The following is a 72089-nucleotide window of genomic DNA, read 5'->3' on the forward strand; positions in this document are numbered from 1 at the left end:
AAGACAACTTGAGATACCACTACACACCTGTCAGATTGGCTAGGATGACAGGAAAAGATAATGCAGAATGCTGGAGGGGATGTGGGAAAACTGGGACACTGATATATTGTTGGTGGAATGTGAACACATGCAGCCATTCTGGTGAGCGATTTGGAACTAGGCTCAAAAAGTTATCAAACTGTGCATACCCTTTGATCCAGCAGTGTTTCTATTGTGCTTATACCCCAAAGAGATACTAAAGAAGGGAAAGGGACCTGTATGTGCCAAAATGTTTGTGGCAGCCCTGTTTGTAGTGGTTAGAAACTGGAAACTGAGTGAATGCCCATCAATTGGAGAATGGCTGGGTAAATTGTGGTATAGGAATATTATGGAATATTATTGTTCTGTAAGAAATGACCAACAGAATGATTTCAGAAAGGCCTGGAGAGACTGACATGAACTGATGCTGAGGGAAACGAGCAGGACCAGGAGATAACTATATACTTCAACAATACAACATGATGATCAATTCTGATGGACCTGGCCATCTATAGCAATGAGATGAACCAAATCAGTTCCAATAGAGCAGTAATGAAGTGAACCAGCTACACCCAGCAAAAGAACTCTGGGAAATGACTAGGAACCACTACATAGAATTCCCAATTCCTCTATTTGTGTCCACCTGCATTTTTTATTTCCTTCACAGGCTAATAGTACACTATTTCAAAGTCTGATTCTTTTTATACAGCAAAATAACTGTTTGGACATGTATATGTTGTATTTAATTTATACTTTAACATATTTAACATGTATTGGTCAACCTGCCATCAGGAGGAGTGGGTGGGGAGAAGAAAGGGAAAAATTGGAACAAAAGGTTTGGCAATTGTCAAAGCTGAAAAATGACCCATTCATATAACTTGTAAATAAAAAGCTATAATAAAAAAAGACTAAGGCCTTGGAATTATGTCCAAAGAGTTATTAAACTGCTTATAACTTTTGACCCAGGAGTAGCACTACTAGGTCTGTTCTCAAGATAATTAGGGCAAAAGGCAAAAAACCCAAATGCTCTAAAATGTTTATAGAAGCTCTTTCTGATGAAAAAGAATTGGGAATTGCAGGGATGCCCATCACCTGGGGAATGGCTGACCACGTTGTACTCTATGATTGTGATGAAATACTACTTTGCTATAAGAAATGATGAGCTTGATAATTTTAGAAAAAATGGATGGATCTGTGTAAAACAATGGAGAGTGAAATGAGCAGAACTAAGAGAATCCTGTATACTGTGACAGATACTGTTTTAAGGACACTGTTGAGTAACTAAATCATTTTGAGTATTATAAATATCCACATTAACTACAAAGGACATAAGAAGGAAGGTATTATTTACATCCACAGAAATTGTGGATAGAACTGATAAATAGAAGTTTATAAAGGACGGTTTTGCATATTACACACACACACACACACACACACACACACACACACACATACATACCTGTGTCTAATAGTAGCCATTTCTAGAATGGGTGGGAGGAGGGAAGGAAAAAACGGGGGAAAGAAATTTATATGATAACTATGTTATATTTTAAAACATTTATCATATTAAAATACTTAAAATATTGCAAGATATTACATATTTTAAATGTAGCTATGGAAATAGCAAGCTATATATAATATATTTGCAGTTTCATATACTATCATTTTTTTCTATTCTATGTCACAGAAATGATTATTTTATTTCCTAAATTCAGAATAAAATGAATAAAAGTTAAAAAAAGATTAAGTTTGCAAAAAGAACCAATCAAGAAGGGAGAGCCCAAACTTTCCTGCCAGTTCCAGAGAGCTCTTGTGGAGGAGACAGAGGCAGAGAGATTGGTATTGTGCAAGTGGTGACCTATAGAGTGATTCTTGGCCAGCTATCAGAGAACTAAAGAGCTCCTTTCCAGCTCTGACTTAGTATTCTCCAAATCCCTCTGGGACTGGCATAAAGAAGCAGCATGGCACAATGGATAGAACACTGGCCTGAAGTCAGAAAGACTCATCTTCTTGAGTTCAAATCTGGCCCCAAATACTTACTAGCTTGGTCACCCTGGGCAGGTCACTTCATCCTCTTTGCCTCAGTTTCCTCATCTGTAAAATGAGCTGGAGAAGGAGATGGCAAACCCCTAAAGGGAAAAAAAAAACCCTAGTTGGGGCCACAAAGAGTTGGGTGTAACTGAAATGGTCAAGCAACAGCAACAGCAACAACAGAACGATTAGACTTGCTCCGCTTAACCCCCAAACTAGAAGTAGGGAGGGATGAGAGTGGTAAAGGTATTGGGAAGATTTCACCTTAATTTAAGGAAAATTCCCCCATGATCACAGCTATTTAAAGCCCCTTAAGTATAAGTTAAATGACTGTTGTAGGTGGTAATAATGGTAGAAGTGACTGTTCAGATATTGATTAGATTAGATGAGATGAGCTCTGAGGAAGGTGGGTCATCTTACCTTGGCCTTCAGCTGGAGACAGGATGATCACTCAGCATCTGGATGAGAAGGCCATGGAGGTTTCTTGTATCTCTATGATTCTGTATTTCTTTGAAGTCTTCCTCCCTCTTCTCACCTTGTTCACTGACTGGAAACTTAGAAGCTATTGCAAAGTGGTGTGATAAAAATAGTTCTAATCTAGTGGTCAGCAGACTCTGTCATGTCATTCTGAATGCTCTGCCATTCCTCTGAGTCTTAGTTTCCTCAATTATAAAGTGAGGGGACTACATTCAATCTCCTTCCCTTCTTCCCACCTTCCCTCCTTCCCTTCCCCCTCGCTCCTCGCCCCCCCTTCTCTCTCTGTCTCTTTTTCTCTTTTTCTCTTTCCTTTCTCTCTCTCTCTCTCCCTCTCTCTGTTGTCAAGATTAGACAAGGAAACAGTATAATAATAGGTAGAGTAGAAATGCCTATAATAGGAGGGCAGATGAAAGGGGCAAATGGGATTTCCTCTCAAGGGAACAGAATTTCTGAGAATTTGAGGATTTCTCCTGGCTCTCAGACATGCTCTCATCACTACCATGTCAACTTGCTCTTCAGGCTTCTCCATTTCTTTCTACTTATCTTTGCCCCTGTTTCTTCTCTTTCTCTCTCTCTTTCTCTGTCTGTCTCTATGTTTTTGTCTATTTGTCTTTTATTTACGTTACTATTTATCTATATTTGTGTGTCTTTTCTTTGTATGTATGCATCTATTTGTATCTATCTGTATGTCTGTTCTATCATCTATCCGTCCGTCATCTATGTATCTATGTATCTATCTATGTCTGTGTATCCATAAGTCTACATTTCTGTCTTTCTACCTCTTTATCTCTATGTCTATATCTATGTCTGTCTACATTTATATAATCTATCTACATTTCTATCTACCCGTTTATCTGTCCTTACCTGTCTGTCTATGCTTTCTGTCCCTGTCTATGTCTCTCTGAAAGAGCTGAATCATATGCCACTCTAGGCATATGCTCTTGGGATGTAAAAACAATTAAACAAGACCTTGCCTTACTCTACCTTAAATAACTAACATTTTCCTGGGGGAAGACCATACAGAAAGGGGAGCTGGCAAGTGGGCATTAAGTGTGGATGGGGAAAAATACCCACACAGGGGCAAAGACAGGTAGAAAGAAGTGGAGAAGCCTGAAGAACAATTTGACATAGTAGTGATGAGAGCGTGTCTGAGAGCCATCCAGAAGTGGTGATTCTGCTGAGAGAAGTTACCAATCAATGGAGCAGAGAGTGGGTCCTAGGATGGAGCTTTGCCCACTGAAGCTGTCTGGGCAGCCCATAGGCCTAGCTTTTCAAAGATTCATTCTTTGAACTTCTTCCTTCATCAGTTTATGACCAGCTCAAAAATCCTCTGTTCCATGGTCTCAAGTCTTTTTCAGCTTTCACGTTCTTTATTCTATTTTCTGACATTCAATGCTGATTGTCCATGTTCTATGTTCTAAGGTCCTTTCTAGCTCTCACATTCTGTATTTTTATAGATTAAGCTCTGTTCCAGCATTCTCACTCTGTTCTGTGACCTAAGGTCCTACATTCTCTATTGTCCTAATATTCTATAAATTAAATTCTCTTCCAGAGTTCACACTCGTATGTTCAGTGGTCTATGGTCTCTTTGAGTTTTATCTATATTCTGCAGATGAAGGTCCTTCCTAGCTCTCATATTTATGTTTTCTGTTCTCTGATCTAACATTTTACATTTAAGTTCACTTCTAGGCAGAAATTCCACACTCTAAGCTCTGACATTGGTGATTCTATGTCAGATATAGAGAGCAGAAATTAAATACTCCTCACTGTTTAGTTGGACTTTGGGTACCAAATAAAGCTAGATCTCCACTTGCATATGTAATTACTACTATTGATAGAATATTTTAAAGTTCACAAGACATCTTTTATGTATTTTTTATTTACGCTTCACCACAACCTTGTGAGCTAGCCCCTAAAGGTATATTATTATTCCCATTTTTTTGAGAAAAGGAAACCAAGGCTTCAAGAAGTGAAGTGGTTTGCTCAGGCACATAGTCAGGAATAACAAGAGACTTTTAACAGATTTATTCTTAGGGGATAAATGTTTTTTCTTACTGCACTGATCTGGGAAAGGGGATTCCTTGGTGTGCAATATTCACTTCCTCTGTGGGTCGTGGAGCCCTGGTCCCTTTTCCTCTGCATTATAGAGATGCAAATCAGTCAATTGTAAAGGCAAAGTGGCTTTCTCCTCATTTGGCCACACCTTACAACAGACATCCTTAGATACCCCATTACCTGGGGTGGAGGTCTGGGTTTGAGGACAAGCTTTCTGCTACCTCGGATAGCTCCAACGACAAAGGAAACTTCTAATCAATCATGCTTTAGAAATATAGTTTAATCTTTCCCAGCTTTTTACTTGGGCACTGAGTCTTTGTATTACTAAATGAAAGACAGGTGCTCAAGAATATCCTAATTCTGAGTCTTTGGATTCAATCTCTATTTAATCAAAGTGGGAGGGAAAACTCAGATAGATCTCTCAATGGCAATAGGAGGCGAGGTGCTGTCTCTGTTAAGAAAAAAAAGAAAAGAATCAGCTCCCAGCTTGGCTATTTCCACTTTGTAGTGAAATGTGGAGAAGGACAGTTCTCTACTCTCATTTCATGGTGACCCCACATGATCTCAGCCAAGTACAAAAGCCAGGGTCTCCAGCTGCCTTTGCTTTGCTTATCGTTATTATTTCCTGACCTTAAGCAAATGAATGTATCATGATGGATATATTCAGAGCCAAGGGTGAACTTGTGAGTTCTGAAAGGTCTCAGGAGGTACGAGAGCTTGGCAGCTGAGGTGGCTCTAGACTGGGAAGAATAAGAAGCATTAGCTTCAGAGAGTCAGTTATTAAATAAATCAAGCTTGACCAAGGAGACAATGCTTGCTGATATGAAATATAAGTGGTCTGATTAATAATATTATGAAACTTTTATTTTCTGATCAGGAGTAAATATTAGCTTTCTAATGCAAACTTATTTACCATACTTTACTATAATGGCAAAAGTTATTGATTTATGTGTATACTCACTTGGCAGTACAGATCGAAATCCATCCCTCCCATTGGTTTTGAGACTATCACATGTGCTAGACAAGTGCAATATAGAATTGACATGAGGGGCTTTGAAATTTGGGATTAGAGAGTCAAATATCACTGCCACAAGTGATCTGGGCTAGTTGAAGTTGTCCATGTGGACTTTTATTTCTCTAGTGCAGAAATAAAGAACCATTTTTTCTGCCAAAAGTCATTTGGATATATCATATCCTATCATATCACATCACATCATATAATATTGTAATACAATATAACATAACATAATATATAACATGACATGATATAACATAGCAATATAATATAATACAATATAAAATAATGTAATATAATATAATATAATAAATACCTAGGCTGGAAGGCTGCTTCACTACTCCAAAACTTGTTCTGAGATATTATCATAAGATTATTTAGAAGGAGATTGGGGAGGGTTTGGAAGAGCTCCTGCCTCACTCTACCATCTTAGCACTGGAAGTCTCCATGAAGGCAGATTTGCACACATAAAGATGAATATTCTTAACTCCAGTCCCAGTGTTGTATCCACTGCACCTCCCAGTGGCCATTCATGGAAAGAGACAATGAAGGAAAATCCAAAATGTGAGCAAGCATGATTTCACCAGCTTCTGGTCCATTTGATTTTATAATTGGTAGTTTGCAATTAAATCCTAGTTTAGACATCTGCTAACCTAATAGTTATTTTTATTGAATCAGGTTCAATCAATTTCTTTCTTTCTTTACATATACATATATACATACACATATAAATTTATGGAATAAAACACAGATTTCTAGAGTAGTATAATAAAAACATGATTGTACCTGAAACTACAACTCTATTATGTGCAACTTTTTATTCCTTTTAAATATATAATAAAATTTAAAAATATATCATGCAATTTTTTTTTCCTTTTTCACTTCCTTTACATTCCCCCTTAGAAGTGACCACCATTGGACACAATATGATTTAGTAGTTCTTTTTTTGGATGCAGATAGAATCTTTCTTCTTATGTCCTTTATAGTTAATTTAGGTGTTTATAATAGTCAAAATGACTTAGTCATTCAAAGTCATTCTTAATACAATAATTGCTGTTACAGTATATAATATTCTTTGATTCTACTCATTCCTTTCTGATTATTTTGTGCAAGTTTCTCCATGTTTTTCTAATAATCACTCATTATTTTTAATAGCACAGTAGTATTCTATCACAATCATATCCCACAATTTGTATAGTCATTCCCCAACTAAAGGGCATTCTTTCCATTTCAATTCTTCACTGCCACAAAGAGAGATGCTATCAGCATTTTAGAACTTAAAGTTTTTTCTTTAGAAAAAGGTGTAGGAGTGGTGTTTCTGATGATAATTCCTGCCTTCTAATTTAGTTTAACAAAACCTTACTTCACATTTTTTATCATTTCCTTTGATATTCTTGACTTTTTATTCTTCCAAATGAACTTTATTTTTATTTTTTCTAAATCAGCCAACTACTTTTTTTTTTTTTTTGTAATTTGATTGGGATGCATACATCAGTTTAGGTAGAATTGTCATTTTTATTATACTGACCCTACCTGTCTATGAACAATTAATATTTCTCCAATTATTTAAATTTGATTTTATTTGTGTAAAAAGTTTTTTTATGATTTTATTTATATAATTCTTGGATTTGTTTTGGCAGTTGTACATACTCCTAGGTATTTTATACTGTCAAGATTTATTTTAAATGCAATATCTTTTATTATCTCTTCTTGCAAGGTTTTATTTGCAATTTATTGGAATGCTGATGACATATGGATTTGTTTTATATCCTACTATTTTGCTAAAATTATTAATTTTTCAACTAACTTTTTAGTTGAGACTCTCAAGTTTCCATATATATCATCATATTGTTTGCAAAAAGAAATAGTTTTATTACCTCATCCCCCATTCTGATTCCTTCCATTTCTTTTTTTTCTCTTGTAAAAGAAAAAGATGGTACTCCATGATATCTAAGATCTTTATAGAATCATAGAATTAGGATGAGAAGGGGCCTTATGTGTCAATGAGTTCAACATCATTATTTTATAGATAAGGAGACTGAACCTCAATGATTTTAATTAGCATATAGTTATCAAGAGTAAGTATTATTTTCCCAATGAGGAATCATTCAGCATCATTCTACCGGTACAAGATCAGTCAGATGGTCACACATGTAGTACATAGCAGAGATAACTTTTTTAAATAATAGTTTTTTATTTCAAAAAATACATGCAAAGATATTCAACCCTGCAAAACTTTGTGTTTCAAATCCTTCTCCCTCCCTCTCCTCTGCCCCCTTCCCTAGACAACAAGTAATACAATATAGGTTAAACATATTAAACTTATTTCCTTAAACATTTCCACGTTTATCATGCTACACGAGAAAAATCAGACAAAAGAGAAAAAATGAGGGAAAAAAGTAACTAACCAACAACAAAGTGAAAAACCTATGTTGTGGTCCCCATTCATTTCCCACAATCCTCTTTCTGGATGCAGATGAATCTCTCTATTGGGATTGACCTGAATCATCTCATTGTTGAAAACAGCCAAGTCCATCAGAGGTGACCATCTTATAATCTTGTGTGTACGATGTTCTCTTGGTTCCACTCACTTCACTTAGCATCAGTTCATGTAAGTGAGAGATAAGTTTTTAAAGTCAGATCTTTTGACTTCAGATCTTTTAAATAACGTTGCCGCTTAGCTTCTAAATACTTATTATGCATAACTCCCTTAGGGACAGTTTGGTGGCTCTAGTTATAACACTGGACCCATAGTCAAGAAAACCTGAATTTGAATCTGGTTTTGGAAACTTACTGGCTGTGTGACTTTGGTCAAGTCACTTAACTTAGTTTGCCTTTTTCCTCTTCTGGAAAATGAGCTGGGGAAGGAAAAGACAAACGGTTCTAGTACTTTTTTTTGCCAAGAAAACCCTAAATTGAATCATGAAGAATTGGACATAACTGAATCAACTGAACAACAACAGAAATAACTTTCTTAAGAGATTTAAGGACGTGCTTCTCAATTGCCCAGTGTCCCTTTCTTCCCACTTCTTTAATAAACTCCCCTACCTAATGTGTTTTAACTAAAACTGGGGAACTTCTGGCTTAAAAGTTTGAATATATAGGAATAGATATATAGATAGTTATAGATATAGATAGATTGATAGATATAGAAATGTAGATAGATTTAGATATAGATTGATAGATATAGGTAACATATGTATACATACACATACACACCTATTTATGTGACCTTGGAAAGTCAATTTCTCTGAGCGGATTGCCTGACGGGATTGACTTAGATGTTCTCTAAGATCTCCCCTTCAGTCTTAAAAGTTTTGATTTTTAAGCCATGTCCTCATCCATACTTTGCTTTAGTAGCAATATTCTCAGAGACCACAAGATGGGGCCATTTCTCTTTTTATTTTGTTGATATTTTCCAGGAGATCAACTAAAGAATTCTAAAAGTTTGTTTTTCTGATTGTCTTTCCTCACTTAGGACTACTTTCAGGATTCAAATGGCGATAAAATAGGCTTGAACAAGTTCACAGCTAGGAGCTAAAAGCCATGATTAAGAATACTGGCTATGGCCATGTACCTACTGTAGGGCTTCTTACAATCTAGGCTTCCATTTCTTTAACTATACATAAAAATGTTCCAGGGGATAATTTCTAAGGTCAACTATTGGATTCTCTTATGCTTAACTTCCTAGTCTGTAAAATGGGCATAATAATAATCACCTACACAGGGTTATGGGAAGACCAAATTAGATAGAATATATTTAGTGTTTAGCCAGTATTAAAACCTTGTATAAATATTAAATATTTTTATTGTTGTTATTAACATTCTCTAATTTTAAGATGACATTGACTTTGATATTAGGTAAGAAATTCATGGGCTCTATTCTCAGTTCTTTCAATGATTTTCCCTTCCTACAAATTTCCATTATCAACATAAAGTGCCTTTTATCTGTAAGAGAAATTTCCTATCTGCCAAATGAAGGAATTTGATTAGATAATCTTTAAGGGAACTTTCATACTTGATAGCTATAAAATTTTAATTTTTCTGGCTAGGATTTTTTTTTTGAAAAATTCTGACAAGAGCTACTTTAAGAGAAAAAAGGCATTTCAAAATATTTAAAATATGAGTTTGTATTTTTCCCCCCGAAGAAGAAATATTGCACAATAGAAACATAGCTCTCTGGATAGTGGGCCAGTCTTGAAGTTATGAAAATCTGAATTTTGTCTTGGATGCTAACTGACTGTGAATCTAGACAAATCACTTAAACTCTCAGTGCCCTATGCAAAATTTATAAATGTTAAGTTACAGACGAGTTGCTGAACCTGCATCAGAGGAAGGATTGCCACTAGGACCTTCTTATTTTGAAGAAATCATTGATTAAAACCCCACATATTTTCAAAGAATATTTTCACTGTTTTATATGCATGTTAGAAACTTAAGTTTGTATTTTGCCTCTTTATTTCTTGAACTTACCATTTAAAAAATTGAATATAACCTAGAAGAACCAGCCAAGTGTCTAATTTTTTTGAGTGGCATTTCTGAACTACATCCTCCAGAAGTTTGTGTGAGAACTCCTAAATACAGAGTCCCTGGGAGAGAGAATCTCTCTGTTGTGGGAAGCTGAAAATGGTGCTCGAAAGAAAGGGAGAAAGATTATAGAAAGAACTAGGCTGGAAGTAGAGGTTGTATCCATATCATGTTTATATTCTTTCTTCCTTATCCACTGTCCTATCAGATTTCTGTGGGATAGATTTCCAATACCATCTCCAGTGAACAAAGCACTCATCCAGATCCTTTCAGATCAAATATCTAGTTTAAAAAAAACCTGCAGATGATTTAAGCCAAAATTTCTTATTTTTGTTGTTGTTGTTGTTGTTGAGTCTTGTCCAAATTTTTAGGACTTCTTTTAGGGTGTTCTTCACAAAGATACTGGAATAGTTTGCCATTTCTAAATCATTTTATAGATGAGAAAACTGAGGCAAACAAGGTTAAATGATTTGCTCAGAGTCATACAACTAGCACGTGTCTGAAATTGGATCTCAACTCAGGAAGATAAGTTTTTTCCAATATCAAGCTTAGTGTTGGATAATGAGCCACCAAGAAAAAAGAAAAAAAAATGTAGAAAGAGGGAATGATTTGCTGATGACTGGACAGCTGATTAGTTCCAATGTACAAACTTCTCCAAAACCTTACACATTCCTCCAAAGTCAATTAATATTGAGTGCTATGTTCCCACTGCTTTTCTATGTCTTTCCCAGAACTTTAAAATCTCTACCTAGGATTTTTACCAAGTAGCTGATTCATCATGGACTAGTAGAGAGAATACTGGTTTTGAGTGATCAGAGGCCCTTCTTGCCTCTTCCACTTCCTACATTTATGATCTTGCATCAGTCACCTCCTATACTTGAGTTTTGACTTTGTAGGTTTGATGATATGTGTTTATATAGGTCTTGTAGAATGCTCTTCACCTATCTCAATTGAGCCTCAGAACTATCCCATAAAGTATTATTGTCTCTGGGAACTCAGGAAACTGAGACTGATGGGGTTAAGAGACTTGATCAGACCACTAGTAAGCTTTTGAAGCAGGTTTTGACCACTGGTCTGTAATGTCTGGACCTGTTCACTGGAGGATTTTGATACCAACCTGAACCTTGATCATGGGTGAGAAATGAAGGAGCCAAACACAGATCCATTTATTCCAAATTCTCTCAGCCTTATATACCTTAATATACTTATGTCACTATAACACATTGCTCATGTGCTAACTATATGTATATATATATATATATACTGTGTGTGTGGGGCCACATAAACAACTTGCTATTATGTGCAGATGTCTCCTTGTCACTTTAGTATAACTCTGCTTTAATTACAACACAGGTTGTCATATCCCCTGACTTCTCAGGAAGACTGAGATGCCCTTAGCAAAGATGGGGAGCCAAACCAGACATGTCAGCAGGTTCCCTGGCTGGGCTGGAGAGTCTTATACCTTGTTCAGGGCTCCTCACTATCTGTGGCCCTCTACGTCTCTCTCTTTCTTTTGTTTTAATTGAAGCAGGTATACATCAGTGGTTAAATCCATTGGCATAGGAGGAATCACATAGGCAAGTAGTAATATAATAAACAACATGAATAAACAAGATACTATTAAAAAAATTCCATAAGCCCCAGAAAGAAGGTATAGAAAATAACTATTGTCTTGTAGCTGTCATTCATTGAACCACTTCATGTAGATAATGTACATTTGTGGTCACCTGCTATGAGTTATATCTCCTAGGTAATAAGTAAGACCTAGCATAATTGCATACAACTCATTCTGCTGAATGGACTGAAAGGAAGTTTTCAGTACTCTTTTTATAGCTAGGTCAGGAGAATATACAGCACAAATGTTATGTTTGGATGCATCTGTAAAGATGGTCAGATCTTTAAGAGGGATCTTAGAAACCTTTTTCTTCAAAAATCCATGGTCAATTATATAATAGTTGGTCAATTATATAATACCATTAAGAGGGACCTATGTGCAAAATTTGGAGCTGTGGCCAATAAAATTTGCCACTTTGGGATGGTTTCACAGCAAACATTAATTTGTACATTGGTATAAAAGGTGGGTATCTTGTCAGGTCCTATCCCAGATAATTGTATTACTTGATTTATGGCTTTTAACAAAGTTCTAGCTACAATCACTGGATAAGGAGTAAGGCTTTAGTCTGGTTGTGCTGAGAGGGTTGCACTATTCCCTTAATGAAAGATTGCTGTGCGTGCCTCTTTTGTAGCAAAAACTGATATTCTCAAGGGTTTTTGAGTGACTCTTTCAATCACATTGGATAAAGCCTATTCAACCTCTCTCAGAGCCTCTTGGGCTTCTTTTGTAAGCTGGTGGGGTGAGTCTAAAGCAATGTCTCCTCTTAAAATGTCACATAATGGTTGCAACTGATAGGTAGTTAAGCCTAAAACTGGATGCATCCATTGGCTATATCCTTTCAATTTTTGAAAGTCATTTAAGGTATTTAAGTTGTCTGTTCTTAAAGAAAGTTTTTGTGCCATAAGTACCTTGAGATATACTTCATATCCTAAATATTGAAAAGGAGCATATCTTTGAATTTTTTCTTGGGCTATATACAATTGGCAATCCCTTAGTGTTTCTTTGGTCTTTTGTAGACATGCTTCTAACATTTGCTATTCAGGTGCACACCCCAGGATATCATCCATGTAGTGTAATAACATATTTTTTGGAAATGCTTTTACTTGAGAAAGAGCAGCAGCAACATAAATTTGACACATAGTAGAGCTATTTTTCATTTCCTGTGGCAAAACCGTCCATTCAAATCTTTTATAAGGCTCAGCTAAATTAACACTGAGCACTGGAAAGGCAAATCTTTTCATATCCTCCTTATCCAGAGGGGTAGAGTAGAAACAATCATTAAAATCTATAACCCAAAGAGGCCATTCCCTAGGCAAGTTAGTAGGAGGTGGAAGTCCAAGCTGAAGAGTTCCCATTGTTTCCATCTGTTCATTTACTTTCCTCAGATAAGTTAATGTCCTCCATTTTCCAGATTACTTTTATAGAAAATACAAGGGAATTCCAAGGACTTAGAGAAAGTTATAGGTGTCCTTGGATAAATTGCTCCTGTACTATATCTAATAACTAGTATTTACTTATTGTGAATTTTTTCACTGGTTAAGGGCCACTCTTCCACCCACACTGTTGTATTAACTTTCCAGTGCCTAAGAATAGATGTAAGGGCAGGCAGGCCTTCATCAGCCATGCCCTGCCTAAAAAAGCCAAAGCGCTCAATAGTAATCCTAACTACAGTAAAAGGTCACTTCTCCTTTGCCTTGCCTCGGGACCCAGGAGGACAAAACTGTCCTGGTGGCTGATGGTGTCACTCCTTCTTCTCCCACTCATGAAGATAGAATTGAGGAAGAGGAATCAGGAAGTGGAGGAGACCCTAAGGGCACATGCTCTGGCAAAGGTGGAAGTGAAGGAGGATGGAGAAGCAGAGAAATGCCTACAATAACAAACAATATAAATAAACAAGGTACTACAAAAACTTCCTTAGCTCTGTCCCACCTGCCACCTTCGGGGTTACAGGCACAATTCCCTTGCTTGTTTTTCTCCTCACACTTCCTTTTTTGACTCCTCACGCTAAAAGCTTTGTTTTTCTTTTTCTTCTATGTGGGATTTCTTAAAGCCAATTTAATTTCTGAGCAACAATACCCTCTCTAACAAGTCCAGTGGGTGGGTAGCCCATCTTTAGAGGGAGCCTTCACAGCTAGTGAGGAAGATCTAAGTTCAATTTTAAACTCAGACACTAATTAAATGTGAGACTGGACAATTCAAATCACCTCTGTCTGTCCCCGTTTCTTCAATTATAAAAAAGGGCCAATGATAGCACTGACCCTGGAGAATGGTGGGAAGATCAAATAAGATTGTAAGATTCTTAGCACAGTGCCTGACACATGATATATGCGGAATAAATGCATGTTTCCTTTCTTTACTTTAAGGTCTCTGTAAGGAGGAAACTACAGTTATCCTTTCCATATCACAGGGGTTAGAAGCTCTACTCTTGCAAACTTGAAAATCCACATATTTATTTGAGCCTCCCTTTGTATCAGAAAAGAAGTCTGATTTTTTTTTCTTTTCCTTTTTGGAGTGTTTACAGTACCTTATTGTAAAATTTGAGTTAAGTATTTGGTCATCACTCTGTGTTGTCTACTGGCCTTCGTGCGGTTTCTGCAAAACTTCCCCAAAATTTCCTTTTAATTTCTTATGCCATCCCAGAATATATAGAAATCACAATAAGCCCTCTCTAAATACTTTCTGACCAGTTGTTCAATCCCTTTACCATTTCTGGGCTGAGAACTCCCAAAATTGCTATTGCCACTAACATGGCTGTTTTTGAGGTCCACCATCAAGATGGCTGCTCCATGTGCTTTGGGACAACTCCTATTCCAGGGCTCTTCTCCTTAAGTTGTCTTCTATGGAAATTTATCTTGCCCTGAACTTTTATTGGCAATGCCAGTCCTGTAACTCATCTGACATATTATTTTAAAGTTGTTTCTGAAATACTGGAGACTGCCATCTTGCCATGGACTTCTACAAGTCTCTAGTCATTCTTATACGTCATGATATTACAGTTCTTCACTATATTGATATTTTTATCTGGATTCTCTATAGTTTGTTGATATTGTCCTTAAAAATATGATGCTTAGAAAGCAAAAACATTAGAGATATTGTTCAAGTTAAGCAGAGGACAGACACCAGGACTAGAATTTCACTATATTTAGGCCTATCAAAACAGAACCAGATAATAGTGTATTCATTTTTTGGGCTTCCCTATGCTGACTAATATAGAGAGAGTTAGCATTCCACTAAAATCCCCAAATCTATTTCATAGAAACTACTAATGAACCACATTTCTCTCTCCCTATATTTGTGAACTAATTAAAGTCAATGTAGAATGGACTATGGGGCTATTACCTCAAATTCCCACATGAATATTTTAGGATAAATTATTACAAAGAAAATGTTGTAAGGAAACGTACCAGAAAGCTAACTATGAAATTATAGTTTAAAATCCAATAGAAGAAAAAAATGCTCTTTTAAAAGTAGATCACAAAAATCAATGGAAATTTTCTACAATTGATCCCCACAAATTGAAAGGTTCAGTCTTTATACGAATTGATTCCTGACCTGAAGGACATACTTAGACCTCTCTCCCAACCCTAACTCACTCTGCTAAATTGGGACCCCAGAATTCTGCTGTTGAAAGTTCTCAGGGATGATGGCAGGGGTAGTTTCCTAGTATCAGAGCTCACAAGGTCATCAAGAATCATCTAAAAAGTGTTGCCAATGATTACGAAGTCTTGGGTACAAAACTGAAGACCACAGTAACATGGGTTATATTTTCTTCATTATTACAAAACAAAGAAGAAGAAGAGAACAAAATAATAGGGAAAGTGAAGATCTGATGAAGAAAGCACCATCTCAGAATGAAATTTGAATTGAAATAGAATATGCTAAATAATGACCAGTAAGAATGGATTTTCCAGATTTTTGCAAATCTAATGAAAAAGTCTTTAAAATAAAAAAAAAATGAAAGGACAAAAACCTGTATAACCTGAAAATTAGATGCTATAGAGAGTAGACACAAAGAAGGAAAATATCAGCTAGCAATTAGAATTCATAAGAAAAACAAGTAAAGAGGTCAATAGTAAAACTCATGAGCTCAAGGTTTTTAAATTTGGCCCAAAACAAAGAGACACTAGAAGTTCTTTTTTTATTATTATTCTTTCTTTATGCATGGGTAATTTTACAGCTTTGACAATTGTCAAATCTTTTGTTCCAATTTTTCTCCTCCTTTTCCCCATCCCCTCCCCGAGATGGCAGGTTGACCAATACATGTTAAGTATGTTAAAGTATAAATTAAATACAATATAAGCATACATATCCTAATAGTTATTTTGTTGTACAAAAAGAATTGGAATTTGAAATAGTGTACTATTAGCTTGTGAAGGAAATAAAAAATACAGGCGAACAAAAATAGAGGGATTGGGAATTCTATGTAATGGTTCATAGTCATCTCTCAGAGTTCTTTCGCTGGGTGTAGCTGGTTCAATTAATTATTGCTCTATTGGAGCTGATTTGGTTCATCTCATTGTTGAAGAGGGTCACATCCATCAGAATTGATCATCATATAGTATTGTTGTTGAAATATGTAATGATCTCCTGGTTCTGCTCCTTTCACTCAGCATCAGTTCATGGAAGTCTCTCCAGGCCTTTCTGAAATCCTCCTGCTGGTCATTTCTTACAGAACAATAATATTCTATAATATTCATATACTACAATTTATTCAGCCATTCTCCAATTGATGGGCATCAATTCAGTTTCCAGAAACTAGAAGTTCTAATGCAAGTGAGCAATTCTGATCTCATAGGTTTCATTGAGACTTGATGGAATGAAATATGTGACTGGATCCAATTGGCTATACCTTATTCAAAAAATATGGGATAGGTAAAGGGAAGAAAATGGAAGTAACATTATTAAGAATATGTACTCATGTGAGGAAATATAGGACCTAGAGGGGGAAACATAATGGAGACTATTGTGTGAAAATCAATGGAAAAAGAAAGAGAAGTGATATTGTCATCATAGATCCCACTTGACAGAAAAAGGAAATAGAAGAAATTAGGAAACACAGAAGAATAATATAGCAATGATGGGAACATAGCACATAACCTCCAGCTCCATTTTTTCATGCTCAGACCTGCTCTGTTTTATTGTCACTTAATCCCAATTGCAAAATCCCAAACCATTAAATCTCTTTCTGTCTTAGCATAGTCTTTTCCTTCCTTCCTTCCTTCCTTCCTTCCTTCCTTCCTTCCTTCCTTCCTTCCTTCCTTCCTTCCTTCCTTCCTTCCTTCCCTCCTTCCTTTCTTCCTTCTTTCCTCCCTCCCTCTCTTCTTCTCTCCCTCCCTCCTTCCTTCCTTCCTTCTTTTCTTTCTTTCTTTATTTCATTCTTTCATCAAGTTGAACTGTAGTAACAGACTTTTTGGCATCCACTTGCATTCTATAAGGTTTGTCAGTGGGATAACAAATCTGTCTTAATTGTACATGCACTATTTTGTACAGGGCTGTATAGAGATAACATATTTCTCTGATTTATAGTGATTTAATTAACTAATTAATTAAGTGATTTATAGAACATTTGAATTTTAAAGTGATTCAAAGAGGGAAAATTGAACTTCTGGACTTATTTAGTCATTTATTAAGTGATTTATACATCTGAATTTTAAACTGGTTCAGAGAGGGAAAACTGAACTTTTAGACTCATCAGCTTCTGAACTTAAGTCAGAGACAAAGAAAAATGACTCAGGCAGTTAGAGAATAGAATCAAATATAAATTCTAAATTAATATTTGATTTTCTTATTTATAGGTAGATATTGTTCACTGTATCTCAATATAATTGATTTCCTTTGTAATCCTATGTGTCTTTAAAAACATTATTCTGTGGAGGGTTCCCTGGTCTTCATAAGATTGACAAAAGGGTCCCTGACACACAAAAAAGTGAAGAACTCATGAAGTAATATAATTTGGAGAGAAGGTGCTAAGTGTTTCTATCAGTGAAAGAACATGTAAATATTATCACTATCTTTTAAAATTGGACTTTTTAACTAGGGATTTGTGTAATTATTGTTAAAAATGTCTTGAAAACTATCTGAATATAATTCCCTTACTTCATAATTTTATTCATTTAAAAATCCCTATTCTAAATTTTGGGACAAAATCCTAGTCACCATACCATGTTTATGGTTTTAAGTTAGAAATGCGTCCAAGGTCATCTGCAGTCATCCTAATCTATACCTGAATTATTTTGTTCAAGGAATTTTTTTCCATTTCACAAATTCTATGTTTCAGGAAGTTTTCTTTTTTTCATTTTGTCAAATCTATTTTGTAAGGAGTTATATGCTTCTTCCATTTCACTAAATCTATTTTGTAAGGAGTTGTCTTCAGATAATTTCTGGGTTTCCTTTTCCAAACCTTCTGGCAAAGTTCTCCTTTCTTTTTCCCATTTTTCTTCTCTCTTTTAAGATCCTTTTTGAATTCTTCCAAGAGAGCCTCATGAAATGGGGACTAATTCATATCACCCTTTAGGACTTCACTTAGAGATGATCTGTTTTTAGAGTTCTCAGGGTTTGAAATCTGTCCTCTTTCTCCATTAAAAAAAAAAAAAACTATCCATGGTCAAAGTTCTTTTTGCTTTTTTGCTCATTTTTTAAAAAATGGTTGAGGTCTGCTTTTATGGCAGAGGGGAGGCAGTCTAAGCTTCCTTTACAGGTGGGAGAACAAAACCCCAAACCTCATGTCTAAAATGCAATAAGGGCTTCCACTGGGCCTCAGAATGTAGATTGATTCAGGGAAACGAGAAGCAGAATCCAGCCTCAGGGCCACCAGCAAAAAACACTTGGGGCATGATGCAGCCCATGTTACACCCACAAAGTCTTTAGAAGTTCAGCAATCAGACATGATCAATCAGCGGAGAAGCAATCTGATGGAGAAAGAGATTATATAATCAATCAGCTCAGAAGCAATCTGATGGAGAAAGGGATTACAATTAGGGAGAATAGAGTTGTATGTAGCTGGGACTACTGAGATATTCCCTGGAGAGGTAAAATCTGTCCCTGTCTGGCCTATGGATCCCTTACCTCCAGGCACAGTAGGCTTGATCATTTCACCTCCTAAGAGTGCTTACAAAACAGTGTCCATCCATACACTGATGTGGGAAACTGGGGAATGTGTAGCTAATATCCCAATCACTAATACAGGTAGACAATGTGTGACTTATCAATCAGGAGAAGTAGTAGCATCAGGTTTACTGATACACACTCCTGATAGGCAATTTGGTATATTTATCCAGATTTTGACTCTCAACAACAGAATCCAGGAATGTTCTGGACAGCAGCTGTTATAGCTGAACGTCCAATGTTCACTATCTATGTAAATGGCATACCATTGGAAGGATTGGTAGACACGGGTGCAGATCATTATTACATTCATTATCACAGTCATTAGAGGTGGCAGCTGGCCCAGTCATTGGCCAAAGACTAAAAAATAGTCACAAAAAATATTGTTTAGATCAGAGCTATGAGATAAAATGCTACCCAGGTCTCATGTTGCTAAATTACATTCAAATGCACCCTAAAACAGATTAAAATGTAATTGGGATATATTTTAAAATAAATAAAATGAAAATAAAATATAGATCACATTACATTTTAAAACTCTCAATATGAAGCCCATAGGAGTCTTGACTATGATTGGTTGGCTTGGCTATCTCATTGTCACACCACTGGCAAAGACCATTGTTTATTAGTGAATCTAATTAAGCATGCTAAATATGCCTCTTTCCCCACATCACTGATTTAAAATAAGTAAAGCTTAAAAGATCATGGGCCAAGGATTATAAGATATTCTTTACAGTTGACCTAGAATCAGAATTTGATTGACTCATGTTTGCATTCTGTTATAGTTCTTTCCTCATTGTAAGACTTCTGGAACAAATATTTCCTTCCTAAGTAAATCTGAGTTCTGAACATGATGATCAACAAAATGCTTTCTAGCTCTAATATTCTATAAATAATATTGAACAATAAAGCAGAAAAGTTCATGAACAACTAGGAGCTAGTTGAATTTTCTGTCATATGTAGTTTCCATTTCCTTGAGAACTCTGAGTAAGTAGCAGACAGAAAGTTTTAATGCCTTGAGATTTGACTCAACTGTTAAAAATCTGCTAAATTTCCTCCTTTCCAAGTAATGCTTCTTAGCAGGACAAACTTGGATGTCTTCCGCATTAGTGTTCTTACAATTAATCCTTTTTCCCCCTGAGGCAATTGGGGTTAAGTGACTTGCCCAGTGTCACATAGCTAGGAAGTGTCTGAGACTAGATCTGAACTCAAGTCCTCCTGACAGCAGGGTTGGTGCTCTATCCATTGCACCACCTAACTGACTCTAAGTAGTGCATTTTTTAATCCTGATCTAGGATTCTTTCACATTGATTATCATCTGAAAATCTCTTCTTGGATACCTACCACAGAATGGAAATTTTTATGCTGCCTTGACTTTTCGTTCTTTCATTCTTCTTCATTTGATAATCCATGTATTTCCCTCACAGGCATGAAGAGTAATCCATCTAAGACATCTGCCACTACCTACTACTATTTTATAAACAAGTAGATTTCCTGGCTTTTTGATTCCTTGATGTTGTTTTCCACTTGATCAACCAACAATACTCGCTTTAATTATTGCCAAGAGTGTCAGAGAGCTCTGTCCCACCTAGAATTTTTGTCAGTGAACATAAATGTTGGTATGTTGTTTATTCTGACTTCTTTTTGCAAAAGTCTCTCAATTAGTCTCACTTCCTTAACATCTTCATTTAGAATATTTATTCCTCCATGCTATAACATTTCAAGTCATGGTCAAATGTAAAGCTAATATTTTTCCTACATCATAAAATTTAGTTTAGGTTAAAATATTTACCAATAATATAAAAATTTTAAGTTTTGCAAACTCTTAAAATATATTAATTTACATGATTCCAATAACAACTCAGGATGACAGATTGTCATTATTTCTGTTTTATAGAATAAAAAATTGGGATTATGAGAGAATGTGAGCCTATGTCTCAAAGACATTATAAAAAGGGGAAAGTCCCTACATCATGAAAATATTTATAGGAGCTCTTTTTTTTTCTACTTTAAAAAAATAGTAACTTTTTATATTCAAATATATGCAAAGATACTTTTCAACATTTACCCTTGTACAACCTTGTGTTCCAATTTTTTCTCCCTTATTCTACCCACTCCTCTCCTATACAGCAAGTAATACAATATATGTCAAAGTGAAATTCTTCAACATATATTTCCTCAACAATCTTGTTGCCCAAGAAAAATCAGATCAAAAAGGGAAAAAATTGAGAAAGAAAACAACAACAAAAAGGTGAAAATACTATATTATGATCCACATTCATAAATCCTCATAGACCTCTTTCTGAATGCAAATAGCTCTCTCCATCATAAGTCTATTGGAATTGGCTTGAATCACTTCATCATTGAAAAGAGCCATGTCCATCAGAATTAATCATTGTATAATTTGTTGTTGCCATGTACAATGATCTCCTGGTTCTATTCACTTGACTTAGCATCAGTTCATGTAAATATCTCCAGGCTTTTCTGAAATTGTCCTGCTAGTCATTTCCTACAGAACAATAATATTCTATTTCATTCATGTACCATAACTTATTCAGCTATTCTCTAAGTGATGGGCATCCACTCAGTTTCCGGCTTCTTGACACTATAAAAAGACTGCTACAAACATTTTTGTTCATGTGGTTCCTTTTCCTTTCTTTATGATTTCTTTGGGATACATCTCTAGTAGAAACATTGCTAGATCAAAGGGTATGCACAGTTTGATAGCCCTTTGGGCATAGTTACAAATTGTTCTCCAGAATATTGGGATCAGTTCACAACTCCACCAATAATGTATTTGTGTCCCAGTTTTCCCACATCCCCTTCAACCAACATTTGTTTCTTTTTCTGTCATGTTAGCCAATCTGAGAGGTATGCAGTGGCATTTCAGAGTTATCTTAATGTGCATTTCTCTGATCAATAGTGATTTAAAGTATTTTTTCATATGACTAGAAATCGTTTTAATTTTTTCATCTGAAAAATGTCTGTTCACATCCTTTGATGATTTACCAATTGGAGAATGGTTGTATTTTTATAAATTTAAATCAATTCTACATATATTTTAGAAATGAAACCTTTATCAGAACCCTTGAATGTGAAATTCTCTATCCCCCCCCCTCCCCGGGTTTTCTGCTTCCCTTTTTTGTTTTTAATTTTTAATTTTTTTTGTTTTTAATTTTTGTTTATTTTGTTTTGTTTTATTTTTATTTTTAAAATCTTTTTCACTGTTATCTTTTTTATGTTTTTTTTCCTGATTTCCTTCTAATCTTGGCTGCATTGGTTAGGTTTGTACTAAAACTTTTAAACTTAATTTAATCAAAATTATCCTTTTTGCATTTAATAATATATTCTAGTTCTTCTTTAATCATAAATTCCTTTCTTTCCCATAGATCTGAGAGGTAGGCTATCTTTTTTTCTTCTAATATGCTTATAGTATTACTCTGTATATCTAAAATATGAGCCCATTTCAACCTTATCTTGGTGTATAGTTAGATGTTGGTCAATGGCTAATTTCTGCCATACTGTTTTCCAATTTTCCCATCAATTTTTGTCAAATAATGGATTATTATCACAGAAGCTGGCGTATTTGTGTTTATCAAACAGTAGAATACTATAATCATTGACTTTTGTGTCTTAAGAACCTAATCTATTCCAGTAATAGACTACTCTATTTCTTAGCCAGTACCAAATGGTTTTGATAAGCACTGCTTTATAATATAGTTTTAGTCCTGGTATGACTAGGCCATCTTCATTTAGCAGTTCTTTTTTGAAATTATTTCCTCATAATTTCTTCAAGTTTATACCAATGGATTTAGTTGCAGAATGTATTATTAGGCAAAATGAAGAGATTTAAGTATCAGAAAATTGCTTTCACTAGCAATAGTGTTTGCAAGTTGTGACTAGAATATTAAGTCACTTAATGATTATTTCTTAAACATTTACTTTGTACCAGGAAGTATTGAGCACTTAGAATACATGCAGAAAGATTAAAACAAACTCTATTCACAATGATCTTATGCTCAACATATAAGTTTCTACGTATGGTATATAAAGACTATTATATGTGCTTTCTAGGATCTATCAATTGGAAGCCATGAGAAGTCACCTAGATGATTCTGGATAGCTCCAGAAATATTTTATTTCTCTGGAGCAAATGGTTTGACAAGTCCTGAATGACAGATGCCTCATCTGAAGAATTTAAGACATTAGGAATGTCCAAAATTCTACTCCATTTAATTCAATAAGCATTTATTGTGAGCTTCCAATATTTCATGTACTGGAAAGGGAAGCAAGGATATGGTGATAGAAGGAAATAGTCCTTGAGCTCAAATTGTTTATAGAATACTTCACAACATATATAATATTTACAAAATGAAACATTTCCAACATCAGATAATTACCTGGGCAGCACCAAGAGTAGCAAAGCTTCCCAAATAATGTACTCAATAGGAAGTGCTCTTTACGTTGTCCTACTTACAGATGACACTTTCTGAGAATAAAGAAAATACTATAGAAGAACCTGTCCTTGACCCACTATTCTTCTTTCTCATACAAGATTATTTTTCAATAGGGCATGGAGTGAGGGAATGGTTTCCTACCAGGGATATAAGACAAGATTCTCTTGATTCAACACTATGGATCCTTACCAGGCAGATAGACCACCATTGATTTAATGAGAATCAGATCTCCTTCCTTCCAAATTTATTTTTTTCCTCTAGGAAATGTTCCAAAGTAGACAGGTATTAACCTCTATATTTTCAATACAGCGAACAGTTTTTGTATCTCCCCCAAAGAGGTGGAGCAAAAAGGAAACACATGACTAAACATAAGAATATTACTCCTTAGCTTTTTTTCTGATGGCATCTTTCATTCCATCTGCAAGTGGTTCACAAGATTCTGCTTCTTTTGCTGAGCCACCAGAGCTCTCCTAGAAATTCCTTACTTGCAAACTTCAGATATCTGTTTCTCCTTTCTTTTCCTTCCCTCTTCTTTTCTCTCCTTTTCACTTTTCCTGACCTTTTAATCACTCTTCTTCTTTTATTTCCTCTTTTCTGTCTTTTCCTTCTTCTTCATTTCATCCTCTTTCCTTTTCTTCTCTCCAACCATCAATCTCTGATCTCCCACTCTTCCTCTGTCTTTTCTCCTTCTGTTAGGAATTCAGAAGAATACCATACCTCACCTTGACTTCCAGCCAAGCTAAACAGGATTGGATACAGGTATTGATTGCCATCCACAATAATTCTCTTTGTAGAAATATTTGTGGACTTTATATATTTAGCTTTATTTTTAAAGATTTAATTTAGATTAGACATCTAGCTTCATTTTTGCATTTAGAGATGCTCATCCACACATGGGCAAGAGTTGCTGTTCTCAGCAGCCCTCACTGCTTATGACAAAAAAAAAGCTATATTCATTTCAATATTTATATGCTTTCATGTTATTGAGATGAAGATTTCCCTGTTGGTTCAAGTATTTGTACTTCGACATATAAAACACTGGCATGTTCATTATTGAGGAAGAGGAAAAAGAGCAAGAACAAGAATAAGAAGAAAGGAGGAGGAGGAGGAGGAGAAAGAAAATAAGCTTCTTATAGATTATATTAAACACCTCTTTTCCTAAAACAAGACTGGTAATTTAGTAACTATGGATTTTATAAGTGTTAAAGGATAAAGATTAAAAGATGACTGGAGATTTGATTTGCCTACAGTTGGGAGTCCAAGCATAATCCCAGCAGATGGAAATAGCAGATGGGTTTTGACTCAGCTCTCAGTATTTTAAGTGAGTCATCACAGCTGGATAAACCCTATGGTAGTCATGGGCTTTTAATGCATACAATCATATTCACAATAGAATTGTTGGAATTTAACACTGGCCAACATATTATGAGAGGAGAATTATGAGAGCAGGCATTTGCTGTCTAAATCTGTCGAAACTGCCTGATGAGAATAGAGAGTTCGACAGGAAAGATAAATATATGAAATGTCAGAAACTAAGAAATGTAAATCTATGGATAACTATCACAAAAAGCAGTTCTCAATTCTGAAGGCTTTTGATAAACAGGTTTGGAATACTAGTAAGAGAATAATATAGGAACAAGCATGAATCACTTTTTCAACAGAAACATTATAATATCTCTAGGAAGAATACTACAAGTTTTGCAGACAATGAAGAATAGTGGTTAGATACTGTACTTCAGTATTCTTGGGAACAAAAGTTGGGTTCAAATCATGCCTCGGAAATTGGTTAGCTATATTACCCTAGACAATTTACAATCTTTCTGAATCTCAGTTTTTTCTTCTATAGAATAAGTGTAACAATAGCAATCTGTCATACTTGGTTGTTGTTAAGATAGTATAAGTTAATTATTTAAAGTTTTTTGAAAAATTTAAAAGTTTTATTCAAATGGTAACTATTATTAATCTACCCTTAATGGCATGAGAGAAAATATTAAGTTTCCATTAAACTGTGACTCAAAGATCATAGGATGTAAGAGATTTAGAAATTCAAAATGAGTATGTCATAAAACTGAGAGAACTTGAGAGATGTGTGGCAAAGAACGGATCAGAAAAAAAATTGCTGCAATATATATGTTCACTACCAAAAACTCTAGATGGGATAAAGAGTCTTGTTACATTCTTGGTGATAATAACCAATATTAGAATTTCTGATTAATCAAAAGGCAAAGAGCATCAGAGAACTGAAAGACAAGGAAATCTGCTAGTCTACAAAATAGCAATATGAAGTGGTGGAAGTCTTCACAGATGATATCCCTGGATGTTTATAAGAGGAATGCTTGGATCATCACCTAAAGAGAAATCTAAGAATGAAGAGTTATGGACTTAGATCACAAATATTCCCATTAGTGTTATTTATCCTAAAAAAGATCTTCGGGAATAATGAATGTAAATGTGACCTTGATCAGCATTCTGATATAAAATCAAATCTATAGAAACTGGAAGCAATGAAATACACCAGCTGGATTTAATTCAAACTGGAGGCAATCTTTTATATTGGTAGAGGAGTCAAGGAGGAAATTTAACAAATTTAACAAAAGTTAAATCTGGAGGGATTTAACACCCACTGGTGATCTTAGTGGGACAGAAACACTAATAGAAAAATCAGTTAGTTCCTAGTTGTCTGTAATCCTGGATTTTGCCTGATGGTCAATATGCCCTAAGACAAGTTCTACCCAATAAATAATATTGTGTACAAAACATTTAAAAGTGGCAGAAATTCAGAATAGAAGTGTCACCTAATGTTAATTTCTAAAGAAGCAATATGTACAAAATATTGTGCAAGAGGAACTGTGGTTAGGGCTGAAGAGATTAAGGACTTAATCTCTTTGATTTCCTCATTGATAAAATGAGAGGGTGAGTTTAGTTGACCTTGAGGACCATGAGCTTGTAACTAGGTCTCCAAGGTTACTTTGTCTGACAGTAGACACCCTGATGATCAAACAGCTTTAAACTGACAGGCATTCAATACTTGGGTTGTCCACAGGCAGGGAAGCCAATTGAGTCACAAGATTTGTAGGCTGAGGAGACCATAGAAAGAGACTGAATTATTGTGGACTACAAGTTGGAGAGCTGAGTTCCCAATTCTGTGAGAGACACAGAGGAAGAAATAACAGATAGATGTGAAGATGATTAGAAGGCAAATGGAGATAAAATGTGGATAAGCACATCCACAGTCCACCCCACACTTCTAATGTTTTTATTCACCAATGAAATGCAATAGGACAATGACTAGAATTGTAATATCATTTCCTGACTAACAGCAGGCAGTTGAGGAATACCCCTTTCTCCTTCTTTCCTTTTTGTCTGAAGTGACTAGGGTTTAAATCTTAACTTTATTTCAAGTTGTTCTCTTGCTGTTTTCATATCATTTTGAAATTTGCTTGCCCTAGACAAATATAAGACTGATCTTGATGGTTATTGAATGTATGTCTTTAATTACAAATAGAGAGAATAAATGAGGAGGCAGTAGTGACTACTGCTAATGCACCAAAAAAAAAAAAAAAAAAGAAAAAGAAAATAGAGTTCAGTCTGCTATACCTCTGTTCAGAGAATAAGGATCTTTATCCTGGATTGTTGGATCAAATGTGTCAAGAAGACAATTATTATTAGCCTGTGGATATGAGCATCCTTTAAAAGATCAGAGGAAGGAAACCATATGAGTTGAGGCCAGCTTGCTTTTACATCAGTTGTTCTTAACCTTTTGGTATCTGTTGAAATCTATGGAATCTTTCTCCAAACCATATTTTAAATGGTTTATTTATTTATTTATTATTATATTTATATTATTAAATTAAATTAAATAATTTAAATAATTATTTAATTTTAAAATTTTTTGATGAATTTAATAAATAAAAATATTATTAAATATAATTAATTAGTTAATTAAAATAAAAATTAAATAAATTTTAAATACAAAAAATTAAAAAAATAACCCAGGGGATTACAAAAGAAATTGTTACATTACCAACATTGATCAGAATATTTTTTTGAAAAGAATGAACTCACAGATTGCAAGTTTAGAACTGCTGAGATTAACATCAGCCAATTATTGTAGTGAGGTGTGACTAGTATAATGAGGATCTTTTAGCAAGAACTTAGCCACCAATCTAAAAAAGAGGGGACAGGAAATAAAAGTAAATATCAAATGCAAGCATCTTCAGCCAGCCCAGGGAGAGGAGATATATATGGTCTATTGGGCGGAGCAGTCTTCAGACACTTGGTAAGATAAGATAAGCAGCACACAAGGAGATGGCTTTTTTCTTCTTATTCCCAAGAAGAAATCATGTGTCATGAGTGGGACATTTCTCCCTCCACTTACTTTAAAATAACTGACAAGTGGTTATCAAGATTTTGTGGAAAGGTATCAAAAGAGGCGAAGTCCATCGGCTCTAAAGCCCGGTCCTTTGATTTTTTTTTTTTTTTAACTGTTTGAATCCCTTGGACATTTTTGTAAATTAAATCTTTGTAACTTCCACCCTTTACTCTTGACCCAAATGAAATATTTTTCCTTTCCATGATGAATCTTTCAAATATCTGAAAAGAGCTATGTTCCCTCTCTTTTTCCACTGTCTTCTCTTCCCCAGGTTAAATTTCCCCAGTTTCTTTATTTTATTCTCAGAGGACATGAGATCAGGGTTTTTCATCATACTGGTTACTCTCTTCTGGACATGCATCAGCTTATCAGCTCTTTGAGATTCTGGTCCCCACAACTGAAGACAACATTCTGAATGAGATCTGATTTAAAAAAAAAAAAAAAGGACTGTGGGATGATCCTTCTCATACCATTTGATTCCTGGAAGATTTCTCCCTCTTAATGTAGCCAAAGTGTCATTACTTTTGATAGTTATCACATCCCAATGCTGACATCACTGATTGTTTCTTCTTTTACTCATAAAATTGATTTTCTTTTTCTTTTCTGCTTCATCTTCTTGATCATAGATCCTTTGAATTCTTTTCTCCATGTTTTTTTTTTTTTCTGAGAGGCAGAGAGGGGCTCACATAAGATGATTCGGTTACATGACTCCAAGATGCTGCAGACTCTGCACCGATCCCTGAGTGAATGCATCCCAGAGGCAATGAAGGTGAGGTGGGGAGAAAGTCATGAAAGAGAAAAGTAGAAATGAAGCTCTACTGTGATTCCTTTGGTTTGTAGAGGAAAAACTCAGCAATGAAACCAGAGAAGGAAGTGGGATGGCAGCTAAGGGGAAATGAATGGACTGTGATCAATTTACTATAATTTTCTGTACCTCCATTTCTTTTTTGCTGAGGCATTTGGGGTTAAATGACTTGCTCAGGGTCGCACAGCTAGGAAGTGTTAAGTGTCTGACATCATATTTGAACTCAGGTCCTCCTGACTTCAGGGCTGGTGGTCTATCCACTGTGCCACCCAGCTGCCCCTATACCTTCATTTCTTAATTTATAAAGTGTGTACTCACACTGTCTCTCCTAGAATTCTGTTTTAGAATCATTACTCTTACTATTCTAGAATCTAGATCCTGGAGAGAAAGAAAAAAGACTGAGACAGACTAACAGATAGACAGAAACAGATATATAAAGAGATATGGAAACAGATCAGAAAGAGCCAGAGTCAAAAGCAGAGAGTTAGAGACAGAGAGAGAGAGAGACTTTATTAATATTCACTATATGCTAGGAATTGAGCCAGGAATTCAAATATAAGAGAAAAAAATGATATCCTTTCTCCTAAAGAGTTTATATTGTAATGAGAGAAGACAATGATTAGTTGGTGAGAGATAAAGATAGTTGGTGAGAGAAAGGGAAAACCCACATGAACATGAACTAGAAGAGCCTGGAGAACCAGGAGTAGAGCCTTGAGATAGCTTGAGCACTTTATGAAATGGTAGATTTCCTGGGCAGAAACTCAAGAATTGGAGGAAGGGTCTTGATGGATAGAGACATTTACAAATAAAATGATTCCTCTCTCCTTGCATTTCCTTAGTAAAGAATCTGGACAGGAAGGGATGGGAATGTAGAGAGAGGAAGGGAAGAGAGGATAAAAATAATATCATTTTCTAGGACACCAACAAAGCACTATTATGGCACTGGATGTCACTCTAGAAAAGTTCATGCTGGGAGGGTCTTCTTTTCTCTGTCCCTCTGAAGCAAACTTCAGGTTGCTGCCTTCTACTTTTAGACTCATTGGCTGCTGTTGTCTACTTTAGGTATATGGTTCCATCTTTAACATCATTCGTGGAAACCCCTTCAACCTGGAAGTGCTGGTGGACTCCTGGCCGGACTATCAGACTGTAATTACCCGGCCTCAGAAGCAGGTAGGCTCAATGAGTACTAAAGTATTAGAAAAGGGATATTAAGACCAAGAGATTTCTGATGGAAAAAAAAAGCCTTCTTTCTGCCTCTTAAGACTTCATAGAGTTGCCCTATATTTGTAATACCATTAAATCACCATAGAAGCTCATCTTTAGATTTGGGTTTTGATTGGTTATAGCAGTTTTCACACTCTTCTCTTACTTTCCACACTTAAGGTAACCCAATTTCCCACTACTATGTCACTGGCTCTTCATTCTTGCCAGTCTCAAGGACAATAATCTCATTTCTTCTTTCTTGCCAACCTGAATTTGGGTAGTTACATAAATTTTCATTCCTGATTTTATAACTTCCATATCCTTAAAAATTTTATATCTTATCATATTCATTTTTAAATTGACATTTTTAAATGTAGTCATTCTACCTCTATGCTCTACCTCTATATTCTACCTCTATACTAAACAAGCCATCCCTTGAATGTAAGATTTAAGAAGAAAAAGAAAATAATGTTGCTTGGCAAAACCAACTAATACATCAATCATATTTGAAAGGATGCACGATATTTGGACACTCACTATGCAAAGATGGTTAGGCTCATTTCTAAGAGAATAAAGAAAATCATTAAAAACAATCTGCTCAAATGTAACCGAATCATCTTATGTGAGCCCCTCTCTGCCGCTCAGGAAAAAAAAAACATGGAGAAAAGAATTCAAAGGATCTATGATCAAGAAGGTGAAGCAGAAAAGAAAATCAATTTTATGAGTAAAAGAAGAAACAATCAGTGATGTCAGTGTTGGGATGTGACAACTATAATTCCTAAGACTGATGTCAATTCTAAATCTCATTACTTTTTTATGTGGATCTGAAGAACATTTCAAGTCACACTTATAGCTTCTTTTAAAAATTCTTTTTATTCCTTAAGCTTCAGACCAACATTTCAAGATAACTTTCTCCCTTTCTTTTTCGTTCTCTCACTTTACCTGTGCCCCCCATCGTGCGCGCGCGTGTGTGTGTATATACAAATATGCTATAACATATAGATGTATATTTTTATCTAAATATCTATTGTATGTAAACATGGAGAGATTTAGTTCATTTGTGATACTTCATTCCTAAAAGATTTTAATAACACTCCTTTCCTTGTAGTTTCTCCCTTTATTAGAATGTAATTTTATGGAAGACACAAACTCTCTTTACTTTTGCATTTGTTCTTGACATAATGCTTGACAAACAGTGTAAGATTACATATGTATGTGTGTATATACACATATAAATATATATGACTATAATTGTGCATCCATATATATATATATATATATATATATATATATATATATATATATATATATATATATATAAATACGACATGACAGTATTTATATATGTATATTTATACATATATGTAAATGTATATACATAAATATATAATTTATGCAAATACAATCTTTAATATGCATATATGAATATATAAATGAATGTCTATGTTCACATGTATGCATGTAAATTTATATGTATATGTATATATAATTTACAAAATGTCAGACAGGATGCTACTTGTCAGGAGTATAAAACTATTAACAGTTCCTAAACCTAAATAGCTTATATCCTGGTAGAAGAAGACACAACAAAGAGGGGAGAAATATATTGTTTGTCCCCTGTTCTTGAACATACCAGGACACCAGGAAGGAGATATCACAACTTTCAAGTGAATTGGATTTAAGTGTGAGAAGGCTGTGAAAAGTCACCAGCCTTACTCCATCTTCTGGATCCATCTGGATCCAGTAGCCCCCATGAGGACAACTGCTGATGATCTTGGATGTAGTGGGAGACCTTGGCCTGTTTGAGCTAAAGCCTTTCCCAGGTCTCCCAGGTGTATGAGGTCCATTCAATGATTAAGAGCAGAATAAAAATCAAAAGTAAAATAAAATAAATCTGGGAGGGGAAGACCATCAAGGTTTCTGGCAAAAATAATTAAATGCTATTTCAGTCACTTTGAGCATCAGAATCTAAAGAATGACTGAATAAAGTTTGGGCTAGAATCTATTGGTGACCAATCAATGAGAGTGGGAGTGATTTGAATTTAAGGGATGGTCCATCAAAAAGAAATCTAGCCCACAAACCCCAGGAAATCTCACTATGTTTTAGCAATCAAAATTCATATTCTTTGGTTATAGGATCTGGAGGTAAGGGTATGTGATTCCCTATGGGAACAGAGGGAGAAGAGGAGAGAGGAAAAAGATAAGAAAGGAAGGAAGGAAAAAATGAAGGGAAGGAAGGGAGGAAGGAAGGGAGGGAGGGAGAAGGAAGGGAGAGAGGAAAGAAGGAAGGAAGAAAGCAAGGAAGGAAGGGAAGAAGATAGGAGTTGAGGAAGGGAGGAAGGAGGTGCATTGCTTAACTGTATCTGACCAATTGGGACCTAAGTGATATAGTTACTACTATTAACAGGCTGTTGTTTGTCTTCAGTTCTCAAAGAAAACACACACACAAACACAAGTATGTGTGGATATATACATACATACATGTATGTATGTATGTATATATATATATATGTACACATATATAAATTCACAGTGGTATAGATATACACACACATATATGCATATTTGTGTTTTATGTAGTTTTTAGCAAATCAAGGATCATTTCACAGGAAAGAAAGAACTTTAGGCATGAGAGCAAGCTAGTCTTTGAAAAACAAAATTTTCTAGCTTTGCATTCAGTTAATATGGGGGAAATTCTATGAGGAATGGAGACACCCTTCGTGATTGATGAGAGAAGAAAAAGAACACAACCCTTGGAAGAAAATGACTCAGCCTTGTACTTCATGTCTATTCTGTAATCTAATGAGGGGGGAGAGAGAATGATTTGAGGAGAAAGGGATGGGGGCAAGGGTTAAGGAGTTTGAAATCTTAGAGATTTGGGATATCTTAGCCATGAATGTTTCCCATATGTATCTCTCTTGATTAATTGTACTGAATTGTTTTTCCTGTCTTCCAAATGACATTATTTATATTTGTGGAACAACATGCCTGAAGTTTATGTGAGAATATCTTATTGGCACTGTTTATACTGTACTATCTTATGAAATATTTTTCTTTTGGAGCCAATTATGCCAACTAGATGAATATTAAAGGATGGGATCTTGTAAGTTACACTGAGTAGTGTGAATAATCAATTCCCTGAGCTCCTTATATTATTCACAGTCATCCTATAGATTTTCATTGGCTGGAAGTAATTACCATATTTTATATAACAATTATTTTAAATATTCTGAATTCAAATACCTTTAAGTCTTCAAGAGCATCCATTACTTAGAAGCAATCATTTAATTTTAGAATTAGGGTACTCAAATTACCCTGAACTTGGGGGTCCTCTTATCTTGGGTACCCAACTCTGTACTGAGAGTTGTTGGGAAAGGATTGTCCCAGAAATAACAATATATTGCTTTGTGGTAATATTTGGTGCATATCAATAATTGCATTGTTATTATAGTGTTACCATTGTTGATATTACTATCTTTATTATTAGTCTGTGGTTTCAGTATTCCATGCAACTTCTGATATGGAAATCCCACACATGAACATCAATCAAAAACTTCTCTGTAATGTATAGCCTTAGAAATTTTTTTTTTTTTACTAAAGCTTCTTTCTTTTTTTTTTTTTAATAACTTTTTATTGACAGAACCCATGCCAGGGTAATTTTTTACAGCATTATCCCTTGCACTCACTTCTGTTCTGATTTTTCCCCTCCCTCCCTCCACCCCCTCCCCCAGATGGCAAGCAGTCCTTTACATGTTAAATAGGTTACAATATATCCTAGATACAATATATGTGTGCAGAACCAAACAGTTCTCTTGTTGCACAGGGAGAATTGGATTCAGAAGGTATAAATAGTCTGGGAAGAAAAACAAAAATGCAAGCAGTTTATATTCATTTCCCAGTGTTCTTTCTTTGGGTGTAGCTTCTTCTGTCCATCCTTGATCAATTGAAACTGAATTAGCTCTCTTTATGGAAGAGATTCATTTCCATCAGAATCCATTCTCATACAATATCATTGTTCTGCTCATTTCACTCAGCATCAGTTCATGTAGGTCTTGCCAGTCCTTTCATTTCATTTCATTTCATTCATCCTGCTGGTCATTTCGTACAGAACAATAATATTCCATAACGTTCATATGCCACAATTTACTCAACCATTCTCCAATTGATGGGCATCCATTCATTTTCCAGCTTCTAGCCACTACAAACAGGGCTGTCATAAACATTTTGGCACATACAGGTCCCTTTCCCTTCTTTAGTATCTCTTTGGGGTAAAAGCCCAGTAGAAACATTGCTGGATCAAAGGGTATGCACAGTTTGATAACTTTTTGAGCATAGTTCCAAATTGCTCTCCAGAATGGTTGAATCAGTTCACAACTCCACCAACAATATATCAGTGTCCCTGTTTTCCCACATCCCCTCCAACATTCCGCATTATCTTTCCCTGTTATTCTAGCCAATCTGACAGGTGTGTAGTGGTATCTCAGAGTTGTCTTAATTTGCATTTCTCTGATTAATAATGATTTGGAGCATATTTTCATATGTCTATAAATAGTTTTAATTTCTTCATCTGAGAATTGTCTGTTCATATCCTTTGACCATTTATCAATTGGAGAATGGTTTGATTTCTTATAAATTAGAGTCAATTCTCTACATCTTTCAGAAATGAGGCCTTTATCAGAACCTTTGACTATAAAAATGTTTTCCCACTTTATTGTTTCCCTTCTAATCTTGTCTGCATTTGTTTTGTTTATACAAAAACTTTTCAATTTGATATAATCAAAATTTTCTATTTTGTGGTCAATAGTGATCTGTAGTTCTTATTCAGGGTCAAAAGGCTATCATATTTCTGAAATAATTCTTGAACTCAAGGCTTTTTGATTACTATGTCTACCATATCTCTGCTATGGCAGGATTCTCAAGGCAATATGGTATGCAATTTTTATCCAATGATGTCCCACAATTATTTTCATGGAAACACAAAGTTGGGAGATGGAAAGAACCTTCAAGAATCTCTGTGCAAATTTTCTTCCAGAGTTGTGGAGAGTGGGGACTTCAAAGGTCAATCAGATGGCCACAGTCATACCACTAGTAACTGGCAAACCCGAGATGCTGACTCCTGTTGTCACACTCTCTGGATTATGAGACAATGCTCTCATCCCAATAATATAGCTTTTCCATTGCTTTTCCCCTACCACCATTCTGTGAATAGAGAAGAGCAAGAGCTTCATTTTAAATGTAGAAGATGACATAGTCTTCAGATCATATAAACTGGAATTGAATGAATCCCAAGACTCCCTTGAAAGTTAGAAAAAAAGATGCAATGTTTTCTCTGGATTCTACTATAAGCCAAAAATACAGCAACCTGATATTCAGCATATAGTGGAAGGGAGCAGTATTTCCAACCTAGAAATGTTTCTAAAGGGAGTCCAGTGAGTGATTGGCTATATATGATATTAGAGGACCAGGAGAGCTTAAAGATGAAAAGAGGGTCACTCCTAGAAACTTTTTAGTCAGTAAGAATTTATTATGTGTTTAATATATGCCAGGCGAGGTGCTAAATGTGACTGGTAGTAGCTTTATTTTATTTTTTTCCATCTTTAATCTCTTGAGGCAGAGTATTTATTTATGGAGAAAGATGAAAAATTTAAAAGAAAAACAAAGTGCTTAGAAGGATTGAAATAAATGACTTCTTCTATCCTTCTCTCTATTTTGCATTCCGGGGACTTAAGTGCAACAGCTGAATGTTGCAATGGAAAGAATGCTAAACATGAAGTCAGAAAGGTGGAGTCAAATCCAGCCACCGTCACTTATTAGAAATGTGATTCTAGGCACTATTACCTCAGTTTTTTCATTTTTAAAATGATAATATTAGTAGCACTTACCTTTCCTGCTTCCCATCTTTTTATTGGTTTTGATATTTTATTTGTTCCAAATTACATGAGAAACAAAGATACTTTTTAATTGTCATGTTTTATAATTTTAAGTTCAAACTTTTCACCCATGTTATCCTTTCTCCCTCATCAATGAGAAGCAAACACTTTGATAAAGGATTTACATGGGCAATCATGTAAAACATCTCCATATTAGTTTGTTAAAAAAAAAAACAAAATAAAAACAAAATAAAATAACAGTATATTTCGATCTTCATTCAGAGTTTCTATGAGGGAGATACAGTTTTATCATATGCCTTTTAGAAATGGTTTTGGACTTTTGTATTGCTGGATATAACTGTCATTCACCTTTGATTCTTGAACGATTTTACTGTTTTAGTGTGCAATGTTTTCCTCCTTGTATTCATTTCACTTTGCATCAATTTGTCAAAATCTCTGCATGTTTTTTTTTTGTCCTGAGATCATCATTTCTTATATGGAATAATATTCCATTGCCATCATACAGCACAACTTGTTCAGCCATTTCCCAGTTGATACATGTACTGTTGATTTCCAATACCTTGCCACCACAAAAAGAGCTGCCAGAAGTACTTTTGTATTACATAAGTCTTTTTCTCTCTTCTGAAATTTTTTCACTTCCCCCAATCTTGATCTTCCCTGCAGGAAATGATGGATGACAAAGATCATTACGCAAACACTTACCACATCTTCTCGAAAGACTTCCAGAAATTGCCAGCAATTCTAGAATGTAATAGTGTCATCAACTGGAAACAAAGTCTCACAATCCAAGGTAACATATTGAACGTGAAAGAAAAATGGTTTTATTTGAGCCTTGCAACAACCCAGGGAGGAATGCAGTCCAGGAATTGTGAAGGAAAAAGCTTAGGCTCAGAGTAAGTGACTGCCAAGGACTATAGAGCTTCAGAAGCAGAATTTGAGGTAAAATCTTTCTGAGTTGGAGGCCAGTGATCAATTCCATGTTTTATGTTCCCATCATGCTTACTCTTTATGTTATACCATACTTTGTTTAGATATAAACAAGGAGAATATAATATGATGTGGGCTCTGAAAGAATTTATAATTTACATAAATAATGTCTATTATACAATGAGAACATGATAGGGGAGATAGGGAATGAAGGTGTTATAACCAGTTTGAGATAGGGAAACTGAGGCTTAGAGAGATAAAGTACCTGTCCAAGGAAATACAGTTGATAAGAGAGAATGGTGTTTGATCTTGGACCTATTGATTACAAGTCCATCCCTCTTTGATATATAGCCCTTCAATCTTGAACCAAAATCCTGATGTACAAATAGTATTGGATTGTAGGAAGAGCCCCAGATTCAGAGTCAGAATGTATGATTTCTCATCCTGGCTCCATCTCTTCCTTAGTGGGTGACTTTGGGATACTTAATTTCTTTCTCTGGAAGATGAGGGGACTGAAATGGATGATCTTCAATTATTCTATTATGCTATTATTCTTGTTTAAGAGAGTGACAAAGTTCTATGTAAGTTGAAGAGAAATTTCTTTCCATTTTTTGACTAGAGAAAGCTTTGCAGACCACTGAATACTTCTTGCATCTGAGCATGAGCACTAAAGACTGAGTTAAGAGAGAGCGACACATTTCTGAAATCACTTATTTCTCTTGTCCCTCATGTGCCTTTGCTCAGTCAGATATGGGAAAAGCCAGACAGATGCTGTAAAATAGTGATTAATCTAGTTTGCTGAACAGGAAAGTAGTGATGATGTTCAAGATTATTAAATGATTCCCTGAAAGGGAGGTTAGACATCATGTAGTCAAAAACCTTAATTAAATGAGAAAAATCGGCAGAATGCTTAGCACGATTCCAGACCCATCATAAGTGATAGATAAACACTTGCTCCCTACTTCTATTCTTATATCTTCTCATATGAAGATCCTGAGTCCGGGAGAGAAAAAAAAGAAAATCAATGTTCTGTGATATAGGTCCCATTCCTCTCCGCCCCACTCATTGCACTTTTTCCACAACAAGGCAATAAAATCCCATGAATAGTGTAATGGACGTAAACTCAGGCAGACATTCTGCCTCAGACATTGGCTAAGTCATTTAATTTTTCTCCAGTTTCCTCACCTGCAAAACTATAGATTTTGAAATCTCTTTTAGCCTTTAATCTCTGAGCTATTATGGGAGTAGGTATCAGGATGATTTGAATTTGACTTTTTCCTCAAGCACTCACTGGATGGCTGACTCTAAGCAACTCCTTTAGCTTCTCTGGGTCCCAATTTTTCCCTTTATAAAATGATGGGGTTCACTTAATGGCCTCTAAAGTTTATTCCAGCTTTGATCAATGATGCTATGATTCTCTGCTGAGATAGTTAAGCCATATTCCTACTGTTCTCCTTTCTCTAGGTTGCCAAAATGGTTTAAATGAAAAGATAAAAGATGTTGTGGCTTTCAAGTCCATAAAGGTGGATTACTCCAAGAGGTTTCTCTACATAACAGAAGATGTTCTCAAATCCATTGCCTCCAATGGAAGCAAGCTGATGAAGTCAAATGAAGTAGCCAGTTCAGAAAATGTGACATTTAAAAGGTGGGGAATAATTGTTCAATAATTCAAAACCAACAAGCATTGAGGGAGCACCTACTACATTGCAGGTTCTGTTCTAAGAGATGGATATATAAATACAAAGTAGATTAGTGCTTTTGCTCAAGGCGCTCACACTCTTTCGGGAGATAACATACACAAACATCACCCAGGGGTGTATGTATATACACCCACATTGTATAAAATGCAAACACAAAATAGATTTGTTGCAATTGGATGCTAGATGGACAGAATTTCCTCCTGGAATGAGAAAAGGCTTTGTATAGAAAGTTCATTGACTTAATTGTTAAGGGAGCTAATTGTTGTAATAAGCAAAGATATTTGCTTATTATATTATATATTTATATTTTGCTCTATTGTTTCTGTAAGGGACTGCTCAGACCACTTTGATATGTAATTAGGGTATTTTATAGTGGTACATTATGCATTCATTAAAATAAGATGTGTCCTTTAACAACATCATTCAAGAAGGAGGAGGAAGAAGTAATGGAGAAGAGAGAAGAGATAGAGGAGCAAGAAATGAAGGAGAAGAAGATAATGAAGTAGTAGTAGTAGCAGCAGTAGCATCATCATCAACATCTTCCTCTTCCTCCTCCTCCTCATCATCATCACCAGCAGCAGTAGTAGTAGTAGTAGTAAGTAGTAATAGTAGTAGGAGTAGTAGTAGTAGTAGTAGTAGTAGTAGTAAAGGTGATGAGGAAGGGCATTCCAGAAATGGAAGACTATTATTGCAAATTCTATTGCACAGAGTTATAAAACGGAGTAATGTGGAAGAAGAAGAGTAAAAAGTCTGTACTGTAATATGCATGAAGAATAATGTGCATTCACACAGAACAATGTGAAAAGGAGTTTGGAGCTAAGTTGAAAATAGTATTAAATGAGAAATAAAGGGACTTTTATTTGTTTCTAGACATAATGAGAACCCCTGTGGTTTCTTGAGTTGGGAAGTTGTTAGGTCAGGTCTGTATTTTACAAACATCACTTTCTCCTGCAGTAGTTGTAGGTAAGAGGTAAGCAAAATTTGAGCAAGGGCCATGTGCATAGGAAGAAGAGAACAGATGCAAGAAGCCAAAGATTTGCTTTCCTGATTTAATTCTTACAATGGATAAGGGAGAACTTCCAAAAAATAACCACCCATGACTTACTAGAGGCGAGGTCCTCAGATGTTACAAGAAGATAAGAATAATAGCTAGCACTTCTAGATCACTTTGATGCTTGTAGAGTGACTTACACACGTTGTGTCAGTTGATCTTTACAACAATACTAGGAGCTAGGTGCTATTCTTAGAGAGAAAACTGAAGTTGCCACAATTTAAGTGGTTTGCTCAGGGCTTACATAGGTAATAAATAACTGATGCCAGATTTGAACTCAGATCTTTCTGACTCCAGACTCAGTGCTCTATCCACTGAACCACACACAGGGAAAAAAGTCTCTAGAATAAAATGATAAAAAATCTACATGATACACATGTAGAAAGACAGGTGTTATGGTAGCGTGAGTAAAAAGATGATCTACAAGTTAAAGTGAATTGGATTCATGTCTTTTCTGTGATAAAGAGCTCTGTGACTTTAGAAAATCACTTAATTTCTCAATGTCCTAAATTCAGTTCAACAAATGACAAGGCTTATTGATATCCAAAAGATTGGTTCTATTACACAAGACTTTTGATATGAAAGGAGATATGGGGCAAATTAAATAACAATTTCAACAGTGCTGGGTTCTTGAATGCTATGACAAGAAATAGAAAGTTGTGGCAGAGCTCCCAAATTGAGTATGGGTTTAAAAAATAGATTAAAAATCTCTCTTTGGAAAACCCATATAGCTAAGCTTGAAGAAACTCATGCCCAGTGTATTCACCATGGGAAGGGAAAGGGGGAAGGAAACTATGAACAGTAGCTCATGACTGTTATAGCATAACAGTGTGTGACTTATACATATTGTAGTCCTCTTTAGTTCTCAATAAGTTAAAAATGTTTTCAAAATATTGAAGGTCAGTGTGAATAGAGGAATTTGTCCATTTTGTTCAATCAATACTGAGCTATGTGTAATGCACTGGGCTAGACTATGCTATAGGAGATAAAGATGAGATTGCCTTCCCTCTAATAAACCAATCTTGTAGTTATGCTGAGATATGTACTCAAGGAAAAATCTACAAGTTAAAAAACAAATTGTTAAGAAAGTGAGGTAAATATTACTTCCAAATGTAGGGACAAAAAGATGATTTCTTAAGGAGTGTCACTTGAAATGGGTTTTGAAGGATGGAGAGGCTATCAACAGATGAAGACAGGAGTGAGGGGGAGGTTAGAGATGGCATGTAGGGAGATTGCTAACTTAGGGAATATGAGGAGCAAAGACCTAAACTTGGGAAGGTGAAGGAAGTCTTTGGAAAACAAGTAAGAAATAAAGTAATGTTTTCCTTTGCAGTACAAATAACAACTTCAAGCTTTCCCTGTTGGATGTTTCCCATGCTGAACTTGTGAATAACAACTGGAAATTTGGGAAGAATGAGAAAAGCCTGAGATTTGTCAAACGCTGCCTCCAAAACTTCCCTGGATTCTGTCTGCTGGGTCCAGAAGGGAACCCCATATCTTGGACTATAATGGAACAAACTAATGAACTGAGGATGGGTTATACTCTACCTGAATATCAAGGCAGAAGAATTTCAAAGTGGTTGGGGATTAGTTGTATGCAATATCTGAAAGAGAATGATGTGCCATTTTATGGTCATGTGGAGAAGATGAATGAGAGCGCTCAAAGATTAATGAAGTCTCTTGGTTTCCAATTGTTGGATGGTGGTTGGCATGAATGGAAATGTGTGCCAGATGAAAAATTTTAACTGCCACTTTTTCAACCCAATTACCCTAATTTCTAAACTCTTTTCTCTATTCTTGGGGTGGCCATGGGAGACACCATCCATCAGTGTCAACTAACAAGTATTTGGAAGTCAACAATTTGTTTCCTCTCAATAGACATCAATACATGAAAATTTCAGGAACAAATGCTATTCTTGGAATCAGAAAGGTTTGAATTCAAGTATTACTTGTTTCTAATAAGATATGTGATCCTAGGAAGTTCCTTCAACTTTCCAGGAAGCTATAAAATAAGGGACTTGGACTAGTAACGTGACAAAGCTCCTTCTAGCTCTCTCATTCTAACCTTCCATAGAGTTTTACATAGACAGGATGGTATTAATGTCTGGAGATGGAGAAAACTGGTTAACTTGTTGCAGTCCCATAGACACATTTCCTAAATGGCTCTGAAGCTGGCAAAATTCTTTTTAAATAGCTTTTTATTTTCAAAATACATGAAAAGATAGTTTCAATATTCACCCTTACAAAATCGTGTGTTCCAAACTTTTCTCCCTCTTTTCCCCTGCCCTTCTCCCCAGGACAGCAAGTGATCTAACATATGCTAATCATGTATAGTTCATATATATATGTATGTATATATATGTACATATATTTCCATATTTATCATGCTCCACAAGAAAAAAAGAAATGAGAAAGAAAATAAAAGCAAGACTCCAACAACAAAAAAGTGAACATATCTATTTTATGATAGTCGCCATAGCCATCTCTCTGGGTGCAGATGGCTCTCCCCATCACTTCTATTGGTATTGGTCTGAATCACCTTACTGTTTAAAAGAGTCTCATCCATCAGAGTTGATCATCTTATAATCTTGTAATCATATACAATAATTTTCTGATTCTGTTCACTTCACTCAGCATCAGTTCATGCAAATCTTTCCAGTCCTTTCTAAAATCATCTTGCTGATCATTTCTTATAGAACAGTAATATTCCATAACATTTATATGCCATAACTTATTCAGTCATTCTTCAACTGATGGTCATCCACTCAGTTTCCACTTTCTTGACACTACAAAAAAGGCTGCTACAAACATTTTTGCACATGTGGGTCCTTTTCCCTATTCTATGATCTCTTTGTCAAAACTCTTAAACCTCTTCCATATCAAGCCTAGAATATGAAAAACAGGGTTCTGTGCATATAACAGAAAACATGTCTCTTCTGATTAAGGAGTTTGACACTTGGGAGTTGTAAAATTACTTTTAGACTTTATTGCCTCTGGTCAATGTTGTTTATACCCATTTTTCCATTTAGGGACAGTGAGATTATACAGGTTTACCTTCCTGAGTTCAAATCTGTCCTCAGATCCTTAGTCCCTTTCTGACTCTGAGCAAGTGGCTTAACCCTGTTTGCTTCAAGTTTTGCATCTGTAAAATGAACAAGAGAAGGAAAGGGCAAACCACTTCATTTTCTTTGCCAAAAAAATCCCTAAATAGGGTCACAAAGTGTTGGACACTACCGAAATGCCTGAATGACAAAACATTATCTAACAAGTCAAGGAATTCAGCAAGTTTATTGATATTTTGACAGCATGAACATTTGCATCTCAAATGCCAAAGTAGCTTGATAAGGGGATTTCTATTGACTCTAACTTACTCAGGTTAATCCATCAGGATCCAGATTCTGCTCAAAATAGTGTTTCTTAAAGGAACCAGATTAGAGTTTTTTTTGTTGTTGTTGTCAAGATGCCTACTTGCAAAGACTTCCCTCAAAATTGGCAGAGCCATATTATCCTTTTTTTAGATTATGGCACGCAACTCTAGGGTTTCAGTCAAGCACCAGACGAAATTCAAAACCCAGTACCAATACTGGCTTTTCTTGCCACCTCCATGAGAGTATATTGTGCCATCATATAGATAGTAAGTTAAAACAGACTGAAATGCAGAGCACAGGCTAACAATTTTGCAATCTGATTGATAACTTAATTGTCAAGACTTTCCTTGAAACCCAACGGAATGATAGAACTTGAAATTTTTTCAGAAAAGGCAAAGGGGACTGGCTAAAAGTTTGCTCAAGGGAGATGCTGTTAGAGAGAGCCAGGCTACAACTTAACCTATGTTGTCTACATTAATATAACTGAATAAGCTAGATCTATGTTCTTGAGCCATATATCACATGCAACCATGTCATAGTCAACTGCTGAAATGCATTTGTTAGGCTGGAAAACTTTAGATTTTTTGCATTTTTACAGGATTCTGGCAGAGATAGGAATCTTAGGGAATACCCCATCCATTCCTTTATTTATAGAGAAAATGGACCCAAAGAGTATAATATCTTAGGCAAAGCCTCTAAATTCAAAAGTGAAAAAGCCAGGATATAAATCTCTTAGTCTTTTAACTATAATAGAAGAGCTTTCATCAATATAAGATACTTTTTCAACACTAAAAATGTTCCTCCTTGTTTTAAACAGTAATAGTAGAAAACAATTTCCATTCTAAACCACAAAATGACCCTTTATAAAAACATTCTAGTGAATTCTTCTAATTAAGTGCAAAGAGGAAGTTTATCTTTCCTTATGCAAACTTGCAGTTTTCTCTTCAAATAAATTATCAACTATATACTCAGAACTGCTCTGAATTTTATCCTAATTGCCAGCATATTCAGAACTAAATTCAATTCCCAATGACAGTAATTGACTTCTCAAATCCTAAGTAACAAATATTTCTCTGGCTTTAATTGATTATATTCTGTTTATATTTACATGTATATTCTTTTATTTAAATGTGTGATTCATCTTTGTCTAGTTGCTTTATACTATCTCACTTTGTTTTTTATAAAACTTAGTTTATGCAGTTTATCATAGTCATCTCATATTTTATACTACTGGGAGCTACAGCAAAGCCTTCATTCTAAACTCTTTATTGCTAATATATTGTAGTATGCATAGGATGTAGAAATTTAAAAATATATATTTTTTGTTTGAATTTCAAAAACAAATCAATCACTTTTTAATCATTGATCATTTGTCTTTGTATATATGGACAAATAAAATATATTAATACTTGGCATTTGGAGGGTTTTGCTTTTTATTTCTTCATCTATTATTCATTCATGATATTATAACAAGGACTATGATATCTAGTCGCTTAAAACAGATTTTTTTATTGGGACCAATATTTCAATTTTCCTATAATTCCTCACTCTTCACCATTGAATTGGTTCAAGATTTCTTTCCTCTATACTGCAACATATTTAATATATATAGGACTTCTTGCCATCTAGAGGAAGGGGTGGAGGAAGGGAGAGGAAAAATCGGAACAGAAGCAAGTGCAAGGGATAATATTGTAAAAAAAAATTATCCTGGCATGGATTCTGTCAATAAAAAGTTATTATAAAATAAAATTTAAAAAAAAGATTTCTTTCCTCAATCGTTCAGTAAGTTCACCCTTAAAGAATTTGAGCTTTGGAAGGGTACTCAAACACAATCTAGTTCAATGGATAGTGAAACAATAATCCTTCCTAAACCAGTTGCAGCAATCAATCAGCCAAACTTTGCTTGAAAAATCTAATGTGAAATATATGATTTCCTAAAATAACCTATCTTTCCTTTGCGCAGCTCAATTTTGAAGAAGGCTTTCTTTAAATCAAGCCTATGACTGCTAGTTTGAAATTTGAGTCAGTCATTCTGGTTCTGCCCTCTATCCTCCTATGGGACATCCTTCCCATTATTTGAAGAATGGTATCTTGGTTCCTTTTAGTATTCTCTCCTTAGGGCTGAATATGTTCGATTCTATCAACCCATGCAGGAGTTTATACCACATTTTTATGTTCACTTTCTGCTGTATCATTCCCAGCTTTTTAATATAATTCCTAAAATATGTTGCCCAGATCTCAATGCTCCAAAAAGTCTGGCCAGAGTAGAGGATGGTGGCCTTCTAATTGTTTGGTTCAGAATATTATTCCTTTCTTTGTCTGCTATATCAGTTTTGACTCTTGCTGAGATGAAAATCCTCTTAAAACCCACTGGTCTTATTCACAAGAAGTTCTGTCTAGATCATAATTGCCAAACTCAGGGCTAGCAGGTCTCATGCTGCCTCAAAATATTCAATTGTACCCTCAAAGAGATTAAAATATAATTGGGAAATATTTAACAAAATAAATATTAAGAAAATGAAGCACTAAAAGCATTATTCATACAAAAGATATTCATATATAGCACATGATAAAGATGACCATGCTTAAAGGCTTCATACAGAGTCAATGTAATTCATCAGTGCAATGCCATCTGCTGTTCTTTATGTATAACTCAAATATCATCTTCACACCTTGCACATGTTATGTTAGTCTTGTCAAAAGCTAAGGAGTTCCACTTCTGGGGATTGTTGCCATGTTTCATTGTTCTGTTTCTGTATTTTCTATAAGGAATATGTTATCTTAGGGTACATTGACCGACAGGAAACATCCACATATAACTAGAGATTAACTTTTTTTGTCACAATTAGTTTTTATCTCCATGAGATCTTTAGTGGGTAAGTAGCAGCCAGAAAGTTGAACGCCTCCAGATATAACTTTTCTTAAATCTGTTCAACTTACTTCTTGATCCCTGTGCTAAAGAATTCCTATAGTCTGTATGGCTTTGTACATCACTTCCTAGTATCTTTAGATTCAGTGTATTTTTGAATCCTGACCAAAGTCATTTCACATTGATTTTCCCCTGAAGTGCATAAATGCCACAAATTGGAAATTTTAGATGCCTAATTCCTTGACTCTTCATTCTTCCATTCCTCTTCACTTGATAATCCAAATACTTCCCTCACAAGCACCAAATAATTGCAATGTATCATCTGTCTACCACTTCATACATCCAGCAGATTTCCTAGTCTTTCAGTTCCCTTCTGTGGTTTGCTATTTATTTGATCAACAATTCTTGCTATTATTACTAAGAATATAACTGGACTCTATATTCCATCAAGATTTTCTAGCAGTGAAGATGAATTTGTGGGTGTTATTTATTCTGATCTATTTTTTCCAAAGATTTCTCAACCTTTTCTCAGTTGTATGACATAGTCATAACTCTTCCATTCTATGAAATTTCAAATCACAGTATAATGGGAAGCTAATGGTTTTCTCACATATTATCAAATATGCTTTAGATTAATAATATTCACCAATAATACAATTTTTTAAAAAAATTAATTATATTAATTCATAGGCTTCTGATAACAATATCAGAATTACTAGTATCCCTATTTTATAGAAAAAATGAGATTCTGAGAGGTTGTGAGTTGCTTAGATAAGAGTTATCAAGTTTCTGAGTTATGATATGATTTTATCAGCTTTATAAATAAAGGAAGGAGACATGCTTAGATAGCAATCGCTCTGAAAGAGAATTGAAATTTTGGTATTCTAGAATCTCTGTATGTCATCACTGTAATGTGGTAGCCTCAAATACAGCAATAACTTGACTACATTAAGGAAGATAAAGATTTTAGGAATGAGACTGGGTGGTGCAGAGGTGAATGATCATTGTACTTTCCTCTGTCTTTATCAGACCTCATTTAGAATCTTGTGTTGAGTTCTGGGTATCAGGATCTCAAAGAGTTGATAAGCCACTGAGTATCCAGAGGAGGGCAGCCTGCATGGTGAAGAGACTTGAGTCTATGATATCTCAGAAAACACCTGGAAAACACAAGGCAGTGGGGGTGAGGAAGGGGTGCAGTAAACTTCAGATATTTGAAGGATTTATTATGTAGAAGAATGAAAAAGAATAAGGATTCTTCCATTTGTTTTTTTTTTTTCCTCTAAGAAAGTTTTGAAAGTGGAAAGGCATTGAGTCTACTTTATATTTCCATTAAGAATACATTTTGTATAATCTCAAAAAACATGGAGGTGAATGTAATAGGCAATAGGTAAGTAATAAATGAATGAGCAGAGGACTATTTTAGACCTGAAATAGTAGATAGAGCTTCTAGAATTTTGACCCTTAGATTTTCATATCTTACCTTCCATCTGTAAAATTTTCACTAGCTTGAAAACTGCATCCATCTTCTGCTAAGGCATGAAAGCTCTCCCTCTAGCCCTTCCTTGCTTGGTAATCAGACTCTGCCAATTTCTTCTCTCTTGTTTTCTCTTTTGTCCTGACCTGTCGTTTCTTTTCTTCTCCACTTTTCTTCTTTTCTTTTCCTTCCACTTCATTTCTTTCTCTTAGCATTTTTTTCCTCTACTCTCTGTCCTTGGACCATGTATCATATATGACCATATCTTAGTTAAGTACAGAAATGAAACCACTATGTTGAAAAATTTCAGATTTTTGCAGTTAGAAATAATGGATTCTAGGGGTTTTAATTTTATATATGATTGATTTTATTCTGTTTTTATCTTCATGATCTTACATTTAGTATAATAAAACACTTCAAAACCTTAATTATACAACTCTTGATTATTAATAATGTCAAATATTGTTTAGTATGTATATAAATGATATATATAATATGGATAAGTGATATATATGATATTGAAATTTAAATGATGAATAATTGTATCTGAATTTAAAATCATAATCACCACATAGTTACTGATCAGTTGCCTTGTACATATGGAAAAAACAAAATGTTTCATTTTTATTTTATTCTTTCAGCTAATATTCATTCATGATATTGCAACAAAGAACATCATATCAATTACTTTTAAAAGGTTTTATTGTTAGGTCCAATATTTCAGTTTGCTACTAGTGGCTCATTCTCCACCATCAAGTTGGTTCATGATTTCTTCTATCAATATCTTTTTAAGACCACATTTCCAGAGTTTGAGCATTGAAAGAATTCTCAGAGATCATCTTGCTTAATGGCTGGCTAAACAAGAATACTCTCAAAAAGAAGATTTAGTAATTAATCCTACAACCTCTGCTTAGCAATTCTAATGAGAAATATCTTACCTCCTAAGACAGTCTAATTCTGTTTTGCACAGTTCAGTTGTAAAGAAGGTTTTCTTTCCTCAAGCCTAAGCGTACCACTTTGGAACTTGGGTCTGTTTTTTCTGGTTCTATTCTCTGTCATTTTGGAACAAGAGAGATACATATAATTCTTCAAAATGATTGGAAGGCTGAATTTGTGACTCTCTTTAGCCTTCATTTCCAAGGACAACCTTTTTTTCAATTTCTTCAATCCATGCAAAGGTTTTATCACCAATTCATTGTGTTTATTTTCCATTGCACCCTTCCCAGCTCATTGACAAATTTCCTAAAATGGGTTGCCCAAAACTGAGCACAATGCTTAAGTCTGGCCAGAAGAAAAGATTGCTATCAATTTTAACTCTTCTTGAGGCAACAGTCTATGTAAAACCCCTGGTATTCTTCACAAAAAGTATTGTCTAGATCAGAGCTATCAAACACTTTTCTAGCATGCAGCCAAAACATTCAAATGCATTCTGGAACAGATTAAAATGTAACTCAGAAATATTTAATAAAATAAATAAAAAAGAAATAAAATATAAATCACATCACATTTTAAAACTTTCAACATAGGGAATCTTATCTATAATTTAGAGGCCACCATTTTTATTTGAGTGGGATACTATTGGCAGAGACCATTTTATATTAGTAAAGCAGAGTATGTTTTATATTAGTATGTTAAATATACCTTTTTTCTACATCACTGAATTTAAATAAATAAAACTAAATGACTATGGGCCAAGGACTGATAAAATGTCCTTTACAGTTGACCTGGAATAAGAATTTGATGCCTCATGTTTGCATTCTGTTACAGTTCTTTCCTCATTGTAAGGCTTCTGGAATTAATATTTCCTTCTCTGGGCAAATAAAGGTTTTGAACACAATGATCTACAAAATCATTTCTAGCTCTAACATTCTGTAATAATATTGAATAATAAACAAGAAAAGTTCATGAACAACTAGGAGCCAGTTGTATTTTCATTCACATATAATTTTCATTTCCCTGAGATTTCTAGTGGGTGAGTAGCAGGCAGAAAGTTTGAATGCGTCCAGATTTGATTTAGCAATTAAAAGTCTGCTAAATTTCCTCCTTGACTGCAATGTCAAATAGTCCCTATTGGTAGGGCAAACCTAGATGACATTCTGTATTATTTACCAGTGTTCTCACATTAATAAATTTGTTAATTCCAACCTAAGGCACTTTCACAGTAATTATCACCTGAAAATCTCTTCATGGATATCTGCCGCAGATTGGAAATTTTTGATGATGCCTTGACTTTTCATTCTTTCAATCCTCTTCATTTGATAATTCATGTATTTCTCTCACAGGCATGAAGAAATTGCAAAATATCTGTCGAAGACATTTGCCACTACGTACTACTCTCATAGACAAGTAGATTCCCTGGTTTTTCAGTTCCCTGATGTGGTTTTCCACTTGATCAACCAATAACATTTGCTTTAATATAATTTAATGCCTCCATCTTTATTATATACTTTTACTTGTGCATTAAAACCCTGTGCCTACAAAGGATTGCTCAACCTCTAATGATCTCTTTATAAGTCTGAGAATGAGTTGACACATTCTATTTTCATTAGCTGGAATTCTGCCTGGACTCCTCATTGGCCATAAAGCCAAGGTTCACTTTGGCCTTTGTCTTGGAATGCTTGCAAAACCATACTCACTTAATTAACCATACGTTTGTTCTGTATTTACACATTTACAAGGACTTATTTTTAGCTCAGTAATGAACATAGCCGTATTATATGTATTTAACTACAAACACTTGAACTAACAGAGAAATTTTTATCTCAGCTACACACAAGCATATCAAAATATCCACTCAGTGGATTCACCATGAGATGATGGGAGGAAGGAGAGGGTGAACAGTAGTTCATGAAGAACTCACACCACATTGTAAACTCCTTTACTTGAGTCTTTTTGAAATATTGATGGTTAGTGTGACTAGATATTTGTCCATTTTGTTCACTCAATATTGAGTCATGTGACATGCACTGGGCTAGATGCCATGGGAGATACAAAGATAAAGATGAGACTACCTTCATTATGATGTAAGAGTCATGTGGATGAGCTGAGGTATGTACTCAAGGGGAAAAAAAAAAACACCTCCAAGTTAAAAAAGAAAAGTGAGATGAAATGTAGGTACAAAAAGATGCTTTCTTAAGGGGTGTCAATTGAAATGGGTTTTGAAGGATGGGGAAGCTATTAACAGATGGAGACAGAAAGGAGGTTGGCATTTAGGGAGATTATCAATTTAGGGAAAATGAAGAGCAAAGATCTAAAAATGGGAATCTGCAGTAGTCTTTGGAAAACAAGAGATCAATCAATGTTTTACTTTATAGTACAAATGACAACTTTCGGATCCTTCCTGTTGAATGTTTCTCATGCTAACCTTGTGAATAACAACTGGATATTGTTATTTATGAGAGGAGCCTGAGATTTATCAAACATTATCTCCAAAATTTCCTTGGATACCATCTGCTGGATATAGAAGGATTATAATAGTGAATTGATAATAGATCATACCCTACCTAAGTATTGAAACAGAAGTATTGCAAAGAAGTTGGGGGATAGTTTCATGCAATATCTAAAAAAGAACAATATTCCATTTTATATTCATGTGGAGGATATGAAGGAACATGCCCACAAATTAACAAAGTCTTTTGGGTTCCATTCTGTGGATTGTGATTAGCATGAATGGAAATGAGTCCCAGCTGAATTTCTTAAATTTAGCCACTTTCCTAACCCAATTAACTTAATTCCTAAACTCTATTCTCATCATCAGTGTCAGCTGACAATTATTTGGAAGTCAACAATTTATCCCTTCTCGGTAGATACCAGTATATTAAGATTGGTGGGAAAATATTAGCCTTAGCATTGGAAAGGTCTGAATTCAAATCTCAGTTGTTTTTAATAAGATGTGTAACTATAGGCAAGTCCCTTAATTTTTCTGGAAGCTATAAAATAAGAAATGTGGACCAGTTAACTCCTTCTAGCTCTCTCTTTCCATCCATCACAAAGGTTTAGGACAATATGGAATTAGTGTTAGGGGTTGGAGAAAGCTGACTGGACTGTTGCAGTCCCATAGCCACAATCCCTAAATGGCTCTAAGCTGGAAAAATACTTAAACTTCTTTTTTATCCATCCTGGAATAGGAAAAACATTACTATGCATACAATACAAAACAAGTCCTTTCTGATTAAGGGATTTGATAGTTTTAGACTCGATTGCTCCCATTTGATATTATTTGTGCCTATTATTTCATTTAGGGACAGCAAGATAATACAGTGATTAGAATGTAAGACCTGGCATCAGGAAGATTTAGCTTCCTGAGTTTAAATCTGTCTTCATATACTTACTAGCTGTCTGACTCTGGACAAGTGGATTATCCCTGTTTGTTTAACTTTTTTTCCATAAAATGATATAGAGAAGGAAAGGGCAAACCACTCCATTGCTTTTGCCAAGAAATTCTCAAATGAGGTCACAAAGTAGTGGACGCTACTGAAATGCCTTAACAACAACATAGTGTTCAATTGATCAAGAAATTGAGCAGTTATATTGACGTCTTGACAGCATGAGCATTCAAATCTCAAATACTAATGTGGATTGACAAGAGAACTTACTTTGACTCAACTTACTCAGGTGAGCTCATCAGGGTGCAGATTCCACTGAAAAGGGTGCTTCCAAAAGGAGCCAGACTAGAGTTTTTCCATCCTCAAGATACTTAGTTGGAGAGACATCCTTCAAAATTTATAGAACAACATCCTTCCTCCTTTAGCTTATCACCCAAAACTCTTGTATCTACCAAAGAAGCACCCAACGATCGTCGAAGCTTCTGTCGCTATTAAATACTGGCTTTTTTGCCACCTTCATGAGAGTACATTGTTTCACCATATGGACAATAAAATGAATCAAACTCTGAAATGTGGAGCACAGGATAGCAATTTTGCAATCTGATTGTTTGATAGCTGAAATGTCAGGATTCTCCTTGAACCAGTAACAGAATGATAGAACTTTTTCAGAAAAGGCAACCGTAACTGGTTAAAAGTTTGCTTAAGACAGATGTACTAAGCCAGGGTACATTTTAATCTATGTTGTCTACATTAATATATCTGGATAAGCTAGATCTATGTCCCTGGGCAATATATCACATGCAATCATGTCACAGTTAACTGCCAAAATGCATTCACTAGGATGGAAACCTTCAGATTTTTACATTGAGGAATACAGAATTGTAGGGGTAGTAGAATAGGGGCCATCCAATCCAACGTCTTATTTTAAAGGGAAAATAAGCCAAAGAAAGGAATGATTTAGCTAAAGCACCTAAATTCAGAAGTGAAAAAGCAAGGATATAAATCTCAGTCTTCTAACTGCAACAGAGTGGCTTCCTTCTATAGAAGATACATTTTCAACATTAAAAAGTGTCCCTCCATATTTTAAACAGTTATAGTAAAAATAATTTCCATTATGTGCCACACAACGACCCTTGTATAAAAAGTTATAATAAATTCTTCTAGTTAAGTATCAGGAGGAGGTTGTGTGATCTTATGCAAATTTGCAGTTTTATCTTTAGATAAATCATGAATTATATACTCAGAACTGTTCTGAATTTTATCTTAGTAGCCAGCACACTCAGAACCAAATTCTGTCCTCAGTGACAGTAATTATCTTTTCTCATTTTTTGAGGTTATAAAACCTAACTTTTTAAAAAATAAAACTGACTTTATTAGATTTTTCAGTTATGATCTCATATTTAATACTATTATGACACATCAAAGCCTTCACTGTAAACTCTACTGCTTTTGTGTTATAATATGAATTTAAGAGATATTCATGGGATTTTTAAGTTTAAATAATAAACAATTTTGGGGTGAACTTAAATGAAAAATCATAATCACCACTTAATCGCTGATCACTTTCCTCTGCATATATGGATAAGCAAAAGATATTAATGCCCAACTTTATGCCAATAAATTTGATAACCTAAGTGAAATGGATGACTATCTCCAAAAATATAGGCTTCCCAGATTATCAGAGGAGGGGTTTGTTTTGTATTTCTTCATTTAATATTCACTTATGTATTATAACAAGGACCATCATATTTAGTCACTTAAATCAGATTTTTTTTAAAAAATTGGGACCAATATATAAATTTTCCTGTAGTGCCTCACTCTCCACCATTGAGTTGATTCAAGATTTCTTTCCTCAATAGCTCAGTAAGATCACCCTTACAGAATTTAAGCATTGGAAGAGTTCTCAAACACAATCCAGTTCAATGAATCGTGAAACAATAATCCTTTCTAAACTAGATGCAGCAACCAATCACCCAAACTTTGCTTGACAAATCTAATGAGAATTATTTGACTTCCTAAGACAACCTCTCCTTTGCAAGCTCAATTGTGAGGAAGCCTTTCTTTATATCAAGTCTATGGCTGCTAATTTGAAATTGAGGCTTTCATTCCTGGTATTGCCTTCTAACTTTTTGGGACAAAAGAAACAAATGTAATCCTCCTATGGGATATCCTTCCCATTATTTGAAGAATGCTATCTTGGTTTCTTTTAGTATTCTCTTCCCAGGGCTGAATATGTTGGACTCTGTCAACCCATGAAGGAGTTTTCACCAATTTTTTATGTTCCCTTTCAACTGTACTCTTCCCAGTTCTTTAATATGCTTCCTAAAATTATGTTACCTACACCTAAAAATAATGCTCCAAACAATTTGACCAGAGGAGAAGATGGTAGCCTTCTAATTTTCTGGTGTAGAATATTATTTCTTTCTTTTCCTGCTGTATCAGTTTTGACTTTTACTGAGATGAAAATCCTCTTGAAACCCCCTTGTCCTCTTCAAAAAAAGTGTTTGTCTAGACTAGAGCTGCCAAACATACTGCTAACAGGTCTCATGCTGCCACAAGATATTCAATTGTATCCTGACATAGATTAAAATGTAGAGAATATTTAACAAAATAAATAAAAAGAAAACTAAACATAAATCACATTACATTAAAAAAAACTCTCCATAGGAAGCCCACAGAGAGTTTTAGCTAAGATTTATTGGTCACCAGTTCTACCTGAGGGTGACATTGATATATTTTTTTTAATTAGTGAAACTGATTAAATATGTCATATATGCTTTCATTCACATCATTGATTTAAAATAAGCAAAGCTATATGTCTGCAGGCTAAGGACTGATAAGATTTCCTTTACAGTTGACTTGGACTCAGAATAAGTTGACATGTGTTTGCATACTGTAACGGCTCTTTCTTCACTGTATAATTTCTGCAAAGATCATTTCCTTCTTTGGGTTACTGAGAGTTCTGAACACAGTGATTTACAAATTTCTTTCTAACTCTAACATTCTACAATACTGTAGAACAATTTACAATTGTTCTTTGGGTCTGACCATTAGATAATTTTCCAATCTATCTAATTGTACTATCATTTAAGTAACATTTCTATATGTGATCCATGAGAATAAATTCAGATATTCTGCCAAATGACTTACAAAATAATCCAAGTACTTTAAAACTCTATTATTCTTGGGGCAGCTAGGTGATACAATGGACATAGCACTAGTCCTGAAGTCAGAAAGACTTGAGTTCAATTCTGGTCTCAGACACTTAACACTTCCTAGTCATGTGATCCTGGGCAAATCACTTAACCCCAATTGTCTCAACAACAACAACAATCACCTCTATCATATTTGTTTACTAATTTTCTGTGATTTGGTCTCAATGAAATTATGATAGCTTTAAGAGAACTGTTTCCTTTTTAAGATAATCATTAATCATTCTTTTTGTGATATGCTAGAATTTTTATAGAACTGATGTCAATTTCTTTGACCAATTTTATGTAGACTCTATTCTTTCCTCTTTTTTTCAAAAAATAGAATTTTTGAAGAAAATTATTATTAATACATGCTTTTTTTTAGTTCTATCACTATTATTTGCTTCTCCACATTTTTTTTCAAAGACTATTGCTGATATAGTAAGCCCCATCTTTCATAAATTTTCATATTTTTCATATGAAAAATCTTTCATAAAAGAAAATTTGTCAGGATATAAACTAAACTCAGGACTTTGGAAAGGTTTGTCCAAATTTTATCATGAGAATTTTCAGCCCCATATTTCCCTCACAGGCATGAAGAAATTGCAATATATCATCTGTTCAAGACACCTTCCACTTCATATTATTCATTTATAGACAAGTAGATTTCCTAGCCTTTCAGTTCCCTGATGTGGTTTGCCACTTGATCAATACTTGTTATTATTGTCAAGAGTAGAACAGAACTTTCTGTCTCATCTGAAGTTTCTGGCAGTGAATATTGGGGTGTTGTTTATTCTGGTCTCTTTTTCAAAAATTTCTTAATTACTCTCACTTCTTCGACAAACTCATTTACAACAGTTATTTCACCATTCCATGGCATTTTAAGTCATCTCATCTTTCTCACATCATAAAATATGATTTAGGTTAAAATAGTTTTCAACAATATAAACCTTAAGTTTTGCAAATACTTAAAATATTTTAATTCATATGATTCTAACAACAACCCAGGATGTTTCTGTTTTATGAAATAAAAAGCCCACGATTCTGAGAAAATGTGAGTTGCTTTGGGTAATACAACTAGTCAATTTCAAGTATTATTTAAACCCAGATTTTCCTGACTAGAGTGCAAAAGTACAGTACTCTACCTGATATTCCACATCATATCTCAAAACTTCTGACATTATTTTATGATGTATCTAAGGCTTATATGAGAAATGCCATGTAGTGCCTGTACCTTTATTATATACTCGTATTTAAACAGTAAAAGCCCATGGATACCAATAACTTCTCAGGCTCTAATGATCTCTTTATAATTTTGAGAATAAGGCCAACATGCACTCTATTTCTATTAGCTGGAATTCTGCCTGAACTTCCCATCTGCCATGAAACCAAGGATTTTGGCTTTTTCTGACCTTTGTCTTGATCTCTTCCAAAACCATATCCACTAATTTAACTATACATATTAGTTTTAAAGTAAGAGTTAATTAATATAGCATATAAGAATATTTTTTTAGCTCAGTAATGAACATGGCCATGTTACATGTAATAAACTGTAAGCATCTGAGCCAGTAAGGAAAACTTTATCTCAGTTATCAGCAAATTAAAAGTGAAATTAATGTAGCTCTTTATCTGCAGTGAAGGCTGCTAAGAACAGCCTCCAATGTAAATATATGACTTAGCATTCCCCAGTATAAAAATGAGGCCATATCTATATTATTAGAATTTTGAAAAATATATCCTGAGTATGGAAAGACTGCAAATATTTCTACAAAAAAGGATTTCTACAAAAAGGCAATCCACATCTGCCCTGAATCCTTGGAGTGTCTGGAGTCAAGGTGAGATGTGGTTACCTTTTAAATTTCTCACAGAATCATTGGATGGCCTCTCATGGAATCTTATTGAGGGGCTCCAGAGAGTCAATAGAGTGGTTTTATTTACCTTTTATAGAATCTTTTACTTGTTTTAGAATGTAAGATCCTTTTGAGTAGAATTGTTTCCTTCAGTAGGACTGTATTGCCAGTGCTCAACACTATTCTTGCTACAGAGTAAATGCTGAATAAATGGTTATTGTTTGATTCAGGCTGTGTAATACCCTACTATTTTTTAAGTTGCAAAATGAAACAGCAATGACTTGACAAAGGGCTGAAATACTCCTACCCCTGCTTTTCTTTGACAAAATCTAATAATATTATCTCTATCTTGAACTTCTCTGACTAGACAGTCTTTAGTGAAGATTATAAAAAGAATTAAAGCAACTTGTTGAATGCTTGAAAAGATGCTAGGTCTGGAGTCAGATGAACTAGATTCAAATTTGGGGTATGTTATTTATGAGTCAAGGATTTGGGGTAAGTTACTTTACTTTTCTGGATCACAGTTCCTCCTTTGGAAAAAGAAGGGTCAAGAAAAGACAACATATTTATTAGATTATATGTCTGCCATAGATACTTCCACTAACAAAGATAAAAGATGATGTAAAAAGCAACTTGATTATTCTGGGTGTAGTATTCCATTCAAATCAATTGTATTCAATTCATCATTTTTTTTAATTTTAAAAAGAGCCAATTATACAAAAGGCAATAAATGCAGCAATAAAAAAAAATAATCTGTCCCCATCTTCAAGAAACTTTTCCTTGTGAGAGATAGCATATTCAAAAATTTTGAGAAGGAAATGGAAGAAAAGAGAAACATAGCAATAGATAGTGAAATAGAGACTATCTAGAAGAGACAAAGAGAAGGGAAGACCCAATGCAGAATCCAGAGAGAGGGGACAGAGAGAGCTCACCCTGAAATATTTATAAATTTGATGAGAAACTCAGAAAATTTAAGTGGAATCTCAACTGGGATTCGTTTTTAAAAATATTGTTTTAAGAAGAAAATAACAAAATTGCTTTGAGAAATTTCTTTGAGTTCTGCCCTCTTGGACCAAATAGAATAATCATAAACATGGCTTTGCTGAGCTATCAAAGCTTTCCTTCAAGGATAATTTATATTTCACTCATATATGAAGGTTTGGTTCTGAAAGGGGCAAACAATACTTTGGGGCAACTAAAAAGAATGAAACTCAAATATTACCTTCTTCATTGGTGAATAGAGTATCAGAATGACATTTTTTTAAACTCTGATTTAGCAAAACCTATCAGAATCTGTATAGATACAAATGTAGTTGTCAAATATTCTATGAGCCATTTGGTTAAAAAGTGGACAGAAAATAAACTGCGTAATAAATATAATAGCTTAAATCACTTTGTAAACAATGTAAGGTGATATCTCTTTGCTAATGTAAACTGTTTAATGATTTTAAGGCAATTAATGTTTGTTAAAATTTTTATTTATTAAAAACAAATAAAAATATGAACAGAGAGAAACAAAACCATTAGGAACATGTCAGAAAAATGATTCCTCTTTGAAAACTATTGCAGAGCTAATATGTATTGTGGTCCCTCGATTCATTTCCATATAATTATTTTAAGAGTTAAGAAGTAAGATTCAAAAAAGAAAAAAATTATATCCATGTAAATTTAGGAATTATATAATAAGAATTTTTGGCTTCATAATGGACATTTGGTGCATTTTGATTGACTTTGAGTGCCAGGCAACTCTTATTTAATCATTTAATTGAATGAATTAAGTGAGAAGATAGCTTGAAGAAACCTGACTAGAATGGAGCAAGAGAGTGAAGAATCAGTACTGGGGAGAAAAAACAGTTCTGGCAAAGCTGTGTAGAGAAACTAACAATAGAAGCACTTAGTTAATGAGAACTAAAAAAAAAAAAAAAAAACAGCTATTGCTCTTCAACATCAACTCTAATTTGAGTAACCTCTCAGAAGAGTAAGCCTCTCTGTAGCACTCTCTGACCTGCAGAGGAAAAGCAGAAAGGTTAAGGGTTTTTACTAAATTATCACTCCTTGAAGATGATGTGATGGTTTACTTAGAAAACCCTAGAGAATCAACTGAAAAACCACATGAGAAATTAAAAACTTTAGGGAAGTTGCAGGAAATAAACTACATAAATAATTGGCATTTCTTTATATTACCAACAAAGCTCAATAGCAGAGATAGTGAGAGAAATAACATTTAAAATAAAATAAAACACTTGGGAGTCTATTTTAATCGAGAAATCCAAGAATGATATGAACACAATTACAAAACAACTTTCACATAAATCAAGTCAGATCTAAAGAATTGAAAAAAATATTGACTGCTTGTGTATAGGCAGAGTAATATAAATAAAAATGACAATCCTGTCCAAATTAGCTCACTTATTCAAGACCATACCAATTAAATTACCAAAAATGTTTTATAAAGCTAGAAAAAAGAACAACAAAATTCATCTAGAAGAACAAACATTCAAATATATCAAGGAAATTAATGAATAAAATACAAAAAAAGGTGATCTAACAGTACCATAATTCAAACAATATATAATAAAGTGGTAATCAGCAAAACAGTATAGTATTAGATAAGAAATAGAGTGAAGGATCAGTGGAATAGGTTACTTATGTAAGGCATATTTGTAGATGACCATAGTAACCTAGTGTTTGATAAACCTAAAGACCCAAACATCTTGGTTTGTAACTTCACAAAAAAACTATTTGGAAACATATAAAATAATATGGTAGAAATAAGGTATAGACAAACATGTCACAGCATATCCCAAGATAAAATAAAAATGGGTACATGATTTAGAAATAAAGGGTGATAACATAAGCAAACTAGAAGAGCAAGATCACTTAGCCTTTTAGATCTATGGAAAAGGGAAGAATTTGTGACCAAAGGAGTGATAAAGAACACTACAGAATATAAAATAGACAATTTTGAGTATGACAAACTAAAATTAAAGATCTGGCTCTAATAAAATCAGTGCAACCAAAATTAGAAGGAAAACAGTTATAAAACAATATTTAGAGCAAATTTCTCCTGATAAGTCCTGATTTCTCAATGTACAGAGAATTGAGTCAAATTTAAAAGAATAGAAACCTTTGGTCAATTGATAAGTAGTCAAAGGATATGAACAGACAGATTTTAGTTGAATAAATCAACTATCTAATTATTTGAGGAAATGCTCCCAATTATTTCTGATTAGAAAAACCAAAGTTAAAATATTTCTGAGTTAAAGTTAAAATGCTTATCTTACTCACACCTATCAAATAGTCTATTCTGACAGGGGGAAAAAACAACATGAATAATGTTGGAATGGATGTGGAGAAATTGGGACACTAGTAAGCTGTGGAATTTTGAGTTGATCTCTCCATCTGGAAACTAATTTGGGACTATGCTTAAAGGGCAAGCAGACTTTGCATATCCTTTAACCCAGCAATACCATTACTAAGTCTATATCTTAGCAGCTCTTTTTGGATTTCTATAAATGTCTACCAGTGGATTTAAGTGAAGGATGAGCTAATAAGCAAAAAGAAGGGATATAGTTGCAAGGAAGTTGCTATCACCAGTGACAGATTTTGCAAATTGTGACTAGAACATTACAAAGACTCACTTAATAATCATTTATTAAACATTTACTCTATACCAGGAATGATATTGAGCACTGAGAATATGAGCAAAAAGATTGAAACAAACTCTATTCACAATGATCTTATATTTAAACATATAAGGTTCTATGGAAGGTATGAAAGAGTGTGAATGGGACTGATTAGATGAAGGATTTCTCAATATTGAGTCACATGATCTCTGTTCCCAGAACTGGGACCTTGGAGAGGTCATTTGATTTCTGGAGGGATGAACTTTGAACCCTGAGATACAGGAAGTTGCAGGAAGTGACGTGACCTGTGGAAGGCAGCCAACATTGGTGACCATTGGTCAAGAATGGTGATGTCTTGTTAGTCTAGTCAATGAGAAGGCTCAGATCTTTTGCTTTTAAACTCTGGACAAGCTAGAAGCTGGTCAGGTTCCAAGAGCACATGGTGGGACCTGGGATAGCTCCCAGGTGTGTCTGGGCCTCTCCCTGTAGGGATTAAATAAATGCTTTCTCTTTGTACCTAATGATGTCTCTGATTGGTTAATTGGGAATGGGATTTCACCCCAACCTGTCCACACAGTTTTTGTGGGCTCACCTGGGATTTGGCTTCCTAGAGAGATGGCTTGGGTCCCTGATTCAGGGTAGAAGCCAGGTTGGATTTTCCAACTAACCTTGAGATCAGACTCTCAGCCTCCCTCTCTGTGAAGAATGAGCCTAGGTAGACGAGACATTCAGGTACAAACAGAAGGCACACAAGTCTTGGAAGATTAAACCACCCGGCTGAGAGAGAGCCAGGTAACTTAAGCATGTGTGATCCTAGAGGCACTGTCTGTTAGTATGCCCTTGAACTATCCTTGTGGGCTCCGGGATCATCAAGCCTTGGGTGATCCAGATTAAGGGGTTCTATTAATGGCACAGGATAGGAGCATTCTATGGTGGGCTATGAAGGTAGACAACTCCTTTTGACTTTCCTGTAGGCTCCAATTCTGGCCAAAATTGGAGCTTTAGGAACAATCTCTCGGGAATAATGGTTGGGGAATTTGGCAACAGGTTATTTCAAAATTCCAAAGCAATTCAATTAAATTGGGGAGGATTGTGCAGAGAATGAAGATGGTACTGGTTTTTTTTTTAATACATATGCAATTTATTTATAGGTCAGCTAAGTGCCACAGAAAATAGAGCTCTAGGGCTAAAGTCTGGATGGCTCACTTTCCTAAGTTTAAATCAGGCCTCAGATATTTATTTATTTATTTTATTTTGATTTTTTTTATTATAGCTTTTTATTTACAAAATATATGCATGGGTGATTTTTCAGCATTGACCCTTGCAAAATCTTCTGTTCCAACTTTTCCCCTCCTTCCCCCATCCCTTCCCCTAGATGGCAGATAGACCAATACATATTAAATATGTTATAGTGTGATGACCGCATATTTAAAATCAGCCAGAGTCAGGAATTCAGGTTAAGGGAAAAATATTCAATCTTTATTCTTTTTTAGGTTAAGGGGATTGTGATAGCAATATGGGCAGCTGTGACAGGAAGCCAGCCAGCAGAGGTGAAGGGGGATTGCACGTGAAAGGGGGATCGGAGGTGAAGGGGGGGTCGCGATAGCAATGCGAGCAGCTATGTCAAGAAAACCAGCCAGCAGTCTCTCTTTCTGTTTCCCTTTCCACTCCCCTGCCTCTGCCCACCAAAATCATCATTTCCTATACAACACATCAGGACTTGCACAAAGAGTGGGCGGGGCCATTCTTTCTCCAAGCATATATATTAATAGAGTATTGTCCAATTACTATTTAGCCTCATGTGCTTGGGACTTCAGTGTATCAACTCAAACCTCAGCCCATTACATTATAGTATATGTTAAATATAATATATATGTACATGTCCATACAGTCATTTTGCTGCACAAGAAAAATTGGACTTAGAAATAAGATAAAAATAACCTGAGAAGAAAATTAAAAACGCAAGCGGACAAAAACAGGGAGTGGAGATGTTATGTTGTAGTTCATACTCATTTCCCATAGTTCTTTTGCTGGGTGTAAATGGTTCTCTTCATTATTGAACAAATGGAACTGATTTGGTTCATCTCATTGTCAACAATCTTCAAAGAGAGCCATGTCCATCAGAATTGACATCATATAGTATTGTTGTTGAAGTATATAACGATGTCCTGGTTCTGCTTATTTCACTCAGCATCAGTTTCTGTAAGTCTCCCCAGGCCTTTCTGAAATCCTCCTGCTGGTCATTTCTTATAGAACAATAATATTCTATAACATTCATATACCACAACTTATTCATCCATTCTCCAATTGATGGGCATCCATTCAATTTCTAGTTTCTGGCCACTACAAACAGGGCTGCCACAAACATTTTTACGCATGTGGGTCCCTTCTCCTTCTTTAAGATCTCTTTGGGATATAAGCCCCAGTAGTAACATGGCTGGATCAAAGGGTATGTACAATTTAATTACTTTTTGAGCATAGTTCCAAATCACTTTCCAGAATGGTTGGACACATTCACAATTCCACCAACAATGCATCAGTGTCCCAGTTTTCCTACATCCCCTCCAACATTCAGCATTAGAAGATGGTAGTTTCTTTCTTTTCCTTCCTTGTTCCCTGACTGCAGCTGGGCCACGTGGGGCCAGAGGGAGAGAAAGAAATTATGCTATTTAGTGAAATTCATTATTTGAAATATAGCAAAAGCAGTGTTATATTATTGGGAATTTAAAGCTGTATTTGATTGGATTTTTAAGTTAAAATATAGGTTATTAAAACAAAATGCCACTAGCTTACCTTAGGGGAGATCATGGTTTTATCTCCCTACTTAGATGGTGTGTGGCTTTCTAGAAGTATCGGGTAATTTGTAAACTATGAATTATGCCTTAAAAATTTGTCAGCTCTGTTGGGTATGCATAAGTTTTATGAAATTTGGTTCAAAGTTATTTGCGAAACTTGTAGTTTAAAGTTAAAAAAAGTGATTTAAAGACAAGGGACAAGAAAGATTGATTTGCAAAAGCAATGAATAGTTTAAATGCAGCATCTAGTTAGAAAGGTTATTGGTTTGGGAGTGTTTAAAGTATATGGGAGAAAGTTTGAGCAAGTAGACATTAGGAGAATAGAGATAGAGATGGGACAAGAAGAGATCGTATGAGAGGAGGAGTACGAGAGAGGAAAATGATTTGCCAGAAATAGGGGACAAAAAGGCACAGACCCCTAGTGGATTTGCCATTTTCCAGGGGAAAGGAGATACTCCATGAGGTTGGGCCTGTCTTTAACTGACAGACTGGATCCTGGGGAAATTGGCACCCTAAAAACGTTATCTGTGAGAAGTTGGGGTCAGGAATCATGGTGGAGTGGGGGAAGGGTGATCACGTAGAAAGGGGCCTTGTCAGGTGACAATCTAATCCCCCTCCCCTCATTAAGTATGGCTGCTTTTTTTTTTTTTAAACAAACTGCAGCTTTTTGCTGGTTCAAACAATTGCTTCAATTCAGTTAATTGCTTCTATTGTTTAAAGGAACAGCCTTACTTTACATGGTTTTAATAACTGAATGATTTTATTTTTCAAGTCTATTGCTGCTCTAAGAAGTTTGTTGGAACTGTAAGTTTTTTCTATTAACGTATCCTGTCTTCAGCAGATGATTTAATGTTGATTTAAGTGCATAATGGGCTCCTTGTTTAAGGAATATGATTTTAAAAAAATCTAGAGCAAAATTTTAAACTGACCCGATAATTTGATGGGGTTATTTTCAAAAGTTTAATTTTTTTTTAGAATGAAGAGAGTATTCATTTTAATTCTGAAAGGTTCTTTTATGTGGAAAAAAGGGTATGTAATCGTTTTTGCTTTTGTCCCTTTGAAAATGTCTGTTATGGACAATATACAATTTAGAATTTTTCTATATACTGGGTATTTTAAAAGTAAAGTGATCTGTGTAATGTTGAACTTAGAGCCATCTACTTAGATATTAAAGATAAACTATATAAGTTGTGAACTTTCTAGGATGAATCTCTTACTGGGATCCTTGAGCTAGATTCATCTGAAACTTTGATTAATGATAATTTGCTGTAGGAGATAAAATCTTTTGGGACTGCAGCTGATATTTATTTGGAGTTTCAAATTCAGGTATGACTGTCTGGATAGATCATCAAGCTAATGCTCCCTCATCTGAAAGGAATAGGCCACAAGCTACTCAGAAGAAGCTGTTACAGGTGTAAGGTACTATTTGGGAATGAATTAAAAGGATCATCTTGGTCTCTGCTGAAGGTAGGATCCTTCTGACTCAATTTCCCAGTGGTGTTCTTTTGAATGAGAACCCACCTGATTATTCCTGAGTCTGGCTTAAGGTGGAATGGTTAAAAAAAATTTAGGTGAGTTACCTGAACTAAAACTGCTTTATCATGTCCCTGATTTTTATCCCTTATAGCAAATGTCTATAATCAGAGCAAGTGGTCAGGGGAAGATAAAAAACACACTACAAGTAATGTGGTGTTTTTGTTCTTTAAAATATATATAATATGAATGGTTCTTTCTGGGAGCAAGCAGGTTTCTCAGGGAGGTTTTCCTGGAGGCAGCCTTAGTATCAGTTCAGATCAATAATTACCCCAAAGGCAGCCAGGTGATAAAAGTTCAGATCTTTTATTGTCTCCAATATAGTCCGGTTAGCTTAGAGGCCTATCTCTCTGCTTGGTTCCAAGAGCTCCCTCTGAATGTCTCCAAATCCAAAGGCTTGTCCTTCAGCCTCTGCCTCTGCTTTCTTCAGCCTCCAGCTAGCACAAAGATGAATCTGTCTCTCTTGCCTTCCGAAGTAATTCTCTTCTGGCTCTAGCTCAACTCTGACTCATGGCTTCTTCTGACTTGACGCTCCCCTCTCCATGTAATTTGGCTGAATTCTCCCCATTAAGTCTCTGCTTTCTTCTTATATACTAGAGAGAGGGATTATGGGTTTTCTCCCATAGTGCTCTCTGGCCCTAAAAGCTTCAAGGGAGATGTGAATTCACAAAGTTATACAGTTAACTTTGTGAATCTCCCATACTTGTGAACTCCAATGAGAAAGGTGTAAACACAAGCATTGTATCAATTAGTTCTACTTAGTACCTTGTTTTAGGTTCGGGCCCAAAACATCAACTCTAATGAGTTAGCAGTTTGTAAAGATTCCAACATCTCCCCCTTTCTTTTATTTTATAACATAGGGTGGTCATGACCTCCCTGACTTCTCAAGGAGGTGAGAACCCCCCCAAAAAGGTGATCACGCCTTCCCTGACACCTCAGGAAGGGAGATGAAAACACTAAAGGAAATAGGAAGTCAAATCAGATTAGCGGGTTTCTGAAGGGGCTCACTTGAAACAGGTACACATAAATCCATCAATATGGGCCAGAACTTGAAACAGATATACATGGTATACATAAATCCATCAATACGGGAGGCATTACACATAATTTACATAAGCACATGGCAATATAATACAGGCTAGTAGTAATGTAACAAATAACATGAATCAACATGAAAATTTAAGTACTGCAATAGTCTCATCAACAATTTTTCATCTCAAGGAATCCAATGATTCTTGCAATTACATAAAATACATAAGCACATAGCAATATAACACAGGTTAATAGTAATCTACCGAATAACATAAATCAACTGGAAAATTTATACACGTCCATAAGTCCTAGAAATAGTCCAAAAGGAATCCATTGTCCATTAGTTCATGTGCCAGGAATCCAATAGTTCCTGTAAGCTCTGAAGTACTGCAATAGTCTCATCAACAATTTTTCATCTCAAGGAATCCAATGATTCTTGCTGGTTTTTCAAGAACTAAAACAGTCTCGTCTTGTGTTAGAAAATCCAATGATTCTTGAAGATTTTAAAAGTCCTTTTAACAGTCTCATTGTCAGCCATGCTCTTTCAGTGTCAGATGCTTCTTAAATCTCCTTTGTTTTGAAGTTTTTCTCTTTTTCTATTTCATCTTAGGAAATCCAATGAGTGTTGCTGGTTTTTCAGGAACTGAAAGCTGAAGATTTTAAAGTTCTTTTAACAGTCTCATTGTCAGCCATCTGATTCCTTCTCCACCTGTGGAAATAAACACTCTTCCCCAACTCCTCTCCAATGCAGCTGAACTCTTCTTCTGCCACCAGCCAGCCAAGTGGAAATTATTGGAATGACTCTCTCTTCACTGGGCTTATATATGACTCTTCTGAGAGAATGGGATGTTGGAATCTTTACAAATTGCTAACTCATTAGAGTTGGTGTTTTGGGCCAGAACCTGAAACAAGATACTAAGTAGAACTAATTGATACAATACTTGTGTTCACACTTTTACTCATTGGAGTTCACATGTTTGGGAGATTTAAGGGTTTAGTATGAGATATCCGAATTCACACCTCCCTTGAGTTATCACCTTGTTTCAAGTTGAGTTAACACTAGGATTCCAACAACAAGTATATAGATATTTTCATTTGCAACCCAGCCCTGGTTGCTGCTATTATGTCTTTTAATTCTTTTACTTCCTGAGGCTAGAGTTTCTTTATCTAAAGGCTTACTTTTCCCAAGTACTTGGAGCCACTCCCACTTTGCTTTTTGTACATTGAGAGAAAGCAGGGAATCTCATCATGCCCTGATTAGGCTAAGTTTATTTATTTATTTATTTTAGGACCCTAAACTAATCTGCCTAGGTCCTCAAACTACACCCATGGGCCAGATGCAGCAGTTGAGGATGTTTATCCCTCTCACCCAGGGCTATGAAGTTTCTTTATTTAAAGGCCCACAAAACAAAGTTTTTGTTTTTACTATAGTCCGGCCCTCCAACAGTCAGAGGGACAGTGAACTGGCCCCCTATTTAAAAAGTTTGAGGACCCCTGGGATGGAAGGCACAGCTAGCTGCCCAGTCCTAGACCCCTTATTTATCAAAGATCTATATTGTCTTCAGATGCATTTTTCATGTTTTGCATGATCATGGGGGGCTATATGGAAAGAGAATTCCTCACCCAACAATTCTCCATTAAGTATGCAGAGAAAATGATTACTGCTAGCTATCCATGGACCTAGAGAGGTTTCTGTCGTTTCTAAAATGAAAGGGAATTCACTCCAGGTGAAGGGAAGCAGGCTTACAGATCAGCTGCTCATGTTGCTGATCATTTGCCCCTTATCATGGCAACTTTAATCCCCTGACTTCTGTATTTCCTATAGTTCCCAGGTAAGTAAATTCTGAAAAGGGCCTGCACATATGCTCCTCAAGGGGATTTCAAACTGCTTTGTTTTGTTAACACCTATATTAATTGGGTAAAAACCTTCCCTTGTAAGGCTCTAGGGTTTTTGTGGGAGAGGTCATACTCACCGAAGGGCACAATGTTCTACCCATTGCACTTTCTCCTTTGAGGAAACAAAACAAAAATTTGGGAAAAACATTCTTTGGTATCCATCCTAGGAAAACTATTTGGATGAGAAGCATTTTTGATATCCTCATCTTGTTGTACCAAAGTTCCCTTTTAATGTCGTGACCCAATTTCTCCAATTGTCCTATTTAATTATTCTGCCTCAGGTTATAACCTTTCCCTCTTAATGTTTGATGAGAGAAAGGTCTACCTCAGTTGTCCAAAACCCCAGGCTATAATCATTTCCTCTTAAATAGTTGATGACATGAAGGTTTTATAGCTTTAGGTTATAGATATTCCTTCTTAATGTTTGACAGGATAAAGGTTTATCCATTTTAGATGTCATTAGAATATCAGTAACATCCTTCCATTGTGTCATCCTAGGGACCTTCCCCCATTAGGATATCCCCACCTAGGTATCTCCCCCATTATGTCACTGTTCTTGTTATCCTATAAACAAGCTTGCTGTCCCAGTACTCAGGGCTGGATTCTTTGAGATGATAGTCTCGTCCAGCTCTGGGACCAAGATCCATTGGTCCCAGTATCTCTTTCCATTTAATAAACTATTGAATTGTCCTCTAACCTCTGTCTTGCTCAGTTTCTTTCACATTACAATCTCTCACTCTCTCCTCTCCCCCCTCCCTCCTCCCCAGCCTTTTTCTGCAGGGGGTTCCTGGTTATAGTCTCTAGCAACTTCTATATTAACTCTACCTTTGTGTATTCTTTGTTTTTTACTCATATTTAGTTCTTGCATTTAATCTACTAGTGAGAATTGCTTCTTTCAGACTCTGAGCCATGAAATTCCAACCATTTGGTCAACCTGAAATCACCTGAGATCTGATTCTGACATTCAGCCCCAGATGCTGCTGCTTTGAGCGCCCTGCCTACAACTCACTTTTCTGTCCAGACTCCACTGGGCAGGGCCAGTTCCATGCCCCTTGTCAGCCTGAAACATCTCCAGAAGATGAGATCTTCGTCCCTTTGTCCCAAATGAGTCTGGATCTGGACTGCTTGAGGTGGGATGTATATATTGGGGTGAGAAATCTTCAAATTGATGAAAAAGGTGGGGGGGACTGAATGGGACTGATTGGATGAAGTATTTCTCAATATTGAGTCACATGATCCCTGTTCCCAGAATTGGGACCCTGGAGAGGTCATTTGTTCTCTGGAGGGATGAATTTTGAACCCCGAGAAGTTGCAGGAAGTGACCGGTTGGAAACTTTACAAAGTGTTAACTCATTAGAGCTGATAGAGACAATAATTATCTAATTTAGCATGGTTCAGTATTATTGATCTGACCTTACAAAGAGATATTATGGGCCAGAACTTGAAACAAGGTACTAAGTGGAACTGTGGGGAATAGATAAGGTAAAGAACTTACAGGAATGTATGAATTATTTTTCTGTATTTTATTATTTCTCTGTCTCCCCTATGACCTGTATAATATGTGCAGGCTCATAGCTACTTGAGCCTTGGCCAGCTAGAAACATATTTACTTAACCTGAGCTGATGACATTTATCGGTATTTGACATTTATTGATATTTAGTCTATTAGCTGGACCACTGTCTGCTTGATTAAGCCTGAAGGCCTGACTTTCTGTTTCCTAGAAATCAGGAGATTTCAGGGAGACAGAAACCTTCCATTCCAATCTCCCCAAATAGCAACAACCAATTAGATGCCTCCCCGTCCCCTCCTCAATGCTCTCTTACTTGTGATGTAATTTCTTGCATAAAAGCTATGTAACTTTACTACTTCTTTAGCCCTTCTACCGAGAGCTTTCTCTTTCTTATCTCACAATGGGACGGCTCATCCTCCGGAGGTTTTCAATAAACAACTTTTCTGCCTTCTACTGAGTGATCTCTGAGTAGTCATTTCGGGTAAGGGTCTTCTACATCCCTCACAGAACTGAGAAACAATGCTTGTGTTCACACCTTTAGAGAGCTCACATAAGCAAGAAGCTCTTAGAGCCAGAGAGCACTCTGGGACAGACACGGAGCACTCTGGGAGGAAGTCCACAAGCCCACTCTTGAAGGTGAAGTCAGATTCATTCCATCTTCCACCTTTGTGCTGGCTGGAGTATGAAGAAAGCAGAAGCAAAGGACAAGCTGCAAGAGCTCTTGGAATCAAGGAAGAAGAAAATAAACATTTGGATTTTATCAGCTGGCTGTATTTGCAGTGATTATTACTTTTAACTGAAACTAAGGCTGCCTCCAGAAAACTTCCCCAAGAAACCTGCTCCCAGAAAGAACCATCATATTATAGAAAAAGAACAAAAGAACAAGAACACCACAGTGACCTGTGGGAGGCAGCCAACATTGGTGACCATTGGTCAAGGATGGTTACGTCTTTTTAGTCTATTCAATGAGAAGGCTCAGGTCTTTGGCTTTTAAATCCTGGACAAGCCAGAGGCTGGCCAGGTTCCAGGAGCACATTGGCAGAGTTGGGATAGCTCCTGGTGTGTCTGAGCCTCTTCCTGCAGGAATTAAATAAATGTTTTCTCTTTGTACCTGATGATGTCTCTGATAAGTTAATTGGGAATGGGGGTCTTGCACCCAACCTGTCCCACACAACTGTTATATATATTCTCTAGGCTCTATCAGTCAGAAGCCATGAGAAGACACCAATATGAATCTCAATATCTTGGTGTGTAAAATATTAGATTTGGTGCAAATGATTTGGCAGATCCTGAGTGGCAGTTGCCATATCTGAAGAGTTTAAGACATATCAGAAATGTCCAAAATTCTACTTCATTTGATTTAACAGGCATTAATTGTGAGCCTCCTAATGTGCCATTTACTGGAAAAAGAGGTAGGGATACAGTGATAGAAAAAAATATTCCCTGACCCACTTGGGGGATGGAAAAAGGAAGCCCTTTCAACTCAAGCTCATTATCTGGGCAGTACCAACAGTAGCAAAGTTTCCCAACAAATGTACAAGAAATACCCTTGCATAGTGCTCTTTGCATTATCCCAGTCACAAATGAAATCTGGGAATAATGACAATATAATAGAAGAAGCTGACCCTGATCCTCATACAAGAATATTTCTCAATAGGGCATGGATTGAAGAAATGGCTTCCTACCAAGGATATAAGAAAAGAATCTTTTGATTCAATACTGTGGATCCTGACCAGACAGATAGAACACCATCCATTTAATGAGAACCAGATTCCCTTTCTTCCAAATTGATTTTTTTTCCTTGTAGGAAACATTCCAAGGCATTAAATCACCTATTAATCTTTAATACAAATAGTTTTTGTATCTCTTCCGAAAGAGGTGGAGCAAAAAGGAAACACATAACAGCATAGGAACTAGTTAGACCTGAAGCAGAATGCATAGCTTCTAGAGTTTCAGCCCCTAAACTTTCTTTCTGATGATATCTTGCTTTCTATCTGTAAAGGGGTCACAAGTCTGAAGACTCTGCACCTTTGTTACCCTTCTGCTGAGCTAAGAAAGAGGCCTCCTGCCAGACATTCCTTACTTGCAAACCTGAGTCTTTTTCTCCTCTCTTCCTCTTCCTTGTTTTCTCTTTTTTTCTCTCTTGTCTTGTACCTCTTCTTCTCTTTTCTATTGTTTTCCTTTTCTCTTTATTTTCATTCTTTTTCCTTTTTTTCCTCTTTCTTTTTTCTCTTCCTTTCTCTAACCTCACTCTCTGACCTTCCCATTTATCCTCTATTCTCTCCTCCTTTGTTAAGAATCCAGAAGATAACCATACCTTACCTTGACTCCAGGCCAGCTGCACAGTATTGCAGACAGGTATTTATTGCCATCCACAGTAATTCTCTTTGAAGAAATACTTCTGGATTTTTTTTTATATTAAGCTTTATTTTTAAAGATTTAATTTTGCTTAGAGACACAGCTTCATTTTTGCATTTGGAGATGTGTGTTCATATATTGGCAGCAGCAGCAGCCTTCAGTGCTGATGATAAAAAGCTATGTTTCATTTCATTATTAATATTCTTTCATGTTGTTGAGTTGAAGATTTCCTTATTGGTTCAAGTAGTTATATTTCAACATTTAAAACAGTCATATTTATTATTGAGCCAAAAGAAAAAGAAGCTCATTGTAGAGTAAATTAAACATCTCTTTTCCTATCCACAACTGTTTGGTAATTCAATAGATATGGTTTTACAAGTTGTAAAATACAGAACAAAAGGTGCTTGGAGTTGTGATTTCCTGAGAGTTGGGTGTCTAGGCACAATCCCAGCAGATTTAAAGAGTTGGTGGGTTTTGGCTCAGTTCCTAGTTAGTTCTCAAGTGAAGGAAGAACTGGGTTCAAATTCTGCCTCAGAAATTAGTTATATTACCCTAGGCAATTTACAACCTCTTTGAATTTCAGGTTTTTTTGCCTGTAAAATAAGTATAATAACAGCAATCTGTCATACTGGATTGTTATTAGGATAATACAAGTAAATTATTTTAAATGTTTTGAAAGCCTTAGTTTTATTTAATTGGTAACTATTATTTATTAATGTACATCTTATTTGATGACATGTGAGAGAAAATATTAACTTCCCATTGAATTGTGACTTAAAGATAGAATGTAAAGTACCTAGAAATTCAGTGTGCATGTTATGCAATTGAAAGAAAGTCAGAGATATATGAGAAAAAAATGAATCAGAAAAAAATATCATTGCAATATTCATGTTCACTGCCAAAAACTCTAGATGGGACATAGAATCTTGCTACACTTTTGGTGACAATAACAAGTATTAGAACTTCTTATTAATCAAAGAAAAGAGCATCAGAGAATTTAAAAATGAGGAAAT

General features: G+C 35.3%; 1 protein-coding gene across 1 annotated transcript; it reads left to right on the top strand.

The window, feature by feature from the left end:
* The first annotated feature begins 28362 nt into the window (after positions 1 to 28362).
* LOC127540452 (glycine N-acyltransferase-like protein 2) lies at positions 28363 to 50623 on the top strand. Its single transcript, XM_051965145.1, has 6 exons — positions 28363 to 28440; positions 29539 to 29646; positions 36234 to 36360; positions 37962 to 38142; positions 40582 to 40824; positions 50482 to 50623. The coding sequence occupies exons 1-6, from the start codon at positions 28363 to 28365 to the stop codon at positions 50621 to 50623; spliced, it is 879 nt and encodes a 292-aa protein (XP_051821105.1).
* Positions 50624 to 72089: the final 21466 nt, after the last annotated feature.

Source organism: Antechinus flavipes, chromosome 6 (genome assembly GCF_016432865.1).
Source record: "Antechinus flavipes isolate AdamAnt ecotype Samford, QLD, Australia chromosome 6, AdamAnt_v2, whole genome shotgun sequence".
In the NCBI taxonomy this organism is placed as follows: domain Eukaryota; kingdom Metazoa; phylum Chordata; class Mammalia; order Dasyuromorphia; family Dasyuridae; genus Antechinus; species Antechinus flavipes.

Bases quoted from the DNA above. Each gene is read 5' to 3' on its own strand.
- LOC127540452 (XM_051965145.1), top strand. From the start codon at position 28,363: ATGATTCGGTTACATGACTCCAAGATGCTGCAGACTCTGCACCGATCC. The intron at 29,647-36,233 runs GTAGGCTCAATG...TCTTCCCTGCAG, and splicing joins TTACCCGGCCTCAGAAGCAG to GAAATGATGGATGACAAAGA. The intron at 40,825-50,481 runs GTGGTTGGGGAT...TTGAAACAGAAG, and splicing joins CAAGGCAGAAGAATTTCAAA to TATTGCAAAGAAGTTGGGGG.